This window comes from Pyrus communis, chromosome 12 (genome assembly GCF_041283825.1).
Source record: "Pyrus communis isolate YQ-2024b chromosome 12, ASM4128382v1, whole genome shotgun sequence".
Taxonomy (NCBI): Eukaryota; Viridiplantae; Streptophyta; class Magnoliopsida; order Rosales; family Rosaceae; genus Pyrus; species Pyrus communis.
The window spans coordinates 18,498,292-18,569,826 of NC_142576.1; the positions used below are offsets into that span (position 1 = coordinate 18,498,292).

At 36.6% G+C, this 71,535-nt stretch overlaps 6 protein-coding genes across 7 annotated transcripts in view; 4 read left to right on the forward strand and 2 right to left on the reverse strand.

Annotated features, from left to right (window-relative positions):
• The first annotated feature begins 24,956 nt into the window (after positions 1-24,956).
• On the forward strand, positions 24,957-28,102 carry LOC137744030 (cytokinin dehydrogenase 1-like). 2 transcript variants are annotated; one of them, XM_068483891.2, is made up of 5 exons: positions 24,957-25,654; positions 26,699-26,826; positions 27,032-27,292; positions 27,365-27,627; positions 27,739-28,102. In XM_068483891.2, exons 1-5 carry the CDS (start codon positions 24,994-24,996, stop codon positions 28,100-28,102), a joined length of 1,677 nt encoding a protein of 558 aa, XP_068339992.2. In that variant the 5' UTR covers positions 24,957-24,993. The 2 variants fall into 2 exon arrangements, with proteins under 2 accessions (XP_068339992.2, XP_088538053.1); XM_088681927.1 differs by lacking the exon at positions 27,739-28,102 and having other exon boundaries at positions 27,365-27,679.
• Positions 28,103-29,351: 1,249 nt separating this feature from the next.
• LOC137746058 (uncharacterized) lies at positions 29,352-32,634 on the reverse strand. The gene is made up of 3 exons (XM_068486111.2): positions 32,465-32,634; positions 30,737-30,813; positions 29,352-29,897 (listed from the first exon to the last, which is right to left on the reverse strand). Exons 2-3 carry the CDS (start codon positions 30,765-30,767, stop codon positions 29,503-29,505), a joined length of 426 nt encoding a protein of 141 aa, XP_068342212.1. The 5' UTR covers positions 30,768-30,813; positions 32,465-32,634; the 3' UTR covers positions 29,352-29,502.
• Positions 32,635-34,976: 2,342 nt separating this feature from the next.
• On the forward strand, positions 34,977-35,573 carry LOC148692432 (uncharacterized). The gene is made up of 2 exons (XM_088680938.1): positions 34,977-35,132; positions 35,352-35,573. The coding sequence occupies exons 1-2, from the start codon at positions 34,977-34,979 to the stop codon at positions 35,571-35,573; spliced, it is 378 nt and encodes a 125-aa protein (XP_088537064.1).
• Positions 35,574-51,590: 16,017 nt separating this feature from the next.
• On the forward strand, positions 51,591-61,215 carry LOC137745147 (uncharacterized). Its single transcript, XM_068485041.2, has 11 exons — positions 51,591-54,278; positions 54,450-54,689; positions 55,379-55,508; positions 55,708-55,860; positions 56,073-56,272; positions 56,378-56,447; positions 57,552-57,758; positions 58,432-58,667; positions 59,583-59,661; positions 59,768-59,908; positions 60,525-61,215. The coding sequence occupies exons 1-11, from the start codon at positions 51,826-51,828 to the stop codon at positions 60,738-60,740; spliced, it is 4,125 nt and encodes a 1,374-aa protein (XP_068341142.2). The 5' UTR covers positions 51,591-51,825; the 3' UTR covers positions 60,741-61,215.
• Positions 61,216-63,233: 2,018 nt separating this feature from the next.
• Positions 63,234-66,924, reverse strand: EIF3E (eukaryotic translation initiation factor 3E). The gene is made up of 8 exons (XM_068485055.2): positions 66,564-66,924; positions 66,269-66,423; positions 65,767-65,994; positions 65,550-65,671; positions 64,758-64,977; positions 64,416-64,558; positions 63,716-63,853; positions 63,234-63,599 (listed from the first exon to the last, which is right to left on the reverse strand). The coding sequence occupies exons 1-8, from the start codon at positions 66,769-66,771 to the stop codon at positions 63,500-63,502; spliced, it is 1,314 nt and encodes a 437-aa protein (XP_068341156.2). The 5' UTR covers positions 66,772-66,924; the 3' UTR covers positions 63,234-63,499.
• Positions 66,925-69,409: 2,485 nt separating this feature from the next.
• Positions 69,410-71,535, forward strand: part of LOC137746265 (alpha carbonic anhydrase 4) — a 3,673-nt gene continuing 1,547 nt past the window's right edge. Inside the window, exons 1-4 of the mRNA XM_068486339.2 lie at positions 69,410-69,659; positions 70,851-71,068; positions 71,207-71,313; positions 71,465-71,535. The exon at positions 71,465-71,535 is cut by the window's right edge and continues 32 nt beyond it. Of these exons, the coding sequence (XP_068342440.2) occupies positions 69,530-69,659; positions 70,851-71,068; positions 71,207-71,313; positions 71,465-71,535 (526 nt within the window). The 5' untranslated portion in view covers positions 69,410-69,529. The remainder of the gene's footprint in view (positions 69,660-70,850; positions 71,069-71,206; positions 71,314-71,464) is intronic.

Sequence of the window (71,535 nt, forward strand, 5' to 3'; positions counted from 1 at the left end):
ATTGGACTCTTAAAGTAGGACAATAGGTGGACATGACTTGAATACATATTGGGGAATGCATTATGTAATAGATCTACAAATTTAGAGATTAAACAAAGAGCTTCGGGCAAGATTTCACCTTATTTGTCAAGGTTGAACTTCTTGCAGTCACTTATCTTTGTGATTATAGGGGTTTGTATGCTAAAAATGGATGGATGGTAAACAGGTTTACACAAGGGAATCGATATTACGCCACTAAGGGAGATAATAGAGCTTTAAACTAGAGAGAAAAATAGTTTGTCACTAAAAATAACTAAACCTTGGTTGATTTCAGCTTTTGGGTGCAAATCTAGCTTGAGAGCAGAGTTTGTGTGTTTGTTTGTTTGATTGGTTAAGTGTCATTGTCTCTATTAGCTTTTTACTTCTATTGCTACTGAAAAGTGTTTTTTGGCTGATATTGAGTTAGTCTACATCACTTGTTATTTAAATCATAAGCACATGGTCTATGCATTAATGTGGAGGTGCCAATTTGTCTCTGGACTTGGTGCTGGGCTTTGAGCAAATCTTCTTCTAATTGGCATCTCTGGGCTTTCCCACACTTGCAGGCCAATGTTCAAATATTAACCCAAACAGTGCCCTTTTTAATCATTGTTGGGTTTGTAACCCAAGATGCTAATAATGATTAAATAGTCACTGCATGCCTTTACCTGGGACTCGCACCATTTAAAGCAACCGTCGGTTAACAAAACCCTTGCACTAACCCACGAACTCCACCGTTAAGTAACCGCTCACTATATAATTCTCACTTAACCTCATTGGCGAAGTATCTTAGCCATTTTAAGGACTCAAATTCCCAGAACTTTCCAGAATTCTTAGAGACTTCTCTCGTTCTTCAGTTCTTGCCCCCTAATTCCAACTTTTTTCTTCTCTTCTTCTCGAAATCCCTAATGGCACCCAAAGTTACTCGAACTCAATCTCCCTGCGAGACTGGTGAGGGGATTTCCACCATGCGCCTTTTACTCAATGGCCTTCATCGCCCTCGGGCAAGCCTGCAGACTTCTTTTTTCTTCAAGGATGGATGAGTGCATTTCTTGAGACCTGCATGGACTTCTCAAATCCCAATTGTTGTTGAAAGCAACATGCCCAAGGAGAAATCAATTCCCACAATATCCTCATAAAGGTGTACTATTTCCACCTTCTGTTTCAGGACTTTTATGGCATTAAGGAGTAGCCGAGCAACTTTAATTCCACCGGTAGATTCTACTTGTGGATATAAAGCTATCTTATCTTACACTGATATCCACAAGTTCGGACTTCCCCAAAGCTTCTGTTTTCTTGATCACTTCATCATCATAAGTGTATACTTTGGGATCAACTACCACGACCTTATCAGTTTTAGGATCAACGTCAAAGGCTTTGGTAGGACTTGTGGAAGAAAGCTCTGCTATGGAGACAAGGATCACGAATGTATCTTCTGAAAATGAGAGGTTGGAAAAGCAACTATCAAGTGACCTTAGATAACCAGGATTTTAGGATAGTTACTCTAGTCAAGGATGTAAAACTATTGAGCTGATTTTTATGTAACTTTAACATATAATGAAATCAAAATGACTTTTTTCATTCACTTTGGCTTGCATTTCCTTCTTGAAACTCATCTATGATGAGTACATAAGCTGACTTTAAATTTCTTGCAATGCTTATACTTCTTCAATGTAGCAATCCCTAACATCCCACAAGGTTGGGTGGTATTTCTTTAAAAACTTAGCATTGATTTGATGCCTCTGCAAGCTTCCTTCCAAATCTGCCAAGTAATATCCTCATTTGCCTAGTACTTGATTAACAATGAAAGGATCGTCTTAAGTCAGGCTCCACCCGAAGACTCTTATTTGAGCTCCCACATGTAGAATTGATTTCCATACTAACTCTCTTTCCTTGAAGGTCTTTAATTTTACCTTCTTATTGTTTGCTTGGCCAACAATTCTTTTCCCATCTTGAATTTTATCTAGGGCTTCAATTCGAGCTATATTTAGATCTTCAACTTTTTTACACATAGCTTGAATATATTCTTCACTATTCAGCCCGAACTAATTTTGAATCCTAACAGAACTCACATTAATCACCATAAGGAGTACAGCATCTTGCCCGAAAGTCAAGGCATAAGGAGTAGTTCCAATTCTTGCCCTCTTGGAGGTTCTGTAAGCCCACAAAGTGTCTTTCAACTTCTCATTCCACTTCTCTGGACTGTCTGCCACCATTTTTTTGATAATGTTCACTAAGACCTTGTTCCTAGCTTCTGCTTGACTATTTGACTGAGGGTAGTAAGGACTAGATTAGATCATTTTTATCTTGAACTTACTTGCAAACTCTTCTACTTCCATTGAAATAAAAGATGGCTCGCGGTCTGTGACAATTATCTAGGGCACCCCAAATCTATGTAAGATCTTGGTTTCAATGAACTTCTTGACTACAGTTGAAGTGATAGTCGTCACAGCATAGCTGAAGCTTCTACCTACTTGGTGAAGTAATCCATTGCCATAATTATGAACGTTTGTCCTTCGTTAGAGGCTGGGTGAATCTGCCAGATAAATTCCATTGCCTATCCTCTAAAGGGCCAAGGCTTGACCACGGGGTACAAGGGTACTAAGGGCACATGTTGGAGAGGTCCATGTCTTTGGCATTCTTCACACCCTCGGGCATAAGCTTTGCAGTCTTTCTCCATTTCGGGCCAGAAATAACCATATCTTCTCACACCCTCGGGCATAAGCTTTGCAGTCTTTCTCCATTTCGGGCCAGAAATAACCATATCTTCTAAGCAACCATCTCATCTTAGTTCCAGCCTGATGTGCCTCACAGATTCCTTCATGTACTTCGGCCATTACCCTAATTGATTTTTCCTGGCCTAAGCACTTCAGCAGAAGTACATCTAGAGTCTTTCTTAATAGATTTTCTTCCCACAAAACATACTTAGTTGCTTGTCGTCTATTTTTCTTACTTATGGGGAAGGATAAATCTTTCAAATACTGAACAATAGGTGTCCTTCAATCCTCTATCTCCATTGACATCCTCTGTGGTGCTTGTTTTACAAGTTTATATCCCTCCTTAATAGACATCATATGGTGTACTAAGGTTGGATCTAAACCTGGCATCTTAGTCTAATGCTAAGCAAAACAGTCTTTGAACTAGTGTAAAAGGTTGACTATTTTTGCCCGATCTTCCACTTCTAACAGGCCACTAACCTGTATAGGCCTTGGATCTTCCTTAGTCCCTAAATCAATGGTCTTCAAGGGGGTATTGCACTTCTGGTGGTGGCTTGTCAGGTTCTGCACACAAAAACTTGACTAACTCTGGATTCTCGAGTAAGTCTTCTGGCATATCCAAGTCATATATACATTCGTCCATTTGTATGGCCGCTTCCAACTCTCTTCCAAAAACTTTTCTTCACCTCGTTTCTGGCTGCTTGAAGCTTCTTCCCCTTGTTCGTCGGCCAAACTTTCCCTTTCTTGCTTCTTCTCTCTTCCATACACCAACAGTCTTTTGATTAAGGACCTGACTATAACTACTTGGTCATTTCTTCTTTGTTCTGTCATTACTGGTGTTGGGGAGTTGGGACAATATGGGGCCTATCCCATTCTTCCTTGGTGAAGAATAACCCTTATTCTAGAAGCTTTTGGGCCGTCACCTTAGTCGAGCGACCGTTCTTATCAGCTTCTAAGTATTGCAGAATCCCAACACTGGGATTGTAAAAGCTAGCTTCTGAAACATTAGCAGTGGGGAGGAATGGTCGTGACTCGGCCTCCACCATCTCCCAAAATCTTGGTCTCTTGGCTCCTTCCTCATGGTAAACTGCTACATGTTGGTATAGGGTGGAAGGCACAAAGAAACTCTGATGAATCCAATCTCGGCCTAGTAAAGCTCAATAAGTAGAAGTGTTGTCCACCACGAAGAAAGCTAGCATGATTTGCTTGGAACCCAAGTCAACCTCCATGAGTAATATCCTATGAATTCTAATGATGGCTCCAAAAAAGCTGGAAACTGTTAGATTCGTGGGGATGAGATCATCCTCACTTCTACACATCCTCATCATTTGCTTGTACATTAACACATTGACCGCAACTTTTCCATCAATCAAAACCTTCTTAAAAGGCATTCCCTCCAGATGAGCAGTTACATAAATAGGCTTGAGATGGTCGGCTAGGATCAAACTTGGGCAACTAAAGACCATTCTATCTGAGTATACTCTTTCAGGCTCTTTCTTTGTGAGCTCGGGCAAACCTATTCTGCCCAACCGTTGTTTTCATACCTCTTCAACACTAAAATGTGCCATCATACGTTTTGTTGCAAAGTAATCACCCTCCATTGTGGCAGGTTGATCATGTTTGGGACAAAACATGGTAGGTTAATCACCCTCCATTATGGCAAGTTAATCACCCTCTGTCCCCCTCAGTCTTGCTATTTTCCTTTTCGACCTTCTTTTTGGTTCTCTAATGGAGTTAATTTCTTCTACCATCAGGTACTTTCTCAAACTTTACATTTTCAGAGATTTCTGAAGTAATGGGGATTTTTAATGAGTTCATGTGGGTTTTGTGCTGCCTCTGAACTCTCCTAACCGTAGAGGCTCCCATTTCTTTGACGGGTCTCCCATCATTTCCAACCACATACCATTTCTGCCCGCGTCGGGCAAGATTCTTCTTTGTGACTGGATTCACTATCTTTTCCCTTCTTCTGACATCTTCACCAGCATAGCTTGGCTGGAGTGGCCTCACATCCACCCATCTTGGTATTTTGGTTTCTCGGTCCTCCACCTTTTTAGAGGCTTCATAATTTCTGAATACCTCTAATAAGCCCTTTGATTGAGAATCTTCTCCTAACCTTTGGAAAACATTTTTAGAGGTACCTTTCTCAACTATCCTCAAGATACTTCTGTGGGCTTCTTGTTCTTCTTTTTCTCTTCTTTTGATCAACTCCTGATCAATGATAGCTCCAAATGTTGGTACTTCCAACTCACATTCACACCAACATTTGCTGAATAACATCACTCTTTTGACTACGGTTACTTCAGGCTTCTCGGGCAACTTGATAGTTCTTTCTATTGGTATGTCAACTTGCCTCCTTTCTGCTTTGACTTCCCAGGTAGACTTCCCTTTCCCTTTCTCAGCCCATGTCAAGTTGATCATGTTTATTAGGGCTTTTGGGAAGGGATATGTGTCAATCATCATATTAGCTTGTGGTTTTTCCAACAGAAACTTTCCTTTCACTATTAGGTCTTGTATCCAATCCCTGAACCGAACACAGTTAGTTATGGAGTGATTAAAAGTGTAATGCAGCTTGCAAAACTTTTCCCCTCTTAGTTTCTCTGGTTTAAGCATCATTTTGGTGCTGTTGGGCACAATCACTCTTGCCTGCACCAACTCTTCATAGATCTCAGAGGCTTTGGTCAGATCGAAAAAGTAACTCTAATATTTAGGGGGGCTTCATAGGGACAAATCCACCATCATTCATCACCACTTTCTGATGTTTAACAGGTTGGACTAACCATTTCACTATTAAAGGTTTGAAGGGGGTAGTCATCTCCGCCACGCACATGTCCATCCATTTCCTTCTATGGCCATCATTCTCTTCTGGCTCTGCCTCTTCAAACTTCACTTGGTGAATTGCAGCTTTACTTTTGTAAAAATAAGGAGCCTTAGATGAGTGCTTCACTTGTTGTTCCTCGAGCAACAATTTCTTATACTTTGTGGTAGTAATCACCAACTCTTGCAACTCATTCAACTATACATCATAGAACTTCTTCGTCTAAGGTAGCCTCAAGGCTTTCTGAGCAATGGATATAAGTTGGGCATGATTGATAAAGAATTGGCACCTCATTCTTGTCCTTCTAAATCTCATCATGAAGTCCTCTGTAGACTCATGTTCATATTGCTTTACCTCCACTAGGTCATTGATAAACATCTCGGGCTCCATCCTATAGAACTGCTCATGGAAAGCCATCTTCATTTGCCCTCAGTTAGCAATAGAATTGGGAGGCAACAAAGAATACCATTAAGAGGCTAAGCCCACCAACGAGTTCCCAAACAATCTTAACTTATAATTAGGATTGTTTTCAAATGCCGCACAATGGTTGGAGAACTTAAAGTTGTGATCTTTAGAGGATACACAGCTATCCTCCCACACTAAAAGTAGGAAACGCGGGCATCTTGAAGTTGAGGGGAAAGGATTCTGCTCATCAATATGCTCAGGGTATGGCTTCTGATAGGTGATCCTGAACAACGGGCGAGCTTGGGGTTGAACATTCTGGACCACCATCCTCCTTAACTCGGCTAGCTAGTCTCTGAGCTGTTGGTTAGCTGTATTGTCGTAAGGGGTATATAGGGCTTCCCACTTTAGGCTGCGATCATTGCCCGAGAAAGTCTCATTCCTTGGTTCGGGCTTTCTCCACTTGGCATCCCCTCCCTTACTGGCCAATGGTGGGGGCCTATAAGGAGGAGGCTTGTCTGCCTTGGTAGGCTCGCCTCTTCCACTAGATCCCCCAATCAACTAGGGCATCCCATACTTTCATCTTTCTTGCCCACTCTGCCCCATACTATCTAGTGAAAATAGTGGTGTAACAACCCAAAAATTCTTATTTGGAAGCTAAAATCCGGTGATAGGCCAAAATAAATTCATAACCAATTTCCACGCTATTAACCATAATAATTTATTTCCTTAAAAGAAATCCATCACAATAATAAATTTGGATTATTTTATGGCTGCATCTCACCGTCTCGTTAGACTGCCTGCATACCCTACAAAAGGATCAAGTCATTCGTAATTCACAGATTCAATTTCTAACTCATTTCCAAAAATCATTCAAGTGACTAACAATCACTAACTAGGTTTAAACAAGTGAAATCATACCAAATGCATAACAAATATGGTTTCACAATATCTAAATACGCATAAAATGGTAGCGTTGGCTCACTGGCCATGCACCACCGCACGTGCCACCATGCGTGGCTGTCAGCCACCCCTACTCGTCGGAAAATTTCAACTATTTCCAAAAATTTCCAAATTTTTTAGGAATGTACAACTCAAGGAGATGAACGTTTTTCATACCTGGGCCAAGGTCTAATTCGGCCTAAAAGTACCTGAATTTGGCCACGAACCGTCGGAACCCTAGAAATTAAGTGACCTCGATCCGCCACCTCCGGTGCTCCGCCGCCCCTACCAAGGCTTGGGCTTTGTTCAAGGCCTAATAGGGAGTCTCATAGTGGTGGTAATTGGTGGGAATAGCTTCAAGGCTTTGGGATTTCACGCACGAACCCGTCGCAACCTCCGACGATTCTCCACCTATTTGCAACAATTTTCTTCTAAATATGGGGCGGAAAAGGAAGAAGGAAGGGCTAGATGATGTTTGGGAGTGGTGGCTTGGTCCAATTCATGGAAAATTCCGATGGAAAACCATAAAAAATTATGGAGGAAATAGGTTGAAGACGCAGGTCGAAAGGTGACTCGGTTATTCCCTTTCCTTCGTCTTCTCTCCTTTCCCTCATTTCCTTCTTCACTGATTGGTTCCTGTCTTCCTCCCCATAATCTGATTGGTCCTATCACCCCTTTAATTGATTGGGCCGAAACCAAACCCTTGATTGGTTCTCACTCCCACTTCGTAGGAGTTTAATTAATTTAAAACTATAGTTTAGTAAAACAACTTCAAATGTCCGTAACTATACCATTATAATCCGGACTCGCAAACGGCTTTCGCCTATGCGCTCGTGGAATCATCCTCTATCGAAATATGTCAAGAAATACGATAAAATATACAAGGATAAAATACATCCTCGTAAAATTACATTAACCAAATGTAGGCATTTCATTTTCCAAAAAAAATTCCACATAATCATATATTTTAAAATTTTCAGGGTATTACAAGTGGGGGGTCAGCCAACTCTGCATCTAGGATTTCCTCCAACATTGGCTGACTAGCTCTAGATCCTTCCTTGTTTTTTCTTTTATCCCTCTTTTCCTTAAGCAAAGGAAATAGAGGGATAACTGGTTCGTTCTCAGGACTTTCTTCCCTGGCACAACCATTTTTTGGAGTAGAGTACTCCAAATCTAATCTTCTTTGCAAACTCCCTATTAAAGAATAGAGTCTGCTTACTTCTCCTCTGGTTTCCAGAGTGATACTCTTTATAGTTTTCGATACTTGCATCATACTAGCTTGCAAGTCCTCATTGGTTACCTTCCCTCCTAACTTCTCAGATGGGGTCAAGCTTCACATAATAGCTGATCTTTGTGAGATAGGGAAATCTTCTGGATGATATGTCATGCTTGATCTTGATAGACACTAGCGCGGCCCATATTCTATGTTCCACCTGAAGGTTTTCTCCTTCCTTTTTCTTCTTGGCATACAAGACTATGAATGTCCCACTAGGAGTGCCAAAACTATGTTCGGGCAAATATTTCTCCAAAGAGGGTTCATCGGACCTCAGCACAGCTCCCCAAATGATTGGCACTTTGGATGTGTAGTCGAGCTCTTGCTTGCTGATGTGCTGCAAGAAGAGGACAAAGTTAGTTCTGAAATGTGCCTTTGTAGGGCCTTAGGTGTAGGCCTTGAGGCTTGGAATCAAAACTAATTGAGTGCTAGGTGTGCCACTACTATCTCAGTATAGCATATGTAGAACAAGAGTGTGTTTAGTCGATTACTTGCACCCCAAGTTACTCGGACTTCTTGTTATCAAAGGATTGTCGTGGATGAGTTAAGTCCACATTAAGTTCTTTTTCTTGCCTTGTGACCAAGGACTTTCAGTTCATAGTCTTGTATGTTCATATGAAAGGAGTTCGGATCTCCTTTAAGCCATTTAGCTGTTTGCTTGGTTCTTGATTGATTTTAATGATAGCCTATCCATTAAACTAACCAGATCCAGATGCAAATGGGACTCTTAAAGTAGGACAACAGGTGGACATGACTTGAATACATACTGGGGAATGCATTACTTAATAGATCTACAAATTTAGAGAACAAACAAAGAGCTTCGGGCAAGATTTCACCTTGTCTGTCAAGGTTGAACTTCCTGCATTCACTTCTCTTTGTGATTACAGGGGTTTGTATGCTAAAAAGGGATGGATGGTAAACAAGTCTATACAAGGGAATCAATACTACACCACTAAGAGAGATAACAGAGCTTTAAACTAAAGAGAAAGATAGCTTGTCGCTAAAAATGACTAAACCTGGGTTAATTTTAGCTTTTGGGTGCAAATCTAGCTTGAGAGCCGATTTTGTATGTTTGTTTGTATGATTGGTTGAGTGTCATTGTCTCTAAGGCGTCTTACTCCTTTTATAGACCAATTAGCCCTACTCCTCTGACTTTGTTCTTGCCTGAAAACATCAAAAGAGTAGTGAGTCATCAGCTTTTTACTTGTATTGCCACTGAAAAGTGCTTTGTGGCTGATTGTGAGTTAATCTCTATCAATTGTCATTTAAATCATAGGCACATGGTCTATGTATTAATGGGGAAGTGCCAATTTGTCTCTGGACCTGGTGCTGGGCATCAGGCAAATCTTCTTCTAATTGGCATCTCTAGGCTTTCTCACACTTGCAGCCCAATGTTCAAATATTAACCCAAACAACTAGGTCGAGAGATTCTACTCTCCAAGAGGCACACATATGGCGCTTTGAGGTTGCAAAAGCTTGAGAGTGCGTTGTGATATTAGAATCAGTTGTTGTGAGACCCAAGGACAAGGTCAGGGTTGCCGAGGCAGATGCTCAAGCTAGAATAAAGGAAGCTAGAAATTAGAAGCAGCTACACAATTTGTTTTTTAAATTAATTAAATAAAAAAAATATTTTAAAAAAAATTAATTTTTGCCAGACGAACCTTTTTGTTGGGCTAATTTTTCTTTTTTCAATTTAATGTGTTTGCCAAATGAATAGTTTTGTCGGACAAAATATTAATGTCGTCAGGCAAACATGGTCAATGCGCTTTTGCCGACAACACAATTTCATCAGGCAAACATATTTTGCCCAACGAAAATTATAAATTCATCAGGTAAAAATTTGCCCAACGTGCTTTACGCGACAATTTTTGCGCGATGAAATTCCGTCGAGTAAAATCTTAAGCGACGAAAAGTTACTTTGGCCCGACGAAATGATTTCGTCTGGAAATGATGTTTTTCTTGTAGTGTTAGGAACTATTTGTCATTATCCTACTGAGAATAGGAAAGTGATGGTTTTGTGTACTTCCATTATTACCTATTTTTGGAAACTTGTGACTTGGAAAATTTCCTTTTTTATCTTTTCCTCACATGTTTTCCCTTACTATTTCTTGTTGGAGCAATATTAGAAAATATGAAAAATAACAATATAATTCCTATGATAATAATCATAAAGAAATTCACAACATCAATTATATATAAGATTAATATAAACAACTAGAGAGAAAGTTAGAAAAACTGACAAACTTGGAGATTGAGGCTTGGATAAATGAAATGTCCTAAAGACATAATTTTGCCCCTACTCTTGTGCTTGTAATTCGGTAGGCGTCCGTCTCCCAGGATTCAACAATCTATAATAATCTGAAGTCGAAGCCCTTCAATATTCGGACTCTAACGAACTTTATATATTCCATACTCTCAAAACACGACTCGGAATTTGATAAACGAAGAATGAGAGAAATAGAGTGAGGAAACCCTATTTCTCAAGAGTAAAAATTAACTCTAATTTTGTATATTACTAACGATGGTTTCATGAGTTTATATAGCACCCAAGTACTTCTTGTTAAAGAGATGTAACTTTTCATCTATAAGTATACATAATTTGACAAGGGAATGCACCTAAATAACATAACCTTTCTAAGAAGGGAAGTGTTATTGGCACTCCAAAAATCTCATTCTACACTCCTCCCAAGTGTATTTTTCTTTCCAAATATAGAAAGTTTGGAGTGTAGAATGAGATTTTTGGAGTGCCAATAACAATTCCCTTCTAAGAAATATGGTTAACACTATTTTTCATTCAATTATTAAAATTATGTATTACAATATTTTATATTATAATATATAATTTCCAACAATCCCCCACATGAATGAAAAATTAGAAAGAATTTGAGAGTACAGAAGGACAAGATATACATCGAGCGAGGTGCCTTTTGGACTTGAACTTACCTTAGTTAATACTTATTGGGTTTACTTGGTGACGCAATGGATGCGAAAAATCTTGAACTGGTCACCGCAGCAGTAAACCGAGCCTATAAACAACACACATCACTAATCCTAATATATTATGATTCATATGGTTGTGTTCATTTTGGCCCTAAACAAAACCTGGATTCATGAGAGCTTTAGAAAATTTAGCCATCTCATTCTCATAGAAGTGACCCACTTCTACTCTCACATAGGTGACCAATAATTAAGAATAGTCTGCTCTATTCCTCTTATTTATAAGATATCACTGTCATTAAGTATAAATATACACCCTAAAACTTATTCCATCATAGGAATGAGGTATATAGTGTGTTAACTTCTTTGAATCATGCCCAACCAATTTGCATATTGAACTTAGACCATGGGATCTCCAATTAACTAAGTTGGGTTTCTGCCTGGCTCATTCATTAGTTATGTTGGCTTTAGCCTCATTCCCCTCGATGATCAACTTACTCTCTAATCTAACCTTTAATAATTGGATCCACTACTAGGTTGACTATCTTTAATGGTGTGCACCACCCATTTTTTGAAATTTTAATTCATATAAGAGTAGTTGTTTTCCAATGTTAAGTCCTCGAAACATATGTTAGGACTTACACAATAATTTGCTAACACTAGGAAGTAGACTTCCCCCATATTTAAGGTATTTGTAAGTAGGTCTCTAACCTTGCCATACCTTAAACAATTACATATGACATCTTGATTGTCTCATTCAATTAACAAATTATGATTCCATTTTTCTTAATATGTCAAATATGAAAAATGACAATACAACTCCAATGATAAATAACAATATAATTCCAATGATAATAATCAAAAAGAAATTCACAACATCAATTATATATGAGATTAATATAAACTACAAGAGAGAAAGTTAAAAAAACTGACAAACTTGGAGATTGAGGCTTGCATAAATGCAATGTCCTAAAGACAGAATTTCACCCCTACTCTTGTGCTTATAGTTCGGTAGGCGTCCATCTCCCAGGATTCAATAATCTATAATCCGATGTCAAAGCACTTCAATGTTCGGACTCTTTCAAACTTTATATATTCCGTACTCTCAAGACACGACTCGAAATTTGACAAACGAAGAATGAGAGAAATAGAGTGGGGAAATCCTATTTCTCAAGAGTAAAAATTAACTCTAATTTTGTATATTAATGATGATGGTTTCATGAGTTTATATAGCACCCAAGTACTTCTTGTTAAAGAAATGTAACTTTTCACCAATAAGTATACAACATTTGACAAGGGAATGCACCTAAATAACATAACCTTTCTAAGAAATATGTTTAACACTATTTTTCATTCAATTATTAAAATTATGTATTACAATATTTTATAGGAAAGTGTTATTAGCACTTCAAAAATCTCATTCTACACTCCTCACAAGTGTATTTTTCTTTCTACGTAGAATGAGAATTTTGGAGTGCCAATAACAATTCCCATTCATATTATAATATATAATTTCCAACATTTCATACATTCTATATCTATATATGTTTCCACTTTCCCTATTTTCTTGTGAGAGACGAGATGTTTTGATTGCCACAAGAAAGTTGCTAGAGTGCTAACTGAGATGAGTGACCTAAAGACATCGTTTCTCTCTCTTGAGCTAAGCACACATTAGTATCTTCAATAGTTAGAATCCTTAAACACAAATAATATATGGTTATGTGAATCTGATTGATAATTACATGTCTGAATTGGAATTTTCTCCTTTCCTTAGTAGTTATTGTTACAATCACCCATTGAATTTCATATACGGGCATTTATTCATGGATAAAGGAGAACAACTTTTGTGGAGTTGTTCTTACTATGCGACAATGACAAAAGAACATGCATTTAAAAAATAAAATATCCAGTTATGCCTGAAGAGAGAGGGGTGGGGTGGGGGGCTACGGGAAGTCTTGGTCCCCGCTCTCCGGGGAGGGTGGGTGCTTTGCACCCTTCATCGATTATTAGCTAATCTGGCCTACTCCTCTCCTACTTGAAATTTAAAAAAATGAAAAAATAAAAAATAAATAGAAAACAAAAAAAATAAATAAATAAAAAAAGAGAAAAATGAAAAGAAGAACATCTAGTTATTACATATAGACACATGCTATCATTTTATAACTAGACTACAATCTCATGGACTACGCAGAAGGAATTAATAGCCCCATAAAAGTTTTGTTTCTTCTGTTTTCTGTTATGGTTCATCTATTACTTCGTGGGAATGTATGGTTATTATTTTAGAAAAGATTGCAATTTTTTATGGAATTTTACATACCAAGAGTTGGATTGCTAGAAACAAAAAGAGTAGTGCGTCCAAAACCAAAACGTTTGAAAAGAAAAAAGTATGGGAATGACTCCTCTTCCAAGCAAACAAGAGGGTGGCATTGTATGAGAAGCTCAAGTATTTATTTGTAGATGTTACAGCTTATTAGAACCCAAAAGGCGATGACTTCTACATCTCGTCAGACAACTACACCTACTACTGCTGCCACTGCTCCGTCAAAGATGGACCATAGGCCGATGAATCCTATTGACCCAATTGGTCCTCCAGTCCCACATGCGCCAACATCTTCCACATCTTTGGTGGCGCTACCTGTTAGCGCCCAACGTGCTCATCATCGCTCCCACACTCCGGAGCAATCGATGCCTCGGGTACACAGCCAAGTATATTAACCTAATTTACTCCCCAATTCCCATGTTAACTTAGTTTTGTTATTTAGGTTCAATTTGTTAAGTTATGTCATTTAAGGATTGAAAAGTTATTATATATATATATATATATATATATTGTTTATTGTTGTCATCGTTCCGAACCTATTATTAAACAATTGTGATCATTGCGTTGGATACATATATTGTTTATGTTATTTTGAAGGTTTTGGGAAATGTTTTAATTATAGGGAGGTTATGCCGAAATTTTAGCAGGATTAGTTATTAGTTTTGGGTTAATGTTAATCTTTCATTTCTTTGCAGCCAAGAAAAACACCCGAGGACCTTGTCGGTAATTGAAGACGGTGAAGGTCACCCGGGTAACCAACGGTCATATCACAATCGAATACGATGAGCGACGTCAGGCAGCGCCAATGGCGAAGCAGCATAGTGCATTGGTCCACGACATTAAGCACGTCATGTGAACCTATTGCCCTATGTTATGGAAGTCTTGGAATGCGATGCGGGAGGAGGTGAAGAACACGGTGCCCAATCATTTGTTGATAAGTATTGTTGCCTTTTTAATGCTTTTCATGTTTTATTTGTATATTTATATTTATTAATGTCTTTTATTACTAATACTTTCATAATATTTGTTACATTGCAGACAAACTACAATTTAGATGACATCAACGAGGACATGTTGGCCCACCTCAATCGGCTCTTCTCCGAAGGCTATAAGCAGTGGAAGAGTGACCTGCACTAGTATTTTGAGATGTTTGATGATCTGCAGGTCGCTCTTGAGGAGGGTTGCCCGAACGAGTTCAAGGACCGACAAGATAGTTGGGTTTGGCTCTGCGGTCATTTTTAGGAGCTGGGCTATGTGGTGCGTTTTTAATTATGACTTCTTTCATTTTACTTTTTTAAATTTTTACTAATGTTTATTATGAATTTTTTTTATTTGCTTTAAATATTACAACTAATACGTTTATTTTGTGTATCACAGAAAAAGGCGAACAAGATCAATCGGGAGAAGAAGACTATTCTCCACCATTTGGGTTCGAGGCCTTTTTCATATAGGATGGAGGCGCATCGGAAGGTATATATTACAGTTTTCATTTCCAATTTTAAAATGTTGCTAATATTTTTTTTTTTCCGTACTAACATTTTCCTTATCTTTTTCTATTTCATGAGGGTTCAAAATTCCTGGAGATCGACGTCTTTGCTAACGTTTATGTTCGGCCTGAGAATAAGTTGATCGCGTCCCTTCATGTAAGTAATTTCTTATGCATTAAAGATTTATACTAATTATTTCAAATTGTTTGCTATTAATAATCCATGTTTTTTTCACAGGCCATTATGGTGGAGAAGGGTTAGTCGGTCCTTCAGGAGTCCGCCTCCCAGCTTCTTCCGGACACGCCGATCGAGTCTATGCATCCTTCTGAGGATGCGAGGTTTCACATCCTTACAAAGGCGTTGGACCAGACTTTCGATCAAAGGCCAAGGACATATTGTCAGGGGATGGGAAATGCTAGGCGGCGAGAGAGTGGAGCCTCTTCATCCTCATAGTTGCAGGGCGAGGTTACGGCTTTGACGCAAGAAGTCACTGGCTTGAGGAATGAGCTCGCATCATACAAGACTCAAATGTCATTGATTTTACAAGCCCTCAGTTCCTCCAGGATCCATCTCCTTGATTTTTTGGCACCACCACCTCCGACCTTGTCCCCAATCCCACCCCCTTCCAGCAGCGAGATTATCAAGAACCTCCAAGCAACTTGCCCATAGATTATGCCTCATTTTTTTTGTAGTTTTTTTTTACACTTTCTTTTTAAACTTTGTATTTGTACGTATATTTTTTTACTTATATATAAATAAATTGTTTTTCTATTCATTAATTTGTTTTTTTTTTTTTTTTTGTCAATTGTATGGAATATATTTTTTAATAATATTACATTTATTATATATATTAATTTTTTTTTAATTAAAATTACACTCGAAGACATATCGGCACGCAAAACCACACACGCCTTACATGTTTCGTCGCGTAAACATTTTCGAGACGAATTATAGACGTCCCCAGAAATTTCTAGTCACAAAGCACACTTGTACCCTCTTATATCATGTGACGAAAACCTTTGTCTGTATACCTTTCGCGCAACGAGCAGTAAAACGTCGCGCAATCGTTTAGTTGCGTGACAAATGTGCACTTCTTCGTCGTGCAAGGTCTTTCTTCATGACCTTTGCACGACAAATTCTGCGTTGCCATAGGTTTTGTGCGACCTGGAATTGCTTTGCACGACAAATACTCCTTCTTCGCACAAAGTGTTTAATTTAGTAGTGTTAGGGTTTAACTATTGTGAATGATGAGTTCAATCATGACTGAAACATTGTGTAGCTTTGTCTTCCCTATCCCTTAGTGTAGCAACTCCAGAACAGAACTTGCTCGAATCTTGCTTACACATTCACCATATACTCATATTTTCAAGCAACTAAGGGTTCTTTTGATAGCCATTTCGTTTTATTTTATTTATTCTTGTGCTTGAGATATGAGGAAGTCTGGGGTACAAGAGAAATGAAAGAAGTATGAAGGAAAAATAAAATCTTGAAAATAAAAAAACCTTAAATAGTTTTTATTTTTTTGTTACTTTTCTTCTACCTCTCTCGCTATGTTTTTTTTTTTTCCTTTCATTTATGCACCTCATTTCTCTCATGTATTTTCACTCTATGTAGTGTTAGGAACTGTTTGTCATTATCCTACTGAGAATAGGAAAGTGATGGTTTTGAGTACTTCCACTATCACCTATTTTTGGAAAACTGTAGCTTGGAAAATTTCCTTTTTTCCTTATCCTCGCATGCTTTCCCTTACTATTTTCGCACATTCTCTATCTATATATGTTTCCACTCTCCCTATTTTCTTGTAGGAGACAAGAGATGTTTTGATTGCCACAAGAAAGTTGCTAGAGTGCTAACTGAGATGAGTGACCCAAAGACATCGTTTCTTTCTCGAGTTATGCACACATTAGTATCTTCAATAGTTAGAATCCTCAAACACAAATAATATATGGTTATGTGAATCTGATTGATAATTATATGTCTGAATTGGAATTTTCTCCTTTCCTTAGTAGTTATTGTTACAATCACCCAATGAATTTCATATACGCGCATTTATTCATGAATAAAGGAGAACAACTTTCGTAGGGTTGTTCTTACTATGTGACAGTGACAAAAGAACATGTATTTAAAAAATAAAATATCCAGTCATTACATCGAAAGAGAGAGGGGTGGGGTGGGGGGCTAGGGAAGTCTCGGTCCCCGCTCTCCGAGGAGGGTGGATGCCTTGCACCCTTCATCGTTAATCTGGCCTACTCCTCTCCTACTTCAATTTTTTTTTTTTTTTAAACAAAAAATTTAAAATAAAAATAAATAAAAATAAAAAAAGAGATAAATGAAAAGAAGATCTAGTTATTGCATATAGACACATACTATCCTTTTATAACTAGAAGGAATTAATAGCCCCATAAAAGTTTTGTTTCTTCTGTTTTCTGTTATGGTTCATCTATTACTTCGTGGGAATGTGTGGTTATCATTTAAGAAATGATTGCAATTTTTTATGAAATTTTACAAACCAAGAGTTGGATTGCCAGAAACAAAAAGACTAGTGCGACCAAAATCAAAAAGATTGAAAAGAAAAAAGTATGGGAATGGCTCCCCTTCCAAGCAAACAAGAGGGTGGCGTTGTATGGGAAGTTCAAGTATTTATTGAGTTTAGTAAATTTATGTACTGCAGTTTCTTAATCAATTGGAAATTTCATTGCCACGCACACATCGTTATTAAAAGTTAGCAGGTTTGTTTTTTACACAAAATAGAATTTAAATTATTTACCGTCATACAAAATTACAAACTCCCGCAATATACTATATCAAAACGAGTCGAAAACTGAAATCTTGAAAGAGAATCTCTAGCCTCCGTTTAGTACAAGGTCTGGTGGGTATTCCTCCACTAAATGAGAGTTATTAGGTTTGACTATCATGAATGACGAGTTCAATCATGACTGAAACATTATGTGGCTTTGTCTTCCCTATCCCTTAGTGTAGCAACTCCAGAAGAGAACTTGCTCGAATCTTGCTTACATATTCACAATGTACTCATATTTTCAAGCAACTAAGGGTTCCTTTGATAGCCGTTTTGTTTTATTTTATTTATTCTTGTGCTAGAGATATGAGGAAGTCTGGGGTACAATAGAAATGAAAGAAGTATGAAGGAAAAATAAAATCTTGAACATAAAAAAAACCTTAAAATAGTTTTTATTTTTTTTGTTACTTTTCTTCTACCTCTCTCGCCATGTTTTTTTTTTCCTTTCACTCTATGTAGTGTTAGAAACTGTTTGTCATTATCCTACTGAGAATAGGAAAGTGATGGTTTTGAGTACTTCCACTATCACCTATTTTTGGAAAACTGTGGCTCGGAAAATTTCCTTTTTTTCTTTTTCCTCGCATGCTTTCCCTTACTATTTTCGTACATTCTCTATCTATATATGTTTCCACTCTCCCTATTTTCTTCTGGGAGACAAGAGATGTTTTGATTGCCACAAGAAAGTTGCTAGAGTGCTAACTGAGATGAGTGACATAAAGACATCATTTCTCTCTCTTGAGTTAGGCACACGTTAGTATCTTCAATAGTTAGAATCTTCGAACACAAATAATATATGGTTATGTGAATTTGATTGATAGTTACATGTCTGAATTGGAATTTTCTCCTTTCCTTAGTAGTTATTGTTACAATCACCCATTGAATTTCATATACGCGCATCTATTCATGCATAAAGGAAAACAACTTTTGTAGGGTTGTTCTTACTATGTGATAGTGACAAAAGAACATGTATTTAAAAAATAAAATATTCAGTCATTACACCCGAAGAGAGTGCGGTTGGGTGGGGGGCTACGGGAAGTCTTGGTCCCCGTTCTCCGGGGAGGGTGGGTGCTTGCAAACTTCATCGGCTATTAGCTAATTTGGCCTACTCCTCTTATACTTAAAATTAAAAAAATAAAAAATAAAATAAAATAAAAAGAGAAAAATTAAAAGAAGAACACATCTAGTTATTACATATAGGCACATTCTATCTTTTTATTACTAGACAATCTCATGGACTATACTACGTAGAAGGAATTAATTGCCCCTTAAAAGTTTTGTTTCTTCTGTTTTCTGTTATGGTTCATCTATTACTTCGTGGGAATGTATGGTTATCATTTTAGAAAAGATTGCATTTTTTTATGGAATTTTACATACCAAGAGTTGGATTGCCAGAAACAAAAAGAGTAGTGCGACCGAAATCAAAAAGATTGAAAAGAAAAAAGTATGGGAATAACTCCCCTTCCAAGCAAACAAGAGGGTCGCATTGTATTAGAAGCTCAAGTATTTATTGAGTTTAGTAAATTGATGTACTGCAGTTTCTTAATCAATTGGAAATTTCTTTGCCACACACACATCGTTATTAAAAGTTAGCAGGTTTGTTTTTTACACAATAAAATTTAAACGCTAAACCAAAAACTAAAAATGAAATGGTATCAAACGAACTCTAAATTATTCTTTAGAAAAATACTAAATCTTGAACTTCTAGTTAAATTAATTTTAATATCAAAGAATCCAACATTTACTTTTTCATTCATCTCTCCTCAATGAGTACAACTGTACAAGGACCGATGATAGTTTATGCAACCTTTGCTTGTAAATTTCTTCCCCCTTTCAACCACAAAAAGCAATGTATAGACCGTACATAGTTTATTATATTTGATATCGGATAATCATTTTAGGGATGTCATAGTGCTGGGGTCAAAAACTCCAATGCCAATAAGTTGTTAGGTAATGCCCTTGTAGTGTTTCCTCCATTCAAACTATCATACTTATCATCCCCTTGTTCCACTTTCCAACCCTTGCTAGCTACACAGCCCAAAGCACCCCTACATGCCACCAACGTAATGATACTTGAATACTTCTTTGGCCAATGGTTGCACATAGCTTTCCTCGGACTACTATAAAAAAACACTTTGCACAACGAAATAAGTTTATTGCGCAAAGTACAATTTCGTTGCGCAAAACCTTGCGCGACAAAATTTTGGTCGCACATGGTTCGTCGTGCAAAGCTTGTGAAGATAGGGTTTGCGCGACGAAAAATATTTTTGTTTTATAAATTTTTAATTAAATTAATGGGTTAATCTCAATTTACTATTTAATCTCAGTTTATTACTCTAAAATTTCTTGGTTCTCAACATTTGGTACATAAAGTTTTTTTTGTCCCAGTCTGGTACCTAAAGTTGTAATTTTGGGACACTCTCATACATCCGTTAAGTTTTCCGTTGGAACTTCTGTTAACTGATGACGTGGCGCCCACGTGGATAATAACTGGATGCAACGTGTCAATATAGGCCCACTTGAATATTAAAAAATTAAAAAAATACAAAAACATAAAAAAAAAAAAAAAAAATACCCATCCGTCTTCTACCTCCCCCTAACCCCCTCCCTCCGTTCCACACCCTCCCTTCTCTCCTCTGCAACCTGCACCACCCTCCTTCACCTCTTCTGCAACCCACACCCACCTATCCTACCTCACCTCACCCCCGCTCCCTCCCTTATTTCCTCTGCGCCCACCCTGCGCTCTATCCCCGACTAACCTCCACCCTCTTCACCTTCTCTCCATTCTCTCTCCTCCATCATTTTCACGTCCACCCTTTGCAAAAACCCTAATCCCCAAAATTTAAGGAACAAAAATTCGAAATTCGATCCTGAGCAGCTACGGTTCGCAGGCTACTCGAGGAGAGAGAACAACCAAAGCAAGGGAGCCACCACGTGCCATTGTCGGAGTTCAGTGGGGTGGCAGCAGGGGCTAGGAATGGTCAAGAATCGGCTAGGATTTGGGAATTTATCCAAATTAGGGATTTGGGTCAGCTGGGTTTTTGATAAATTTCAGAAATTGGATGGGTTCCTTGTTGAATTGGAATTCCTTTGGGTGGGATTTTGTTGGGTTGGGTATGCGGGGAGGGTGGGTACGGGTTGCAGAGGAGAGAAAGGAGGTGGTGCAGGTTGCAGAAGAGAGAAGGGAGGAAGGGTGGGTGAGGGTTGCAAAGGAGAGAATGAAGGGTGCGGAAGGAATGGAGAGGGTTGGGGGGAGGTAGAAGACGGGTGGGTTTTTTTGTTTTTTTGAATTTTTTTGAATTTTTAATTTTTGAATACTCAAGTGGGCCTATATTGACACATGGCGTCCAGTTATTATCCACGTGGGCATCACGTTATCAATTAACAGAAATTCTAACAAAAAACTTAACGAATATAAGTATCCCAAAATTACAACTTTAGGTACCAAACTGGGGAAAAAAAGCTTCATATACCAAATGTTGAAAACCAAGAAACTTCAAGGTAGTAAATTGAGATTAACCCTAAATTAAATTAATTTAATATTTTGCATGATGAAATATTTTGTCGTGCAACGTTTTTGACTTCTTGTTTTATTATTTCTCTTATATTAATTTAATTATATTAATTGTTTGCGCGACGAAATATTTGGTAGCGCAAGATTTTTCGAATTTTTACTTTTTTAATTTAATTTAATTGTGTGATTTTGTTTTCTTAATTACTTTAATTTAAATTGACATATTCAAAATAAAATTACATATGAAAAATAGTGATCAAATTATCCAATATAAATAATATATTCAAAATGTATACATAAATTAACAAAGTACAATAATAACATCCTAATACGAGTCTATTATGGTGGTAATGGCTGGGGATGGTTCGATAGCGTCCTAATCCTCAACTTTAGCCATCAAAGTCTTGACAATTCCCTACCAAAAAAAAAAAAAAAAAAATTGGTGAAAACAACATAAAATAACACCAAAAAATTGGCATAATCTCCCCTAAAATTGGTATACCCCAAACTCCACCCCTCACCCCAAAGCTTGTACCAAACTTAAAATTAACTCCAAAAACACACATTAATGAAAAAAAAATTAAAATTTGGGGAGAATATACATTTTGGCAAGATTGAGAGTGAATGAGAATGAGAAGGAGGAGTGAGTGTGAGAGAATTAGAGGAGATAGTAAGAGAGAGATGAGAGAGTGAATGAGTGAGAGTGAGAGATAGGACAGGTTGAATAAATTTGAGGTAGAAAATGATCATACAATGGCCACATTGAACATATTAATCTCAGTCCACAAAAACATTCAAGTTCACACTAATATTTTCACACCTCTTTGATAATAAATTTTGAGTCACCCTTTCCTATTGGAGTGCTCAAGCCCTAACTAGTTCTCTTTTTAACTCACGTCATGATATTTTGTTTTGATCCTAAATTTTCATTTTTTTAAATCTTCATTAAAAAAATTATCCTTGCAAAAATTCTTCTAAATCAATTAATCAGTTAGCCACCTCATTATTGTCATACAGACTTCATTGAATTTGAGCAACGCTATAGTTATTTTTTCTTTGTCACAATTAAATATTGGGGTTCTCCTGGTTTGGATGAATTTTTGTAATGTTGATTTCTAGATAAATAAAAAAAATTAAAAAAAAAACTAAAATATGTATGATTTGGATCATGAAAAAATATTGTAGAGTGAACCCAAACATGTGATTAGCACATTCATTGATTAGTGTTTGACGCTCCTTCCTTCTTATACACACACACACACATATAAAGCTACGAATAATTACATAATAGAATATAAATATTAAGGTGAAAAATTCCAAGCCTACAACAAGATTCGAGTTCACAAGAGCAATTTCAAACGTAGGTGATCTACAAGGATTTAAGCCACCTATTTATGATTAAACAAGTCGTCCTAAGAAATAAGAATGACTTTTTACTGACTATTCGTATGTTCCTATTAGACCTCGTGGAACATATATATACATACACATGACGTGTGGTTAATTGGTCCTTGAACCAAAGTCAAGGCTAAGACAATTTTTTCTTGATGCCTCGTGAAAGTCACGTGTAAGATGTCCTACATGACCTTGTCTTGTTTAGCATGTTTATGACAACATATATTTCATTTTTGTCACGTTAATTAACATCCTAAAATAAATTTGATAACAACATATTTTCCTGCTTTCTGAAAATAATCTTGTCATTGTATGGTTTTCATTCAACATATATGCACGCTTTTGTCTAGTGATATTTTTCTTGTTAATTAAAGATTATGACATTTCAACATCTGTTTTTTGTTAAAGGACAGACATATTAGTTTTACATGTCTACATAGAATCATATTAGTTATCTAATGCACACGACAAGACAAAAACCTAACATCTTACATACTGAGCTACAAACTTCGTGCTGATATAAAAACAACAAAGAAAAAGTTGCACACGTTTTCCTCACCGGCGCCACACAAATCGAGTTGATTAAGATATTTGAGTTTACAACTAGCTAAGCTAAACCACCCGTGGAGATGATCCATATAATTCTCTATTGATGGTGTAAATATTATGGTTTTTTTGGTGAGCAATATTATGGTTTGGTTGTTCACGAGATCATTAAAAGGTTGAGATAGTCAAATTGGAGAGAAAAGAGCCAAAACCACAAAATGCAAGCTCATGCATGCTGCCGAAGATAAACGCTGTAGTGGAACCCAACTTTTATCCGACTCCCCTGACACTAAGCTCGAACAGCATGCAGCAGCTGTGTAGGGGGGGCATCCCCCGAATCGCTCTCCGATCAGAAAATTGATTCCAGTGGAATACGTGGGGAAGATCTGATATATATATATATATATATATATATATATTTTTTTTTTTTTTTTTTTCCAACAGCAAGCAAGTTCATGAACCATGTCTTTTATGGAGGGATACACCACATGTTCCTATATAAATGGTTGGTCATGTGTGTTAAAAGGTTAATAACTTAAAAATTAAAAGTTTCCACCACTTGTATAAAAACACATAATATATCATCCTTATTTCCGTCACAATTAAAAATTTCTCCCCTTTATGTGTGGTCTCACCGTACGATGCTTAGTTGTAATAGTAAATATCGATAATAGTAAAAGACATAAAAGGAGGTACAACATGTTCTTATTATAACAAAGGCGAAAATTGATAAAGGTCATGTGGAATTTTCACTTTCTTGTCAGTTGTGATGTGTGTTTTCTCCTCAAAACCCAACAAGGAAACCTAAAAGCCTTTTGTTGACACTTCCGATTTTAGATTTTAGTTGTTTCTTCTTTACTTAAAGATATATGCCCACTTCTGTCTTTTTATAATTTCAGTTTTTATTCTTTAGCTAGACAACTATTTGAAGTTTAAAAAATTACTTGTAGTGCTTCCTGAAGCAAATGTTTAATGAAGATCAGGCTTTTATTTTTTGAGACAAAAATGCTTTTAACCTTTTCTACTATACGTTGGTGGAAACAATTTTGATGATCTAAAATTACTTTTTCAAAACACTTCCTTTTTTAGGTTTTAGTTTCTATTCTTTAGTTAGAGGAAGGAATAAAGGAGAAATGAAGAAAATTATGTGAAACCATAACTTAATTTTGTAGTTTTTATGGTTTTGTTTTTCGCTTTAGGGTTGCTTTCACATTTTACCACATATATACCTCTTTCTTCCTCATCATTTCTCTCATGCATCTCCCCTTTCTCTTTTACTGAAATAAAAACAAAACACAAAATTTGAAGTGTTGCCAAACAAGTCCTAAAAGACATTTATCCGATTGCAGTTGATTTGTAAACGTCTCATTTGTTTATTGATGAACCAACTTTGATCCATATTTATTTTTTTATCAACAAGAAACTCCATGTTATGTGTCACATCAATTAGTAACGAAAAAGTTGGGACATTAGTTGGTACATGTACCATTACGCTAAGGACAGTACTTGACTCAAGTTATACATGACCTCATAATGAAGCTCCTTAGACCTGACCTAAGTATTTTCCTTACTCAAACCTAAATACACCTAATACAAACTAGTATATAGTCTATATATATTCTGTTGCAACTATGTTTTGACTATACCGCCTAAAACCTCCCCTTTAAATTGTCTTCTAAACCTCTCATTTTCTTACGCTCCTCTTTATACCTATCATTTTGTTTTGCCTAGCCTCTCAAAAGATCAGCAAGAAAACCTCTCTCTCTCTCTCTCTCTCTCTCTCTCTCTCTCTCTTCTCTCTCTCTCTCTAAAAATCCTCAAAATACTTGCTATATGGGCTCACCATTTTACAGCTTCCTCAGGCAGAATAACATTGTCTGCCTCAAATTTTTCTTGATTGTGTTATTCATGGGGTGCATATCACATAGAACAACCAACCATTGTTCCAACCAACTCATTGCCACACCAACTACTCCAACTCACTTAGATGTTACTTCTGCTTTGGAGGCACTGAGCCTAGACGGCTACTTTAGTTTCAACAACAACAATCATGCAGCAAAGGACTTTGGCAATACATACCAATTCCTCCCATTAGCAGTCCTACATCCGAAATCAGTTTCCGATATCTCCTCAATGGTGAAACTTATTTTCGACATGGGTTCCACTTCGGAGCTTACTGTTGCCGCCAGGGGCCATGGCCACTCCCTCCAAGGCCAAGCACAAGCTCATAGAGGTGTAGTCATCAACATGGAATCGCTGATGGGACCTCAAATGCAGGTTCACGCTGGAGAGCAGCCTTTTGTGGACGTTTCAGGTGGTGAGTTGTGGATAAATATTCTACATGAGACTCTCAAACATGGGCTGGCACCCAAATCTTGGACCGATTACCTTCATCTCACCGTCGGCGGGACTTTATCATACGCGGGCATCAGTGGTCAGGCCTTCCGGCATGGTCCCCAGATCAATAACGTCTACCAGCTGCAGGTTGTCACAGGTATGCAAAACCACTTTATGCCCTCCTAAGAATGTCTTCACAGTAGAGAGTTACTTGAAATTGCAGCACAAACAAACACACAGAGCACTCATCACTCATCATTTCAGAAAAAGGCGAAGGGGATTTTCGCGATCTAACCTACTCTTGTTTGGCAAAACACACAGAGCACTCATCACTCATCATTTCAGAAAAAGGCAAAGGGGATTTTCGCGATCTAACGTACTCTTGTTTGGCAGTAAAGTAGTCAAAAAAAATGTTTTGGTCTTACACTAAACACTAGAGGAAAACAAAGAGAAAAAGATGAATGAAGAAGAATGAATAAAGTTTGGTGGGAGAAATCCCGTGGAGACGTAAAAAAATGAAATTAAAAACTATTTTAAGTCGTTTTTGCTTTCAAAATTTTGTTTTGTTCTTTGTTTTTTAAGAGCATCTCTACCTGTTGGTGAAAGATAGTAGCAATTGAAGGGCAGGGCAATCAAAATAGTAATTGTCTTTGTGCAAGTTCACTTGTTTAGAATGAGAAAGGGAAAGGGTAAAGACGATTGCTATTCATAAATAAATATATATATATATATATATTCTTTTTTAATGTTTTCTTCTTCTTGTCCTCACATATTATTATTGCCGTAGATTTTGGGGTACTTTCAAATGTTTAATTTGCAAATGTGTTAGACTTTGTAAGATTTTTTAGAGTGTGAACTTTGTAAGTTTTTTTTTTTTTTAATTTGTTTAGAATTTGATTAATCCTAGCCGTTGAACTGGGAAAATTTTTGAGACTCCAACGTTCCTGATTGCCCTGTTGTTGCACTTATCTGACATTATAATAAAAGAAGAGCTCAAAAGAAATTTCACTGTTAAGAATCAAGTGGAACATGACAAGTAGATTAAATAATGAGTAGCTCATGAAGTATCGGTGTGTTAAGAATCAAGTGGAACATGACTAAAATTCTTTCATTTTGAACTTCATACTCACCCAATTGCAACAATTCGAATTTACCCCGGCGAAAAAATGTGCGAGTACTATAATTAGAGTTTCGATTGCAGGAAAAGGAGAAGTACGTATGTGCTCGAAGAGCAAAAATCCAGACCTTTTCTATGGTGTTCTTGGAGGGCTAGGTCAGTTTGGCATAATTACACAAGCCAGAATCTCTCTTGAACCAGCACCAAAGATGGTAATATACAATCCGCTTAAATCATATTGTTTATTTATAAGAGTTCGTTATTGGCACTCCAAATAAAGCATTCTGCACTTCTCTCTAATGTTGTACATAATTAGCGTGCGGGAGGACTTTTTCAAAGCGCTAACAAGAACTCCCTAATTATAATTATACAGTTTTTTAAACACATCAATTCTAATCATGTAGTTAATTTTGACAGGTGAAATGGATTAGAGTGTTGTACTCAGATTTCTCAGCATTTTCCAAAGATCAAGAGTATCTCATAGAATCTGAAAATTCATTTGACTACATTGAAGGATTTGTAATAATTAACAGAACAGGTCTTCTGAATAACTGGAGATCTTCTTTCAATCCTAAAGATCCAATGCAAGCCAGTCAATTCGATTCGGATGGAAAAACACTGTACTGCCTAGAAATGGCCAAATACTTTAACCCCGACGAAACGAATGTCATAGATCAGGTGACACTAACAGAAACGAAAAATACATTTCTGAGTTCATCCTACGAACACTGAAATATTTCATGTATGCAGATAACCGAAAGCTTACTGTTAGAATTGCACTATATCCCATCGACCCTCTTCCTGTCCGAAGTTTCGTACGTGCAGTTCCTAGATAGGGTGCATGTGTCGGAGCTAAAACTCCGAGCGAACGGACTATGGGACGTTCCCCACCCGTGGATGAACCTACTTGTTCCGAAAAGCAAGATACATGAGTTTGCTGATGAGGTCTTTGGCAATATTCTCAGAGACAATATCAACGGTCCTATCCTTATGTACCCGGTCAACAAAACCAAGTAACTTTTCTACAGTTTTATGACTTGTAATTTAAAATTCTCAAATTCTCAAATTCTCAAATTCTCAAATTCTCAAATTCTCAAATTCTCAATCCTAATATTCTGTTTCAGGTGGAACAATAACACATCGATGGTAACACCAGATGAAGATGTATTCTACCTAGTGGCATTGCTATCCTCTGCAGTATCTTCGAAAGCAACAGACGGCCTCGAACACATTCTAAAACAAAATAAAAGAATACTAGAATACTGCGCTAGGGCCGACCTTGGTGTCAAACAATATTTACCTCATTACAAAACCCAAGGAGACTGGCGAGCTCACTTCGGCCCCCGATGGAAAGTTTTTGCACAGAGGAAGTCTTCTTATGATCCATTGGCAATTCTTGCTCCCGGGCAGAGGATATTTGAAAAGGGAAGGCCAATATTATGCAATGTATTAAAAGGTGAAGGCGTAGGCGAGGTGTTCTATGGATAGCCCCGCCTAGGCGTGTGGAGATGCCTCATGGTACCTAAAATTTTAATGTAATTATATTTATAAAATAGAATACTTTGTAAAACAAATATAATTATAACTAAATCAAAGATAAAATCTTCTTCAACATTAAGTCTAGTAATACTTAGAAACTATGTCATATAGTCTTAAAATGTGGTAATTATTTATTTTATTGTAAGTAATTATAGAGAACTTCAAGAGAAATAAGGCCAAGTGACCACAATTACAGGGAATTTCAATGAAAATAAAGGCGGAATTTCGCAATTACAGACAATTTAAAATGAAATAAAGGTTGAGTGGAGCAATTATAGGAAATTTAAAATGAAATAAAGGCTCAATGGAGCAATTATAGGGAATTTAAAATGAAGTAAATGTTGAATAAAGGAATTATAGGGAATTTAAAATGAAGTAAATGGAGTAAAGCAATTACTATAGGAAAAGGAATAGAATGACTAAATGGAGCAATTATAGGGAATTTGTAGACAAATAAAAGAGAAATATGATGTTTATCCCTTTTTTTTGTTGGAATGTTATGAGAATATCCATAAAAATATGCTTATCTATAAATAATAAACACAAAAAGATGCTTATCTATCTATCTAATAAATAATATAAAAAATAAAAATGAATAAAAAAAAGATGGCAAGGTAATAAATGTTAGCATAGTAGGGACTATTTAAATTTTAAAGAGAAAAAAATTATTGAAAAACGAAAAGTTAGGAAAATAGAAAACCCTCGCCGTCTGTCACCAAAAAAAAAAAAAAAAGGGGAAAAATGGGAAAATACAACGCCTGAACTCCTTGAGGCACGCTCCGGCGACGCCTTACGCCGCACCTGGAAAACAGAGGCAGCAAGCTACCTGCCTAACCTTCGAGGCTGCCTAGCGCCCCCCGAGGCAAGCCTTTTAAAACACTGATATTATGACACTATTAAAATGATTGAGCCACCCCACACAGGAAGTGCCTCACATGTTCAGAGCCGATCGATAATGTACAGAACTATATAGTCCTCTTAGATTTCCAGTTCCATAGTACGCAACAAAGGGAACCTTTTCGTTGTCCGATAAAATTTTGTTCTAAATTCTAAGCAGCTAATATACAGTCACTGCATGTTGTATATAGAATAATGCATTCAGCCCAATGAACCGTGTTCGTAGCATACTATGAAACCTATGTATGCTTTGTTCCTTGGTTGGTTCCAAGTCGAACAAAATATCAGAGAATTAAAAGAGTAAAAGGATAAAAATCTCGAACTTAAATACACTGAAATTTATGTAACATGTTCAGTAAGATATTAGTCCTTCAGTAGTACAAGAAAAAAGTACCAAAATGTAAAGTGCAACAAACTTACATGCGCGTAGGCAAGCAGTAGCAAGAACACAGTTATTCCGTTTCTTTAGCTTCTTTCCAGCCAAGACCTGGCCTGCAGATATTTCCCTGTGGTTCTTCATAACCTCGAGCATCACGTATTGTGGCTTCAAAGTCAGTAGAATCACTTGCAACGGGAAGAAAACTACTAATATCATCTCTAGCACCAAAGCCTCCAGCACGCATAACATCATCAGATGTTATCGATGCCTCCATATTCACTTCAACAGCGGCATCCTTATAAACAGAAGGTGCATCATGTGTGAGATTAATTCCACCTCCCAAATCAATCAAGTTAGGCTGTACTTTATTATCTGGTGAACCAGCGAAGGGTTCCAAAACATCTCTTCCATCGGCCTTTGAAGGATTGGAATCAGCTACTTCATTCCTTGTCTTGGTTTCGTTCTTATCTGGAGTCAAATCTCAAAAACCTTTAACAAAGAAAGCTAGCATGTTTATAAGTCTAGTTACATGAAAAAGATATCAAATATTAAAAAACTAATAGTATTATATATGGCGAGAAAATCCAATAGAGACATAATAACAGTTCAATAACAATTCAGGAAAGCATAGCCTACAACAACAGCAGCAGCAAAGCCTCATCCCATTAAGTGGGGTTGGCTATATGAATCCTAGAACGCATAGCCTAAATAAAGAAAATTGCAACTGTATGTAAAATAAAGACAATTCAGTGTCATCCTATATTATAAAATAACAACCAAAGGTTAATATGGAACTAATGTCAAATGCGAAAATGACAGATTTAAAAGGAAATTATCATATGATATTGTTCGGCCTGGAATGTGCCTCACACAACTCTCCCTCAATTTTGGTCCAAACAGATACCTAAAAAGGAAACATGGAAGACGAATATGACAAAACTGCAAATATCTACAGAGGCGGCATTAATATGTGAGTAGTTTAAATGTGCAATTCTTTGTCACATGAGGCAATTAATCCTATTTGAACTGTTGAAACAATCTATAAGGAAAGTCATGATCTTATTTTGTAATGTTAATGACATAGTTCCATAACGTTTATCTAAAAGCAGAACCAGAAATATAGGACAGCCCCTGTCTTAAGTCAGTTCCTCTAATCCTACTTCAGATGTTAGTAATTACCGGAATTTGACAGATGCTGGCAACCTGAACAGAACTGCATGCTGAACATTATTATTAGTTATGTTAATGCTTGGAGAACAATTACATACGAGAATTGCTTGAAATATGCATGATAAGGAAGCAGATACCATGTACAACTTCATCTTGCTTGGACTCCATGATGGATCAAATCTTCCAATTCTTCTTCTAGTTTAGTTCTTGAAACCTAATAAAAGAACGGTTATTGGAAAGCTCCGATGAACAATATGAAGTATACACTAACCTTAATACCTGGAGACGTGTAGCAAACCAAAAAAAACGTTCTCTCATATTACCAACAATTTCTTATGCAAGAAGATATGGCCACACATCAGTTACAAGCACATGAGAAGTAAAAACACTTGCAAGTATGAAAAAAAACTGAAACTTCACACTGAATTGGCATGGAAATTGTAGATGCTTTAAATAGGTAAAAGGACGCAACAACTTGGCAGACCGACCAACTCCTACACCATTTTGCAGACAAGGTTAGCAGCAGGATCCATCTGAACCATGGTTAGTCTTTTATGTCAAACAAAGTAGCGGTCTGCAGCACCGATTACAAATCTAAACACCAGAGCATTTTAAGCGAGCAAGACTGTTATAGCCACAGACAGCTGGCTAGAAGGTCTCACATTGTTAAGCAGCATTCTTTTCTTTACCATAATCCAAACACCATACTCTCTTCAAACCATAATAGTCGAGCACAACGAATTACTGGTAAACTACCTCGAAGTATCCTATTAGTAAGTGGTGTAGTACTCCACTTATACTGTAACAAGTAAAAACAAGTTGTGGAGATTTCAGAGGTTATTCTGATAGTCCACGATGACAAGATAATTATTCAGTCATTGAATTATAAAAGGAGGAAGAAATGTCCAAGGATATTCTGGAGGATCATGCCGAGTTATATGTCTTGAAGCAAGTAAGTTCACAGTTGTGTAATAATCCACGATAAAACTTTATCAAGGGTGGCATACATTACTGTCAGAAGATGCATGGGAGAATTACATGAATACACAGAGAAAATGATCAAAGTGAATAGATAGAATGGAAGTCCAAATGGTAAAAAAAATATGCATAAAGCATGAATTAGTGTATCATTAAGTGCAATAGGAAGATTAAAAAATAAGAGCTTTAAACATAACATGAGATAAGTGGACAACACCGACTAAAACAAAGGGAAAAAAAACTGCATTTGAGACAGAACGTCTATGCAGTCAAATGAATCGTACCCAAGGGAACACTGTTATGGTTATCGTTACGTTCCTGACGAAGTACCCTTTTTTTGTTTGTAGTACTATTTTGATATTCTATCATTTTTATAAAAGGCCTTCGTAAAATTTTCAAGGACTCTACTTTTGAACTCCGGTGCGCAACAAATTTAATTTTCAAATTTGATAATCCCCAAATCCTAAACCCTAAGCAACATATGTTAGTTTTGAAAAACCCTTTGACAAATACTGAACCCCTATTAGAATTACAATTTCTTAACTCCCTACCCTTTTCCAAATTTTTTCCATTTTCCCCTAATTCTCTTACAACCTGCATCCTGTGAAATCCAGATGAGGTAACTCACAATCATGGTTTGTCTGGCTGCCAAAAAAACAGACAAGAAGACTGGAAATCAAAGAAAAAAAAATAACCAACCCAAATACTCGAACCAAATAACTTACCCAACAACAAAAACCCAAGTAACTGCGAAATCTCATCAATCATATGTTTCTGGAAGATTCATTCATTTTCTCAGCAAACAAACAGAGGGTACATTTCATCTGCTTTTATATGCACACTACACATATGCATTGAACACGTGTATATATATATATATATGATACCTGGAATTTGAAGGAAGAGAGGAGATCCGCTTTTTGGTCTGGTTTTTCACTACCTTCTTGTTCTAAGACAAGGGAGCAAAGAGATGGTTTATAGACTTATCGAGGGCCTTGTTTGTCTGATATTTGTTTTGAATAACATTGGTCGATCAGCGTCAGAACTTGAATTCAACGTGTCATCTCCCTTATAGGACACGTTTCGAGTGGTTGACAACAGCTGGTGAGAAATCATTGGTAGTCGAGACTCGACAGTTCTGCTAAAATTTGGGTACAGATTTGGTTCCGGCTGGCCCAAGATATTTATAGATACTAGAAAGTGACGTGAATTGAACTAGATATACGTTGCTTAGGTTGGTTTGATACCATTGGATTTGATCAGAGGATGTATTTTAATGGCTCTCTAGTAAAATTGAAGGAAAATAAGAAGAAGAAAAAATCAACTCCAATCACACTTTCTTTCTTTCAATTTGAGTTCGAATTTGCTCGCCACTCTTACTAGGTGATGAGCGTTTTCTTAAATTACCCCATGTGTTAGTGGCTCAACAATTATTTTATACATTTGGCTTATTTTTTGCAATATCATTTAAAACTCGAACTTAATCTCATTTTTTTTAAGGAAACAAAACTATCGTTACTTTTTGCACAATAAACTTTATACGCATAAACTTTTATGGATCATTGTCAATTGTTCAAGCAAAACAACCAAGGGATACTCTTTGTCCATCAAACCAGGACAATGCGTTGACTCGTACAGTGTACAGATGAGTACTGATTGCCTGATCTACATGGAGAGATTTTTCAGTGTGATCGGCACACAGGATGGTACACCACATGTCACTATATAAATAGTGGGATATGTGTGTTAATAAGTTAATAACTTAAAAAATAAAAAATTTCACCACTTACATAAAAATACGTGATATATCACATGTATTTCCGTCACAATGAAAATTTTCTCATCTGCATGGCTCATCGTACTGGCTCGTCAAAATCGAAAAGAATGTGCGACCCTGCATGACCTGAGCGGTGCCGTTAAAATTGTGCATGACCAACATTTATTGTCACAACGATGTTGTTTACTGGATCTGCGAAGCGACCAATGGTTACTTGGATGTGCGTTCGCGAGATGATTGTTGCCAATAGACAAAATTATTGTACATTTGACGTCGTTTTGACGAAATAGACTGAATACTACTAAAGTGGAGCGGAAAATAGATTTTAATCATTTTTATGGAACATAATTGATGTTTAAAGGACATGAATTATTTTAACAACAAAAAGTTGTTTCAAGTCCCAACAAGTATGAAAAATCTTGAAGGACAAGCAGACATTCAATATGATTTTGATAGCAACTCTAGATTGTGAACATGTGGACATTTTAAAAGAGTGAGTGAAAAAGGTTGTAGACATGGTGTTAGTTTACCCCAAGTTGTGCATGTATAAAAATATTTAAAAATAATAATAATAAAAAAAATAAAAAATAAAAAAAGCTAACTTCTCATGCCATATATTTGTCAATGTCAAAGAAAAATACAAAGTTGTTGAAAATGCTAGTAGGTAATGAATGCCCATGCAAATCTAAATTGACTTTGGGAATACAAATTCAAAAGTTGTGCTGTAAATTTCAAATGTATAATTAATATGTTTGATCAAGACACATCAAGTGTTCCGTATGCTTTCAAGACACATCAAACAGAAAGAAAGAAAGATCAATAACATTATCCATTCCTCCCATTTTTATTTGTCGTTCACTTGAGTTATCATTACAGTGTAATATTTTACATCTGTCTCGCTCCTGTTATTAGTAAAGGTTATCTCTCTAACTTTTACATATTTATAACACGTTATCAGCACGAGTCTCTAAAATATAATCATTCTCTCATTTCTCTTCGCCGAATGAAAGAAAGAAAAAATGTTTCCTCTAAGGCTTTACTATTCATCTTCTTCCTCTGCCTCAAATGTGCGGTATACCCTCGCGACGAACTGTTTGCTTCATGCCTGCTTCTAGTTCTCAACCTAACAGTTACATATATTTTTTATTTCTTGTTTGGTATAAAGATTGATTACTAACCCAGTATTTATTTATGTTAATTTTACTGCAATCCAAGATGGTGCGGTACAATCGCCCATCTTGAATTGCAAATTTATTCTTACTGCGATCCAAGATGGTGCGGTATCATCGCCTATCTTGGACTGCAGATCTAACTTTACTGCAAATTTTAGGTGGAGCGGTATAATCGCCCACCCTGCTCTATGTATTTAAATTTTCCTGCTACTTGAGTGGTGCGAAATAATCGCTCATTCTATGTTACATTATTTCAATAAGAATGGTGCTGTACAATCGCCCTCCTCATTCACCATGAAAATCTCGAGCCAGAAGTTTCGAGTGCTTATCATTTTGACCTGAAGATCAAAATGAAAAATTTGTAAGAATCAGAAGTTCTAATACTATATTCCTCCAGGAATACATATTATTGCAAATTCTTACACATCTCATTTTCTTTCAGAAAAGAAAATGGTGAACTTGGCGAAGCTTGATTATGCTGCCCTGGACATTACCGGAAAGAATTACCTTAACTGGGTACTGGACACCAAGATCCATCTGGAAGCAGGAAATCTTAGAGATACCATCAGGGAAGAGAACAGCCCATCCTCTCAAGAGCAGGCGAAGGTTATGATCTTTATTTGTCGCCATCTTGATGAGGCATTAAAGAGCGAGTACTTAACGGTTGAAGATCCACTAGCTCTCTAGAAGGCCTTAAGAAACAGATACAATCACCAGACAACGGTGATTCTTCCAAGAGCTCGCTATGAGTAGACTCACCTAAGGATCCAGGATTTCAAATCAGTGGCTGAGTACAATTCTGCGTTGTTCAGAATTACCTTTCAGATGAAGCTCTATAGGGATACCATTACTGAGGAAGATATGTTGGAAAAAACTTTCAGCACATTTCATACCTCTAACGTGCTTTTCCAGCAGCTGTATAGAGCACGAGGCTACACTGAATACAACCAGCTGATATCTATGCTCCTGGTAGCCGAACAAAACAATGAGCTCCTGATGAAAACCATAATTCCCGACCTACTGGATCTGCATTATTCCCAGAAGTGAATGTTGCTTCCCTCAATGTGAACGCCACATCCTCTAGTGGTGATAATCATAAACGAGGATGCGGCCACAAGCAAGGTCGGTGGAACAGGAAAGGCAAGAACCATGGAGTTCAGTTTCAAAACCAAGTTCCAATGCATAATTCAGGCATGAGCTTTAAAAATGTGAATCTCCACAAAGGCAAAGCTCATATGAACAATGCTCCTATGAACTTTAATGGAGTCTGCCATAGGTGTGGTGGCGATGAGCATTGAGCGCGTATTTGTCGTACCCCAAAACATCTGGTGGATATGTATCAAGCCTCCCTTAAGGAGAAGGGTGTCGAGACTAATTTCCTCGACCAGGCTAGACCAATAGATATACCTGATCTAGTGTGCGACTTATCAGGACAATTGAACACAACTCACCTAGATGTTTCAGACTTTATTGTGGAAAAGAGGAATGAAGTATACCGGTCCGATTGAATCATTGATGTTTGATGTACTTTTATTATGCTAAACTTGTAATTTAAAAGCATTTCAGATTCAATAAAAGTGGCATGTAAATTTCTTGTTATAACTTGCTTTTAACTCTGATTCTCTTACTCAGAGAGCATAGATAAAAACTATGGTCATTCTCAAAACATGAGAAATGGCGAAGATATTTGTCTTGCAGACTATGCAATAACGCATACAATACTTCGAGATCGAAAGTATTTCTCAAGATTGATGCTTACAAAACTAAAGGTAACAACAATATCAGGACCTTCAGATGTAATTGAAGGCTTAGGGAAAGCTCAGATTATGTTACCAAATGGAACAATATTGTCCATACATAATGCGTTGTACGCTACTCGATCTACTCGAAATTTGTTGAGTTTCAAAGACATACGTTTAAATGGATACCACATTGAAACGAAAAGTGTAGAAAATGTGGAGTATCTATGCATTACCTCGAATGATACCCAGAAGCATATATTGGAGAAGTTGCATGGTTTGTCAAGTGGATTGTATTATACATACATAAAGACAGTTAAATCACATATTGTCATGAACCAGAAGTTCATTGATTCAAAAGTTTACATGTTTTGGCATGACCATTTGGGTCATCCAGGATCTACCATGATGCATAGGATCATTACCAACTCTAATGGACATCTATTAGTGAGCAGACACATTGCTATCTCAAATGATAACCCTTACAAGGCTTGTTCTCAAGGAAAGTTGGTAATTAGATCATCACAACTAAAGATTGATGCTGAATCCCCATCATTTCTGCAAAGAATTCAAGGGGATATTTGTGGACCTATTCAACCATCATGTGGACCATTCCGATATTTTATGGTTTTGGTTAATGCATCTACTCGAAGGTCACATGTTTGTCTATTGTCTACTTGGAATGTAGCTTTTGCGAGACTTCTTGCTCAGATAATTAAGTTACGAGCACAGTTCCCAGATTACCCCATTAAGTCAATCCGACTTGATAATGCTGGTGAATTTACGTCTCAAACCTTTGATGATTACTACATAACATTGGGTATCAATGTTGAACACCCCGTTCCTTATGTCCATACTCAAAATGGTTTAGCAAAAGCATTGATCAAGTGGCTTTAGTTAATAGCTCGCACTTTGCTTATGAAAACCAAATTTCCAGTCTCTGCATAAGGACATGCCATCTTACATGTTGCGTCATTGGTTCGATTGAGACCTATAGTCAACCACCAATACTCCTCAGTATAACTCGTGTTTGGACATCAGCCAAACATTTCACATTTACGAGTTTTTGGTTGTGTTGTTTATGTACCTATTGCTTCGCCGCAACACACTAAAATGGGACCTCAGCGTAGACTGGGAATTTACGTGGGTTTTGATTCACCATTTATCATTAGATATCTGGAACCCTTGACAGGTGATATGTTTACAGCTTGTTTGCTGATTGTCACTTTGATGAGACAGTTTTCCCGTCATTAGGGGGAGAAAATACCGTTCCAGAAGAACGGAAAGAGCTGACATGGGTTGTTCCCACCTTATCTCATTTTGATCCTCGAAGCATTCAATGTGAAAATGAAGTGAAAATGATCGTTCATCTTCAAAGTATTGCTAATCAAATGCTAGATGCATTTAATGATGTTATGAAAGTGACAAAATCACATATACCAGCTGCAAATGCATCTGCAAGAATTGATGTCCCTGTTGGACAAAATAAAGTGGCATTGAATGATTCATCAGGTGCACGCCTGAAGCGTGGTAGACCTCTAGGTTCAAAAGATTCAGCCTATCGAAAGAGAAAGACGAGGGCACAATTGAATCTAAATAAGATCATTCAAGAAGAAAAAATGAATGACACATCCACAATTCATGATTCTGTACTTTCAGAAAAAGAAAATGTCATTGATGAGACACATGTACCTGAAGAAACAGAGGTACATGAAACTAAAGAAATCTCTATAAATTATGCATGTACAAATGAATTGTGGGATCAAAATCAAATAATCATCGATGATATGTTCGCATTCGCAGTAGCCACTGAAATCATATTAAGTGATGATATTAAGCCTCACTCTGTTGATGAATGCAAACAGAGACAAGATTGGCCTAAGTGGAAAGATGCAATCCAGGCAGAATTAAATTCCTTGGAAAGGCGGAATGTTTTTGGACCGGTAGTTCAAACCCCATCTGGTGTAAACCCTGTGGGTTACAAATGGGTATTCACAAGGAAACGCAATGAGAAAAACGAGATTGCAAAATATAAAGCACGACTCATTGCACAAGGCTTTTCGCAAAGACCTGGAATTGATTATGCGGAGGCATACTCTCCTGTAATGGACGCAATTACGTTTCGTTACTTAATAAGTTTATTGGTTTCAGAAAAACTTAACATGCGACTTATGGATGTCATCACCGCGTATCTATATGGAGAATTAGATACTGACATATATATGAAAGTCCCAAAAGGACTTAAGTTGCCTAAAACAAGTAACAAACCACGAGGTATACTCTTGATCAAATTAAGGCGATCATTGTATGGGTTGAAACAATTTGGACGAATGTGGTATAATTATCTCAGTGAGTATTTGACCAAAGAAGGGTATATCAACAATGTCATTTGCCCTTGTGTGTTCATTAAGAAATCCAACTCTAGATTTACTATAGTGACAGTATATGTTGATGATATTAACCTAGTTGGAACTCCTGAAGAACTCATTAAAACTGCTGAATATTTGAAAAGCAAATTTGAATTGAAAAACCTTGGGAAAACAAAATATTGTCTCAGCTTGCAGATCGAGCATTGTGCTAGTGGAATTTTGGTCCACCAATCAGCTTATATTGAAAAAATCCAAAAACGATTTGGTATGGATAAGGCTTATCCACTCAGCACGCCAATGGTCATTCGTTCTTTGGACATTAAGAAAGATCCATTATGTCTAAAAGAAGATGATGAGCTAGTCCTTGGTCCAGAAGTACCATATCTGAGTGCAATAAGTGCTTTGTTATATTTAGCACAATGTAGTAGACCAAATATAGCTTTTTCAGTCAACTTGTTAGCAAGGTATAGCTCTACTCCAACAATTTGTCGAAAGGTGTCAAAGATGTATTGCGATACCTTCGTGGGACAACAGACATGAGTTTCTTCTACTCAAAGAACTCCACAAATGACCAGGTCCTTGTTGGATATGCAGATGTTGGTTTTCTCTCTGATCCGCATAAAGCCCGCTCACAAACTGGATATGTGTTTAAGAATGGAGATACGACAATTTCATGGCGCTCAACCAAGCAAACATTAGTTGCGACATCTTCAAATCATTCAGAAATACTTGCTTTACATGAAGCAAGTCGTGAATGTTCTTGGTTAAGATCAATGATTCATCATATCTAGAATTCATGTGGTCTAACTTCGAAGACAGATAATTCAACTGTCATTCATGAAGATAATGTAGCATGTGTTGCCCAAATGAAGGAAAGATTCATCAAGGGTGATAAGACTAAACACATATCTCTTAAGTTTTTCAATGCACATGAGTTTCAGAAGGCTAAAGTTATTGAAGTCAGACAAATCCATTCTAGTGAAAATTTGGCAGATTTGTTCACCAAATCTCTACCAAAATGCACGTTTTAGAAGTTAGTGCAAAGTATCGGATTACGTCGACTTACCAAACAGCTACATTTGGAGAATGCGGAATCAGAGGGAGATATATATCAGGGGGAGCATCCATGATACATGCAAGTTGTACTCTTTTTCCTTCGATTAGGATTTTTCCCACTGGGTTTTTCCTATCAAGGTTTTAACGAGGCAATATAAGCATATTTAACACTATATCAACAATCCAGGAAAAGTTGTACTCTTTTTCCTTCGCTATGGTTTTTTCCCACTGGATTTTTCCAAGCAAGATTTTAACGAGGCAATTGATATTGATATGTGGGCATCCAAGGGGGAGTGTTGAAAATGTTGGTGGGTAGTGAATGCCCACAGTACTTTGGCAGAAGTTTTCAATGCCCATGCAAATCTAAATTGACTTTGGGAATGCAGATTCAAAAGTTGTGTTGTAAATTTCAAATGTATAATTAATATGTTTGATCGGAGCTGCTTTATAAATAGAGCGCTCCATATGCTTTCAAGACACCGCAAACAGAAAAAAAGAAAGATCAATAACATTATCCATTCCTCCCATTTTTATTTGTCGTTCACTTGAGTTATCATTACAGTGTGATATTTTACATTTGCGTCGCTCCTTACATTAGTAAAGGTTATCTCTCTAACTTTTACATATTTATAACAAAAGTGAACAAAGAAACAACCAAATACTAAAAATAACATTTTACCAAAAAAAAAAAAAAAACTAAAAATGACAGACTCTTAAATAGCTAGTAGACTTAGTTAATGTTGCTGGGAGCAACATAGCTTCTTCTACACCGTTGGATTTCCAACTACTCTTTAATCTGGACCATCGGATTTGCAACGGTCAAGAAAAATTCAAACCTCCCCTAACGGATAGATAATGTGGCACAATCTGAACTGTTTGATTTTCAAATCAACAGTCCATGGTTTTCGGCTTTAATTTTTTTATAAAAAAAAATCTGATATGTTACTGTTAGGCCATGTGTCACAATCTGGATTGTTGGATTTCAAATTTTTTTTGTAATCCAATGGTCCAAATTAATTAAGTTAATAAAAAATTTAAAAAATATTAAATATTAATTAAAAATCCGAAAAAAAATTATACTTTTTTTCCATAAATACCTTACAACATTATCTTCCACCTTAAGAATAATCAGTTCCAACATTGGTTGGAAACTCTTAATTATAATGAGGATGGTTTATCTTATTTAAGTAAAGTTGTTCTATTTTTTAGCAAATTTGGTTTGAAAGGAATAATCTAGTTTTAGGGGAGTTTCTTCGAACCATGTCAAGGGGGCTGTCATTGTCTATAGTGTTAGGAAGGCCCTTTCGAACGCCAACAAGAAGAAGTCTAGAGTGGATTCGAGTCATGCTAATAGTTACATCAAATGGATGCCTCCTGAGAAACGGATACGATTAAGCAAAACTTTGATGGCTCAGTGTGCAATGACAAAGCGTCGGTGACTTTTGTTCTTAGAGATTATGGTTGTCAGGTAGTGGGAGCAGGATCCTTCAACCTTGATGGAGCTACTATTACTTTTGCAGAGGAAATGGGCTTAAAGGAAGGTCTCAATCTCGCTAAGGCTAAGGGCTTTCGGAAGTTAACGGTGGAGGAGATTCCAAAGTGGTGATTGAAGTAGTGGTGGGTAATTGGGATGTTTCGAGGAAGATTAAAACTCTCATTGAAGAGGGTTGTCTAGCCCTGGATTCGAGGTCCATGGAATAAATAAACTTGCGTGCGGTGCGCGAATAAAAGTGAAAATAGTAAGAAATAATTTACTTGAAAATCTCTTAATTTACATCAGTACCTTTCAGTAACACTCTAACTTACATTACAAAAAGTCCTTTACTTTCTGATGAGTCCATATTATACCATATATTTTACCCTAATCTTAGTATTAATTTATTAGTTATTTTGGTAGAATTTTGATATTTTGTTATATATTTTCAATGTAGGACATTAGATTTCCTCTAGAGCAAAAAGTATTCAAACAGATGAATTTTGGAGTGATTTTAATTGGAGGATGTTCGTGAGTCTTTCAAGATGATTGTATCAAAAATCCAGATTTTTCTACCAAGCCGTTTGACAGTGGCAATGAAATAAAGGTCCAGCGCGCAGCTTTCCCAAATTGACGTTTTTGGACGTTTTGAGTATTTTGGAAGTCAAGATGGCATATTTTGAGGAAGATTGCTTCTGAGGATTTGTAGGGGATGTCTTCAGCTTTAAAAAGAAATATTTTAGGACCAAATTAGAGTTGATTTGGTCAGTCAAAAGTGTGATTTTCTGAGAACTCTGAATTCTAGTTCAAATAGGAAACCTTTTATTTTCTATTTTATCATTTAATTATGTTTCCTAGTTTTATTCTAAGACCATTTCAAGGTAGGGTTTTATTTTCTAGTAGTATAAATAAGACTTTTTAGCCATTAGAAGAAGGGAGGGAACGTACGTGGAGAATTTTGCTAGGCTTTAACACTTTGTATTTTGAAGGTGTTTTCTATCCTTTTTCCATTTCAATAAATTCCTTTTGTTTTATGGTTGCTAGTAGCTAATTTTCGTTTGCTAGGGCAATGCCTTGAGCCTTAGCATGAATATGTAGTTTTTATTTAATTGCTTATGATATTATGCATGCATGCTTTGAATTATTAATTATTGTGCTTTAAATTGTCTCTATATCTTAATGCTTAGCTACCATTATGATGTTTAGATAAGTAATCGGATGCAATTCGGTCAGAATTCCACCGGGGAATTGAGTATTGCTTCTTGTTATTGATAGTTGTAATTTCACCTAGGATGAATACCACGTCTTAGGGGTTGCATGGTTTTTCAAAGGGTTTTTACAAAGCGTAATGAGTCATGCATGTTTATATTCGATCTGAATATCACGAACGGATTGCATATTTGATATACGTTCTAACTTGAATACCACGAGTAGAATATGCATTAGGAAAACCTAACCTTCAAAGTTGCACGTGTAATTCATAAGTAATTGATAAATCTACATAGGATTGTCAAGGTAATGGCGAAACCGTAGCCTTTTACAATTTGGTTTTTAGAACGTTTTCCTTTGTTTTCTTTACTTCGCTAATTTCTTTATTCATTTTAATTAAATTCGTTTTTATTATTTTTAAATTCAAAATCAACTTTTTCCAATCCTTGTTTTTAAATAATTAACTAAGAATTTGGTTTTGCATAAATTATTTATTCAATCCTTGTGGAAAACGACCTTGCTTGAGCCGTTTATACTACTACCTTGTTCTCTTTTTTAAGTGTTTTTATTTCTACTTTTGCAGGTGGTAAAATCTCTATCACTTTCCATGAAAGTTGACTACATTTTCAAGTCTCTAGTTCAACACCTGTCAAATAATTCATAAAGGGGTGAGCTACTAGCTCAACATGGCAATAACCACAATGCATTTAACACACTGAAAGCAATGATGATGCATGAACGTAATGTTTCCTCTTCATTCTATTATGTTAACCCAGTTAACAGATAATCTCATTTCTTTTCATTAGTCGTCTTGTCAAACTCTCAGCCCCAAATTCAAAATCCAAATAGAACGTTTTATCTGACTCTAACCAAAAGGGCTTCCCTTATTTTGTGCACTTTGGGTTAAATATAAATCTTGGTGCCCCGATAGTGGACTCAACTACTTTTAGTTCCATATTTTCATAAATCACATACTTTCCCAATTTGGGACTCCAATAAATGATCGTGTAATGATCATAGTTATTCAATTACATCGATCATTTCCCAATGAGTCCACAATGCATGATACAGTTATCGTTCATGATAATTATGAAACAATATTCAAATGACATTTCAAAAGAATAATATTCATGCAGAAATATTAACAAAATTAAGCATTTGAATCACGTTATCAAGTAGTGATACAATTCCACCAATTAACATGTAACACATAATATGAAGCTGAGTAACATACATACATAAAGGTTCCTCGAGAATATCCACTACCTGGATTCCAAGCTTAGCATGTTCCCACAATTCAACATCTCATCCAAATGTTGGCGTCTCTAGCTGCTGCCACGTGAAAATCAGCCACTTCTCATTTGCCATGTCGCATTCTCTCATCCGTTAAATTCAAAGTTCCACAGAAAGTTCATTTGAGCCTCGAAAATTAATCCAAAATGTGCTATGAACTCGTAATAACGTTCACTATCTTCATATGAAAACCTTTTTGATAAATAAGCACAACATATTTTTTCCAAATATTTCTCTTCTTCGATAATAAATTATTGGGGTTTCACAAGGCTCGGTTTATTAATGCTTCGTTCTAGTGGGTTGAGTGGAGGCATGCCTCCCGTGAAACCAACTTTGTCACGGATGCTTTGGTGCATTTTGGGGCTTCTCTTACTTCACCTCACATTTGGGACCATTGTCTGCCTTCGAGTGATTTACTTGTTTTCCATTTTGATTGTATTGGTAACGGATGTACTAGAGACTTTTCTCTTTAATGAATGTTTTTTATATAAGAAAAATAAAAAATACATTCAACAACATTCCAATCTTTCTCAAAGTTTTCATATACTTTTGTTTGCAAAAAAATGGCTAATGATGCAGATTCGAATCAGTCAATGATTAAAGATGTCTTTGAACTTAATGCATAAATAGATGGAATAGTAGCAAATAGTTCTTCCATATTTTGAACCTTAGCTCCATGAAACAATATACTAACTACTGCTAAAATACGTTGTGTTCTAGCTGGGTTCTAGCTTGTGCTTGAACTACTCATGATCATATTACGTTGTGTTCTAGCTGGGTTCAAGCTACTAATTATGCAGATTTGAATCAGTAGATGATTGAAGATGTTACGTAGTGTTCTAGCTGGGTTCATTCCTTTTTTTGCGAGAAGCTTGGTGGCAGAAGAACGGAACAATCTCTCACAAGTCGTTGGAGAATACTCAACCAATCGTTTACTTTTTGGAGAGACGCCTTGGCACAATCTAGTACTAATATTCGAAGTGGTGAAAATTTAGCAGATCATGTAACAATATATTATTTATTTGTTTGTATTATACTCCAATTTACATTAACTACTTTGATTATAATTTTTTTCTTCTCTTACATTTTGTAGACACTTCAAGCACAAGCTTGGTCCAATGCCAAAAACAAAAACAAATCATTTAACCGGTGAGAATGATGGAATATTGTCAAAGATTGTCCTAAATACATAATTGTGTCTGTTGGTCCAGAAGCTATCATGAACAACACCCTTGTACACTTTACACCAGATCACGACTCGCATATTCATGAAGGCGACACATAACAAGTGTCGAAAGTGACCCCTGAAGAAGTGTCGGGGCCAACCCGTCATCCACTCATGCCTCAAGGTAAGAAGGCTTCAAAGAAAAAAAGGAGTTCTTCCAAGAATGATTATGCAAAATATACGGAAGAACTTGAGCGCCAAAGTGAATTGACTTTGGCTTGGGAAGTGGCTAAATTTGAGGTTGATAAGGCTAGAGATGAGGTAAAAGTTGCGGCTACTGAGAGATTGTTTCAAGCTAATGAGAGAGAAAAAGAGCTACTTAGGCAAGAAAAAGAGATGCTTAGAGAATAAAGAATGACTCAATAAGATCGTGACATTATGAACACACCTGTAGAAAAAATGTCTCCGAATTGTAAATGTTTTTAGGATTCGGAGAAGGCAGACCTGGTGCAAAGGAGGCGTGCAAGAGACGAGGAAGCAAGTGGAGATGGTCCTAGCACCACAAATTGGTTAGGTGATGACTAGGGAATTTGTTGTAAAATCAGAGCCCCATAATTTTCCATTTACTTTGGGTTGTAATTTCGTATTTATTTAGTTTCGTACTTTGTATAATTTCGTATTTATTTAGTTTAGTACTTTGTATAATTTCGTATTTATTTAGTTTAGTACTTTAAGTAATTTCATATTTATTTAATTTTGTACTTTATTTAAACCAAGAGAATCTTTATTTAATTTGGTACTTTATTTAAATTAAGAGCATCGTTATTCAAACAACATAAACACACCAAATAAAATTAAAAAAACACACAATATAAACCTCATAAAAAAAACACACCAAATAAACTTAAAAAAAACACACTAAATGAACTTAAAAAAACACCAAATAAAATTAAAAAATGCACCAAATGAACTTAAAAAAAAAAAAAACACACCAAAGAAACTAAGAGCATTCTTCTTCCACCACAAGCTTGTTTTTAAGTTTATTAAGATTGTTTCAATCTCTACAAGTGCTCTATCAAGTCATTTTGCTGGGTTTTGTAATGGTATGGAGATTGGAATGAAGTATATCGTTGAATGAGCATTTGATTTTAACATTCATCCCTTTCCAAAGGCTCGTGTTACACGAGTCTTCAGTGGTGTCATTAGCACAATATATATGTGTTTTGGAATTGTTCATCGTGTTAGGCTCAAATTCATCAATAACATCATAATATTACTCATCTTCCAGAATCATGTTGTGAGAATGATACACTTAATCATGACGAATTGTAGCGCCTTTATATCAAACAATCTGGCAACACCCCTAACAATCGCCCAACGAACTTGGAGGATACCAAAACAATGCTCAACATCCTTCTTACGGGTCTTGACATCTTGTGAAGTGTTTTTCTTTTCCACTTTGTGGAAGTGACACTGTTTTGACAAATGATGTCCACATTGGGTAGATGTCGTTTGCTAAGTAGTATGCTCCTGAGTGTACGGTTCCATTGATTGTATATGTGACTTAAGAAGCTCTTCCTTGTAGGACATCGTTGAATACTAGGGATTGGGTAAGGACATTGAGGTAATTTTGAGCTCTTGGAACACTAAAAAAAAGCATACCAATCCAAACGATACTTTTGACTTCTTTTCTGTCTCCATAATCTCCTTGCCATGCACTTACGTAGTTTTTCCAGGTATAGTGCATACAATCGATGCTTCCAATCATGCCAGGAAAACCTTGCATCTCACCATTCTTTAGAAGCCTTTGTAGGTCCATTGTCGTGGGTTTCCGGAGGTACTCTTCGGTGTAAATGACTTCGATTGCAAAGCAAAACCTCATCACCTACTCAAGAATGGTTGATTCCTTATCCGTGTTATCTCATCTACTTGGTCTACAAATGCTTCATATGCAAGCATCCACAAGGTAACAATAATTTTTTGCTCAGGAAGGAGATCCATGACACTAAAAGCATGATAAGCATCCCTCTTTTGCACAAAGTAATAATCATGGTTGCAAACATCAATCATGAATTTGTTGAACAATGTCGTTGCATTCCAAAACGATGTCTAATGTACACATCAAGGAATGCACTGTTATGACCAAAATAATTGTCCAAGAGATTCTTACCTCGTCATTGCTTACTTCTATTAATGTTTGCAGAATGCCTGGGCCTAGAGATCTCAGCCTTGGATGACTCGACGAGAATGTGAGGCTCTCTCGCTCCTTGCTTCGTCATCTCTCCTTTTACGTTCCTCATCCTTTTCCTCTTCGATCTCATTTTCTCTCTCCTAGAGATTGAACATATCTTCTTCTTGCTTAAACAATTTTTTCTCTTACTCATCGATTTCCTACAAATCCTTGAAGAAGATATTGTAAGAACTCAAGATTTATAAACTACGAAGAAGGATAGAGATTTTGAGAGATTTTGATTTTGGTGTGTGATGGTGGGTTATATTTCTCCCGAAGTTACAGGGCTATGTTGTTGAGTGCCTCCTATGAATCATTAATTTTTCTTTCGTGGAGTTTTTCCATTATTCATATTATTCCATATTTCAAAAAACATAAAAACCATTTAAGCGCAATAATCGGGCCAAGTGTTATTTTTACTCAAGGTTTTGCTACTTCGGGTCTTTTAACTGAAATGCATCAATCCGTGATATTAGTACCCACTCTCCAATGCCATTGGTTAATGATGCACATAAGTATGAACGATACTTCTTTATCTTTTGAGTTGTTCTGCTAGATCGGTCGCTCAAGACCTTTAGTCTCTACCCCGACCCGATGAAAAAAATGGGATCACTTCTTATGGACTCGTTGAGAATGATTCTGATCTAGTTCATGGCCTAATAGCAACAGAATGCACTCCGATGGGATCCTCACGAACAAAAAAAGATTGCAGTCAGTTTGATAATGATCGAGTGACATTGCTTCTTCGCCCCGAACCAAGGGATCCCTTAGATATGATGCAAAATAGATCTTGTTCTATCGTTGATCAGAGATTTCTCTATGAACAATACGAATCGGAGTTTGAAGAAGGGGAAGGAGTCCTTGACCCGCAACAGATAAAGGAAGATTTATTCAATCACATAGTTTGGGTTCCTAGAATATGGCGCCCTTGGGGCTTTCTATTTGATTGTATTGAAAGGCCCAATGAATTGGGATTTCCCTATTGGGTCAGGTCATTTCGGGGCAAGCAGATCATTTATGATGAAGTGGTAAAAAAGAAAGGATTAGGTTGTAGATAATGCCACGTGGGAGGCCGTGATTTGTAAAAAATATTATCAAAATCTATCCTCAAAGATTCTAAATAGACAGTGATAAATGGTGCGACATGATTGGTTATCGGAAATGTATACTCAACGATTCTAAATAGGTAATGACACGTGGCGCAACATAATTAGATAGAAATCTTATCGAAATCTATCCACAAAAAATGTACTTTCGAATAATGACATGTGGCGTGACGACATTGGTTAAAAATTCTATCCGAAATTAAAAATATATTATTTTTTATAACAAAAAATACTAATATTTTAATACAAATTGCCTAGACTATTCAGTATAGAGGTGGAAATGCAATAACAATTATAGTTCATTAAAGACAATTAATATTCACTTAAAGGGATTGAATTGCCTATTGTCATGGGGAGCCTTTATTACTAAAATTGCTTTAAGGATACTAGAGGGGCTAACTTGGCTAGGATTATCAATTATGATGAGGTTCAATATGTCGTAAGGCCAATCAAGAAGAACAATGCATCGATAGAGTTAAGAAGGCTCCAATGAAGAAGAATCATTTCAAGGGTCTTAAAACATTTTTCTCAACTTGAACCCACACATGAAGACAGCAAAGGGATATGGCTTTTGGTTATGGAACAAAGTATAGAGGTTGCACAACCTTTTAAGGGAAACAAGGTTAGCTATTGAAAGGTTGTGGGTCATCCCTATCTCACTTGATCTTTCTCAACAAGAGTAAATGTGGATGTGGAAATTTTGTTGGTTACATATCCTAATCATCGAAGGTTTAAAGTGGAGATTGGGTTGGCAGTCTAAGGCATGAAAGAAGCAAGAAAGCTCTATGTTGAAGCTTAGAACTAAGAAGGAATGACTTGGAAAAATAGAACCAAGTGTGAACTATTTAAAGAGAAGTTGCTAAGAAATCTCATAGCCGAATTTGAGAAGTCTCGTCTGGAGATTTGTGTGTCCGAGAGTTAAAGTCACTCGGTGATGCAAAAAGCCGCCCCTTTTTAAATGCGCACAAACAACATAACATTCCTCATCATTGCTGCCTACACGCCACGATTCTCGAAACCACACATTTGATTTACTCCAAAAGGCATGGTCTTTGGATAACTGTCACTCTTCAAGGGGAACACATCTTTTTAGATACATAGTTAAGGGCAATTGTAAACCACAATTTTTCAGGGTCAGAGTAAGGCATATCAAAGTACTAATACTTCAGAAATTTAGTCATGGACTCGATAGCCTCCACTACAGAGTTGAATAAACAAAGCAACAATGCCACCATCATCTTATTTCAAAATCAGTGGGCGAAGTCCGATAACTTCGCTGAGATTGGCTATGCTTGTTTCGCAAGATAAGAAAACCAATCCAGCAAGGAATCAACAAGTTTCCTATATTCTTGGAGTCCTTACAATCTAAAGATTGGCGTGTGGCGCAAGTAATCACATTCCTAACAGGATGCAATATTTACTTTCTAAATATCCTTTGAAATTCTCTCAGTTTAATATGGATCCTATCCTAAAAGGTCTTATCCTCGACTAATATAAATATATCTTCTAGGGTTCATCTTTGGTACGCAATTATCACATACTTATTCTCTTACCCACTTCTTATGTCTTACATTGCTTACTAATTTGACCGTTGGAAAGCCTTTAACCGTCACACCCCTTATGGTTACTCGATTTTGTGCATCACCACCTTATACGACGATGCTCCGAATTTGATCCCAACATGAGGCTGTGAAGCACTAGAGCTTCAATTTACTGTTGATTTGTACTCCAAAAGCGAGAGCTGGTATGAGATCGGCTGAAATCACTGAAATTTAGCTTGGGTACGGCTTGAATTGGCTAAGGGAGTGGCTCCACAAAACTTAGGATTCATCAGTGTTTGCAATAGTTAAGGCGGGGAGGAAGACGATAAACACTATTCTGCAGAGTTGTGGGTTCAACACCACAACAATGAAGTCATTTCACACAAATCCTTTTTCTTCTCTTCTTATCTGTTAACACGTGGTAGGCAACAATCTTTCACATTGTTATGTTCAAACGCAGATCTATAAAGGAACCAGGGTGGTTCGGAGACCACCCGTAAGCTCCGGTAAGTGACTACGAGGACCTCCATGGTCCACCCAAGTTTGAGTTTTGGTGGAGGAGAAGAGTAGCCAAGACTACAGATTGCAATGAAGGTTCTGCAAACACAAGGAGAAAGAAGAAGATTTTTTTTTTTAATTTTTTTTATTTCTAGATGACTTGGCAAAACAACGTCGTTTTTAGCTAAGCCATTTAAAAGAAGCACATCCCCGTGAGAAAGCATTAACCAGCAGCTAACCATTAAAAAAAAGGGCCTAAATGACTTTTGAGTAAAGTCAAGCTCAAATTCCAATTTATCTTCATCCAACCTAATTCCATTTCAGTTTACCAAAACTAATTCTTAATTGGCTATTAGCCTATGCCATTCCCCTCCCCATCCCACCCTAACCCACCCCAGCCAAACAAAGGCCGCCACCACCAACATTGGAGCACCAGTTTACCAGGCTACTTCCCTCTCCACCTGGGAGTATGATTCTCTCTCCTCCTATTTATATCCCCTTCCCTCCTCTCCTCTCACATATTATTTTTTATCTTATTGTCTCTATAAAAAAAATCAATATAAGATATTGACGTGATTAAACTGTAACCGTTCAAATAGGAGGGGAGATAATTCTCTTCCCTCCACCAGTTTAGAGCTTTCATATTTGGGTCAATCGACACTTAACATTTTGTTTTTTTGTTTTTCTTACTTTTAATTAAAAAAATCTCTTAAACTAAGCCCCAAAATTAATAATTTACGTACTATTTGCACATTTACTTATTTGTAATATATTTCAATATTTATAATATTTTTCAAATAGGTGAATTCTTGCCGCTCCCAAATTAGGATTCTTTCAGCTTTTACGTTTTCGAATTTATCCGCTCTCAAAGCGTCGCCCCGTTCCTTTATTCGTGCCTTACACGTGAGGGCTATTAGAATCGAATTTAAAAAATACATAAACATTCATTAATTGTGATTAAAAGTCAATATAATTTTCCCGTTTGGGGCCATATTGAATGGGAAGAATGGCCACGCAAAGTGGTACACTATATGTTCTTATATAAATGTTAGGATATATATGTTAAAATGTTAATAACTTAAAATTTTAAATTTTCTATCATTTATATAAAAATACGTAATGTATTATTCGTGCTTATGTCATAACTAAAAATTTCTCATATTGAATGATGTTATTAAAGGAGTAAGATTATCACCCTTCTTTTTTCCCCTCCTCTTCACTTCCTTCCTATTTGAACAGTCACGGTTAAACGACGTCAATATCTTATATTAATTTTTTATAAAAAAAGAAAAATAAAATAGAAAATGTGAGAAGATGAAATGAAAAAGGAAGAGGGGGAAAAATCCTAGTATGTTGTTAAACGTGGCCATTTCAACCAAATTCCAAGGCCAAAGATAAGTCACCACGTCACCAAAATTAAATTCCTTCCTGGAAGCTATCGCACGACTCACTCGAGAGAAAACCCCGACCATAAGAAACCCTCGTCTTTCTCTCTCAACAAATCTCACTCTATAAAACCCTAAATTTCCAATAAATTAACATAATTAGTTATATACATTTCCAAACGAAACGAATCTCTCTGCCAATTCCAGAAACCCTTAATTTCCACCTCCCAGGAAATGTCGCCGGCGGCAGTTGATGTCCGGCCTCCGGTCATCTCTCCGCCGCCCAAACCCAAACCCTCATCTGCTCCTCAAAATTCTGCTCCTGCGTCCGACATGCCTTCCTCTTCTACTTTCAATCTCGGTGCTTCAGACGGCAATGGGAGTAAGTGTCAGTTCGGTTCGAGTGTGCCGTCGCGATCGACTCGGTCGCGGCCGAGGTTGGTGAAGCTGAGGAAGCAGCATTCGAGGTCCAGAACTGGGTCGGCCGAGAGCGGGCCGGGGGTCAACCCGTTTTGCTCGGTAAGTGATGGTACTAGTGCTTCTAATGGGTTTAATTTTTCGACTGGCGATTGTGGGGGTGTGGGTTTTGTGTTTGGTGCTAAGAGTGGGGTTGAGAATTTGGATAATGGGGATGGCGAGAGTGATGGAATAGTGAGAAATGTGGATAATGCGGAAAGAGGAAGTGATGGGGTAGCGGGAACTTCGAGTTGTGATGATAATTTGGATAAAGGGGAAGGAGTGAAAACTTTGAATTGTGATGAGAGGGGGCAGATGGATGTCGGAAATGGAAGAGAGTTTGATAAGGTTGAGAGTGATAGTTTTGAGTGCGGTGCAAAGAACGATGATCTGGGATCGCTTTTGTGCGGTGAGAAGAGAGAATTTTATGAAAATGTGAGAGGAAAGATTTCTGAAGATAAGTGGAATGCAAAAACAGATACTGAAACAGAATGTCAGAAGGTTGATAACATGGGTTTTGCTTTTGATTCTAATAGCAGTGATTTGGGTATGCATTTGAATTTGGATTCAAATCCAGAAATGCAAGAGTGTGAAGGAAATGTGGAGAAACCGAGCATGGATAATAGGGGGGGAATGAAATTAGAGAGTGAAGTAGAGTACAATGTGGGCTCTGCTCCTTTCGTGTTTTGTTCTAGTTTGATTTCGAATTTAAATTCAAATATGGAAAAGAAAAAACCTAGTGGAAATCTGGACAAGTTGGCTTCTGATGTTGGCAGAAAGCTGAAAGTAGAGAGTGAAACAGACTTAGAGAAGGTGGAAGCTGATCCTTTTGAATTTCATGCTGAGAAGAGTTGCATCTTAAATAAGGATCAAGAGAATGCCTTTTTTGTATTTAGAAGCAGCAGTTATACTGAATGCATGGAACCCAAGTGTCAAGATACAATGAAACTGAGTAGTGAAAATTTAGGAGGTTTCAAGACAAATTCAGACAGTAGTCCTTTCTGTCAGTGTTCGGGAGGTCCTTATGTTGCCTCTGAGAGAACTAATGAAGATAATCATGAAAATAGTGGCCAGAACCATTTCTTATTTGGAAGTGATGGTAACACGGAGGGTGCCACAATAGGAATTTCTAGTTCCAAAAATTTTAAATCTGCAGGAAGTGCTGAGAGTGATGAGGCAGGTCAATTCACCAAATGTCAAGTCAATCATAATACACTCCCGAATATAGATGCAGCAGCAGCAACATGTTCATTTTCATCAGTTGGTCTTGGCTTCCAACCCAACGGTTGTGCTTCTGAAGCAGCTTCTGTGGATGGAGTAAAAAAGAAAGATGACATTAGTTTTACTGGCACTACAGATGGATTTGGAGTGTGCCTTGAAGACTTCAAGAGGTCATTTTGTGATCCTTCCTGTCTCAGAGAAAATTTATTTCCTGAATTAAATAAAACTTCAAAATGTGGTGCGAAGGGTAGGTCCTTTAGGGAGAAAAGATCAAGGAAACAAAGGGGAAAGTCAAAGAAACCTTCCATGAGTAAGCCATGGCCCGGACAAGATCATGTGCCTAAGGAAAGTGGTTCCCAAGAAAACCCAGAACCTTCTGGATGCTACTCGCCCATGGATTTCTCTCCCTATGAGGAAACAAGAGTTGCTGATCCACATTCAAGGGAACATTCTGTGACATCTGCTGACCCCTGCGAAACAGTTCCTGTAGATCCCAAAGGTGAAGGTTTGGCTGCTACTGCAAGTGGATTAGGTTATACAGTTGATCAGATATGTAAAGAGCCCATTGAGAAGAATTCGACGTATCATGGTGAGGGAGGTTTTTTTTGTGATGGTTTGTGGAAAGGTTCTGATTCAGAAACAGCTAGAGTTGGTATTGGATTAACTATAGAGAAACAAGAAAGTGATTGTAGATCACCATTTTTTGCTTCGGGTTCCGAAAAAGATAAATGCTTTACGTTTTTGGCATCATCTTCTGTGCAAGGTAGTTCAGTGATGGGTAAGCGCCAACAACGTAGAAAGAAAAACAAGATAAAAGTTGGTCATGCAACATTTGTTATTACTCCAAGTTCAAATGTTGAGTTTGGATCTTCTGGCCTATTTACCCCTCACTCTAGCACCCCTTTATGTACGGAGGTAGTTGGTAAATCAGAAGCAAAAGAACAATTTAAGCAAGTGCATGTCTCTTCTAGTGTTGCTATTCATGAAACCTGTGAGAAATGGCGGATCAGGTGCTCTTTGCATTATAATTTAACAGCTAGTTTCTTTTTTTTTTTAAACAAATTATCTTTCAGGTGGTTTCTTGGATCCTTGGTTGTTTTACTGTGATTATTATTAGTTATATGTGTCGTTGGAGATGATTCTTGTGCTTCTCTCATGTGTAAGGTTTTGGTTTCTGTCAGGGGAAATGAAGCTTATAAAAATGGAGATCATTCAAAAGCTGAAGAATTTTACACACAGGGAATAATTTCTATACCTTCTAATGAAAGAGCAGGATGCTCTCTGAAGCCTCTTTTGCTATGCTATAGCAACCGTGCTGCAACGAGAATGTGCCTTGGAAGGATAAGGGAAGCTTTAGGGGACTGTGTGATGGCTACTGCAATAGATCCCAACTTTCTCAAAGCTCAAATGAGAGCTGCAAAGTAAGTATTCCATTTGTAAGCTTATGAATTATGAGTTCATATTTTACTCTTAATTTTGTTGATTTATGTTTTCCCAAATGTTTTCAAAGATTGGTCTGCTTTTATGAACTTGCATTGTGTTAAACTTACTGCGAGCCTAGCTCATAAATTTACTGATGAGTTGAGATTACATTGAGCTCTTCCCAACTTAAGTGGGTTGTTCCCAGGTTTAAAACCCGACTTAAGTGTCTCTGGTTGAGGTCAGTTAGCCTTTCATCCTTGTTGAATTTCTATTCTGTTCGTCTTTTTTTCTTTTTCTTTTTTTCCAGGTGATCTGATTTTTTTTTTTTTTTTTTTTTTTTTTTTTTGCAAGCCATATGTAGATATGGATTATGGCTTGCTTACCCTTCACTTAACATATATTGTCCCAAGGTTATAGTTACATTGGTAAAAAATAAGTCATATATGCGTATTTCAATGTATATAGTGCTGTGTTATTTTACTCTTGAAATGCATGGCAACTTTAATATGTTATATAATCTGAATATGCTTGCTATTTTTGGTATTAGTTACATTGTTTGCTAATTTTTTTCATATATGTGTATTTCAATGTATATAGTGCTGCATTATTAGTGTGCTTTTGCTCTTGAAATGCATTGCTACTTTAATGTGTTGTATGGTCTGAATATGCTTCCTATTTTTGGTATTAGTTGCCATCTTCTGCTAGGTGAAGTCGAAAATGCAAAGCAGTACTTCAATAAGTGTTCCGAATCAGTAAATGGTGTCTGTTTGGACCGAAGAATTGTAATAAATTCTGCTGATGGCCTACAAAAGATTCAGGTACTGCATTTGTTTTGTGTCATAATGTTACATTGCTGTTTATGTAGTTTTATATCTTTTAGTATTATATTGATCGTATCCTTTGTATCTACTTTAACGAATATCATGCATTCGCATGCATAGGAAGTCTTATGATTCTCAAGCATTTGTTATAAACAAAACAATTTGACAGCAAGTTATGTGGTTTCCTTCAATGCAGAAAGTGATTGAGTATACAAATCGTTCTATCAAGCTGCTGGACCAGAGAAATACTGATGCAGCTCTCACCGCATTAGAGCTAATTTCTGAGGCCTTGTCAGTTAGCTCATGCTCAGAGACATTACTTGAAATGAAAGCAGAGGCTTTGTGTTTGGTATGTGCTTAGTGCCATATTACTGCATGTATATATTTTAGTTAGTTTCTTTTACTAAATCAGTTAGAGTTGCGGTGGTTGGTGCTTGTGTACATTATATATTTGTCCCCTTCTGTTACCACTATTTTGGCGTTTTCCCCCCAATAGTGGTGGTTACCTTCTCTCAAACCCAAGTTTTGGTCTGAGTCTATATAACTTGTGGCATTTTGCAGTTGCGGAGGTATGAAGAGGCAATTCGTCTGTGTGAGCAGAGTATGGTTTTTGCTGAAAGGAATTTTTCTGGATGTGAAATTTATCAAGTTAAGTTGTGGAGGTGGTTCTTCATATCCAAGTCTCACTTTCATTTGGGAAGGCTTGAGGCAGCCCTTGATTTACTTGAGAAGCTAGAGAAAGTGGGATCTACCAAAGAGATGTAATACACAAGTTTCCATGTAGCTTAACTTTTGAAATTTCCAGATTTTTCAGGGCATTCCTTTTACTAAAATTTAAGTTACTGAATGTAACTTTAATTATGTAGGTATGTAAGTAAGAAACTGGAATCATCCGTGTCATTGGCTGTCACAATACGTGAACTATTACGCCACAAGGTATGCAGTCTTGCTTTAATTTATTTTCTCATTTGGATGGAGGATTGGTAGACAACTGATAGATGCTATCTATGGTTATGTGCTTAACATATCATGTATAGTATGTGTTGAGTCAATTATGAAATACACAATTAACATCTCTTGAATGTTTTTTTCTTTTTTAATTTGTTTAAGCAGAAATGAAATAGTGGTAGTGATTATGTATAGTATGAGTAGTCTCAATGTGAAACATGCAATTTTAGCATATTCTGAATGGTGTAAAACAGAAGATTGATATCAAACCTTCATTAGGATAAATTCCATTCACAACACACACACACGGGATGGATCCATGGCACTACATTTTAGACACAACTTCAGCCACAAATTTTCTACCATTTGATTGAGGTAAGAGAAAAGATAGACAGTTGGATTGTTGAAGTACATTACAGAGTGCGCCCCACAAAAACGTGTGTCAAAATTGTGTGCCTTGGATCCTAACCCATATATGTATATAGCAACTCTCACTTGATGGTTTATATTTGTATTAGTCCAAGTTGATCAACAATGACAAGAGTTCCTCATTCTGGAAGACGAAAATTATAAATATTAGGGTCACTAGGGAGACTTACCTGAAAGGACATGGCAGAAAAATTTTCTGGTTATTCGATATTCTCTAAATACTGGAAATGTGAATATAGTAAACTAAGTTAAGTCTTTTCCAGTAATGATCGAAGTTTGGTATGAATTTAATATATCATTGCAGTTTGGAACCTCTCTGACCATGCAGAGCATAACTATGTCCCCTGAAATCCAAAGTAGGAAAGGAAGTAAATGCTTACGCTATGTGTGGTCAGAGAGTTCCTAAAATGCAGTAATTTTTGTGGATAGTTCATCAAATGGTTTAGTCCTTTGTTTGGTTGAAGCTTACTCTTGGTGCGGGTTGGTTGCAGTTTAGTCATCTTTTATTTAAATGATTTTTAACTTACAACTAAGTTTTTTTTTCTTTCTTTTTTTCTGGCCTACTGTTCATAACTGTTCGTGATCATTTGAGTTAGCTATCAGTATGATGATAATGCCGATAGTTTTGAGCATTTGAGTTAATCACAGCTCTTCTAAAAACAGAATGCAGGCAATGAAGCATTTAGATTGGGAAGCTATACAGAAGCAGTGGAGCATTATACTGTTGCCTTATCTAGCAATATGGGATCTCGTCCGTTTTCAGCTATCTGTTTGTGCAACCGCGGTGCAGCACACCAAGCTTTAGGTCAAATTACTGATGCTATTGCAGACTGCAGTCTTGCCATAGCTCTTGATGGCAATTATGCAAAGGTATGCCATGAAAGTTCATTTCAAAGTGAATACAGCATAAGCATGTGTGGGTAAACTAAGAATGAATTTGCTCTTTCCTCTTTAATGATGGGAAAAGCCTCTGTCAAGTGCTCTATTAGGGGATGATAGGCTTTCTTGTCACAAAGACCCATTCTTTTACCCTATTTCTAATTAGTAGATATCAATATACCAATTCATTAAAATTTGACAAAGTCAGTAAAGTCTGATATTTTTATTGGAAATATTTCAAAAAATAAATAAAAATCATTGTACTCATTTGCCTTTTTACTTCAAAAGAAAAAAAAGAAAGAAAAACTGTAGTTCTTTTTTCATTTTTATCGGTGACTACTTGAACTCACAAAATATCTGATATTCCAATTAATAGTGCCAAACGTAATCTGTTCAATCTACAATGGGTGCAACTTATGTCCTGAGACCTACTAGTTAAATATCTGATATTCCAATTGATAGTGGCTATCATAATTTTTCTCAAGAAATCAAGGTATTCTGTTAAATGTTACCCGTATTCTCAGTTTCTTTTGGCACTGAATTTTCTTTTGTAATTTTTTAAGAGCACTGAATTTTCTTATGTAATTTTTTTTTTCAGAGCACTGAATTGTTCTTAACTTGAATTAGATCCTCAGTAGTTTTGTTTCTGATTTTCTTCTAACAGGCAGTTTCTAGAAGAGCCACCTTACATGAGATGATACGAGACTATGGACAAGCGTCTAGTGATCTCCAAAGACTTGTATCCATTCTAGAAAACCAATCTAATGACATGGCCAAAGAGCCTGGCTCACAAGGTAGATCCAATGGCAGCGTAAAAGAATTACGCAATGCTCGTCGACGTGTGCCTTTGATGGAAGAAGAAGCTAAAAAAGGAATCTCCTTGGATTTTTATCTTATTTTGTAAGTTCCTCTTATAGTAATGCCTTCACAGCTTAGTAATTTAGTACCTTGCATATATGATGCTAGAAGCCTTGTTTATTCTTCCTGAATCAGTTACAGTAGAGTTAGCATTTCATTAAATATGGATGGCTTTCAACAAATTTAGGGTGTTAAAAGTTAATGAAAAGATAAGACAGATGTCAAATGTAATTAGGATAAGAAATCTCTCATTATCCTTAATAAGAAGGAAAAAGTTATAGATAGCGGGAAACTCATGGGCAGTTTTGAAAGCATTTTGATACATACTTCACGGACGCTTCAGTAAAAAGAAAACAAAGACACGATGGATACAAGAGCAATTATATTTGCTGAGCATACATCAACTGGAATCGTAGCGAACTTGTACTACATCAGATGGTATCTGTGCATTCATGTGCAATAAAAAAAAATGTTACAGGTGTGATTCAAGTTGTTTTAAAACAGAACTTAGGTATCATAGTTTGTAGGTTACTTAGTATTCTTGCATGTCTAGACTGCTGTCTCCGATGTTTTTGCGAAAAATCTTTTAGTGGTTTGAAAGTCTTACTTTGCTATCGGCTTGTGGACCAAAGTTTTCCTGTACGTACACTAATTAGAATGATGTCACTGTCAGTGATACAATATGAAGCTTTTTATACTAGAGTTTTGTAGGGAATCTATCAGAAAGAGCTCCAACGGCCAAAGCTCTCCAAACGAATAGTTTGTATATTGTGAAATTTACATTTTAGGCCTACTTGGTCTTTGATTGTGTGTCATCCCATGCCCAGATTTTGGAGTCTATTATGGCGCTAATAAATTTATAGTCAAATTTCTATAAAGGCTATGAGTTTAGAATGTTATGCCTATTTTCCTGTGACCTTTTTTCCAATGAGTTCATATTATAAATCTCAATGCCAGGGGAATTAAACCATCCGATGAGAGTTCTGAAATTAAGAAGGCTTACCGTAAGGCAGCGCTGAAGCATCATCCTGACAAGGTTTTAAACTTTTATACATCCCATTCTTGTTTAAGCTGTTTTTTTTCTGTACATTTTACTCTGACATCCCATTCTGTCGTATTTTTACTTTTTTGGTCGGAGTTAGGCTGGCCAGTTCTTAGCAAGGAGTGAGAGTGGAGATGAAGGGCAACTCTGGAAAGAAATCTCTGCAGAGGTTCACAAGGATGCTGACAGGCTCTTTAAAATGATTGGAGAGGCATATGCAGTACTTTCAGACCCTACGAAGGTTTTTTAACCCCCCTGATGTGTGCTAATTGATAGTTATTTACTTTTAAGAGAAACATATTGATCTTTGCACTACAAATTTGAATTTGAATCATTTTATTTAGGATACTTATTGATTTACCACCTCCTACAATATTTGTTATTTGCTTTTACCATAGACATTCTGCCCTTCCATATCTATAAAAATTGGCCCTAGCTTCCTTTTATAAAAAAACAATTCAAAGCTTATTTTGAAAAATTCATACATACTGAATTACCGATACAGAAACTGCAGTTTTAAAATTGTGACATCACTCTTGAAGATTATTTGTTTTACATATTTTTTCCCTTTCAAAATTTTCATGTTTTGCTGTGAAGTGTTGATACTCAGTTGAAGCTAAGTTTCATACTTTGACATTTGAAGATCCCTGTCGAGCATGACGACTGAAACAACATTCATTTTTTATGACATGCCTTGCTTTTTGTTAATTTTAGTCATTTAGATGAAATTATAGTTGGTAACATATCTAGTTGGAAGCAGCTTCTTGGTGTGAAGTATTGGTAGATGCTTCAACTAGGACTTAAACCATGCATTTTACTAAATCAAGATCTCCTTGTGTTTTTTTTTCTGCCAACAGCGGTCACAGTATGATCTCGAGGAGGAGATGAGAAAAGTAGATATTGAATGCAAGGAAAGCAGCATCTATAGAAAAGCTTCAGGTTTTCAGAGTCCTGGCTGCAGCAGTTATAGAAGACCTGATTTCCGTAGCTCTCCATTTGAGAGAAGCTCTGGTGGTCGAAACTATGGCAGGGAGAGTTGGAGGACATATGGAAATTCGTATCCTCGATGGTAGAAGGCAACTCGTTGATTTGAGAATGTTATACAAGTTCAGAGTGCGTGTTTCGAGTGGCCCTAGTTTCATAGAGGATCCATGGAAATGTGCTGGCTGCGAGTGCTCGGGTAATTACTTTCATAAGAGTGGATCCAACTGAAATAGCCGCAGTCTTCGAACTGAAAGTCAGCTACAAATGGATAGCGCGATGTTGAGCCAGGTATACAGCAACAATGTCTATGTATTTACTACCTTCAAAATACAAAACGCAACACCTTGCCCCTGCCCCGACGATACTGAGCGAGTGCTGGCGATAACGGAAGAAGAGCTGGAATTCTTCGGTTTCCATCCCACTTTGGTGGGAAGCAAATAACAGTGAGCATAAGTAATTGCAACATTTGTATTTGTTCGTAGCAATTTTACAAATGATTAGCCCAATATTATAAATGCTTGTTGAAAGGTGTTATAAAACAATGCTGTAGCTTTGTCATTCTAAGTCATTCTGCTTGCGATATCGAGCCAACATTTGCACTAACCTTTGCTTTTGGACTTTCTCGATTTAAAAGTGTCAAGTGTCATTTTTTCATTAAAGAGAAAAAAAAAAAAAAAAAAAAAAAAAAAAGAAGAGAGATTTAATGCATGTGGAATTATATTTTTTTTGTTTTCCATATTTAGTTCCTATCCAAAAAAGTATCATGATTTTTGTGTAAAGAATGACACGTGACATTTGAAAAAGTGCGAAAGTCCAAATGCAGAGGTTGGTACAATTGTAGCTACCACTCCCCTTCTTACTATACTTTACCAGCTGAGTTTTGTGAAATTTGTAAACAAAACAACTTTAAAATTCTAAACAAAATGTGAATATGAAATAGAAAGCTTGGGTTAAGAATTTTGTCAAATCCAAATTTAGTGGTTTCATTAGTTGGGCATCAAAGTATCACGAAAGTAGGAGAAAATTGGAGCATTGTTTGTGTTTGGCTCAACTGGAGCATTTGCTACACTATTAGAATTTTGAGTAAACTGTCGATTCTCTTCACTAAACTTTTACTTGGTTTTCAATTTTTCTCTTTTAAAATTTTTTATTAGAAAATTAAGGACTTTAAAATTATTCTTTTGTCGATTCCCACCCCCCCCCATCATCATTTTTTAATATATTCCATTCAAATTGACGTTAATTCTTGTCACGTGCACACCACATGACAAGACTTTGAGGGTAGAAGCGTCACTTTGCTAGGCTTTCAAACACAACATGTTGAATTGCGTAGATTTGCACAAGTCGACATTTTAGAAATTTAAGGTTTTCAATTGCTCTGCAAAACGTGTCTTCAGCAAAAGTTCGAAAAATTGATGTTACCTCTTTGTCGATTTAATAGTTAGTTGATCGTGGATTTGACAAAATTAGTAAAGATTATAGAAGGATTAGGTGCGAATCTGGGGGAATCGTCCAAAGTACCGTAAGTCTACATTTTATCCTCATGTAGCTTTGTTTTACATGGCTGTCGGTTTTACATGGCTTTTTCTCTCTTCTGTAGCTTTGTTTGAGATTTCTTTTTGGTTTTCCAATGGTAGTTAAATGTATATGTCGTCCCAAAGAACAGCATGTGCACTTTCTTATCCTTCTTTTTTTTTTTTTTTTTTTTTGAAACAAACCATATTATCTTTACTAGGTTATGAGTTTAACCTCACAATGAGCTAGCAATAATGTGGTTCAAATTTGTCTTTAATGAGAATCAAACATAAGACCTTTCAGTTATAAATGAAGAAGAATATCATTGTACTGTAGTACTTTCTATCTTTTGTCTGCAAGTGTTTTTCTTAGTTGAGTAAATGGTATGGTTGTCGAAGTAAATGTGGTTGTTAGGTAGAATTAAGGATAGAAGTTGGCAGGAAGAAAGAGAGGGAAAATTTTCTTGTTATTTTATTTGTCAGGTTTTCATTTATTTATAAGATTGAAACGACTTAACCACTTTCACATGCTTTCGTTTAACAAAGATTTGAATGGAACATATGGAAAACTAACGATAGGGAGTAGTCGGCTGAAAAATTGGTTTGAGTCCTTAATTTTCCAATACGAAAGTTTAGGGAGACATCGAAAACTAAGTAAAAGCCCAAGGAAAAATGACAAAAGTTCCAATAGAATTATTCAAAATGACCATTGCTCCGCTTTGTGATAAGTTTAAGAACTAGTACTCACAAGGGACAATCTTTTTCCAATACAAAAAGATAGGAATACGATTGAAGGCAATTCAAAATTGATTATAAATGGCAAATCATGGAAATATATACAACGTAAAATCGTCATTTTTCAAAATTCTGTTGATGCTACTCCACACTTAATTTTATGTATATGAGTAATGTCATACTTACCATCTATTTGTACCATCACTTGTACCATCTCTCTAATAGAGACATGATCCGCCAACGCATGCGAGTTCCATCTCTATTAAAAAGATAGTACAACTAGATGATAAGACTAACATATTTATATATATAAATATCTTCGTTCCACGAAAATCAAATAAAGTCATCGAATTTCTTAATAAACTACAACCATCCTTACAAGGAAAATAGCAAACAAGATCAAACGGGAGCATAAGCTCGAAATGAAATTACATTTTGATCCAACAAATTTCGAAATGTCCTGAGCACAGCTTCATTACTAAAATTCAAAATTTTTCTAGTCACTCAGACTTCAGTTACAGGTCAACAAAATCTCGGAGAATTTCTGGATATCAAGGAAATGAAAACTAATAATTTCAGATAAAATTCACCATCAACATTCAACGAGCAATCTGTGCCTGTGCATGTTCCAGAATCTGACCAACCAACTTGTAAGTACGCCCCGATAATGCCTTTGTGTGGTCTATCAGTTGCTCATACCTGAAAACCATTTAAGTAATACATTAAAAACGGTCATGAAGCATAAAGACAACTGATCCAAGAACAAAAACAGGCAGTTAATGGTTATAAATTTCAGTCTACGTCAATTAACTTACACATTCGGATGGTTAGGTTCCATGATAACAGTTCCCGACTCCGAGTCAATCTTGGCATCAAGCTTTGAGCTCCGAATTAGATTCACAATCCATCTCTCAGCCTCCACATAATTTAAGTTTAATTTCTCCGCAAGCACTCTGCCAAACCACGATTCTATTAGATTTAGTATCTGAAAAGAGTGAAGAATGTTTTTTTTGTTTTTTTTCCTAAGAACAAAAAGAAATATGTCTAGTAATAGACAATAAAGTCAATTAGGTTCCCGAAAAATTCTACGAAACTATAAAAGACAAGATATCATTCGTACACACCACATATGAAAAACAAAAGGCATGCAACAACATTTTGAACAATAATGCCCTAACATTTTGAACCCAGCAAAAACCCTTACACACATTACTCTTATCTCCCAAGCTCTGGAACAGGAACAAATAAATATGTTGACAGACCGGTCAAATTGCACCTAAAAATCTAAAGGAATATGACTTTAAATGTGCCTAGTCACAATACTTCTATGAAAGTCTTAATAAAGATAAAAAGAACCAACGAAAGTGTACTCTGACATATGACTTAATCATATACCACTTCGCATGGTGAATTACAGAACTTTTCTACTATTTTCCTTTTCTTATATAGAAATCAGAATAATGATGTCTAACAAAGAAAAAGAGCACAGCCAAACTATTAGAAGAAATTACTTACCCCATGTCAATGCGCTGATGTATACGACAGTATGTCTCGAAGATAAATAGACGAGCATTTTCAAGGAACTCATCCCTCAGTGGTACAGTAGAGAAATTCCCTTCTTCTGCTCGTTTTCCAAGGAAAGGATCATTCAAAATTACCTACATTGCCAGACAACCCACATTGTCAAATCAATAGTCATGGGCCTAGATGACAGAGATAATGCAAATCAAGTTTTCAAGCAGGAATTGAGATATAGCAGAAGGAAAATTTACAACGAATTGGTCAGCTCAGTTACGCAAGGGTTGGAAAAAGTGGAATTTGAATTCTGAAACATGTCAAGGGTTATCAGGCACTTACTTCTTCACACTCCCTCATCTTCTTTTGTGCACCATCAAAGTCATAATTAACATAAACACACGTCAAAAACTCAGTGATGGGATCTTTATAAGAATGTTGTTCCTGTTGAATAACCTTTATAAAATCCTTGAACTGAGGTCTCCTCCTCTTATTGACAATGAATGCAGTGGCTAAGTAACGCACAAGATGGGGAGCATTGGTTTGAATGGCATTCAGATACCTGTAAAAAAAAATCAAACATTTCTATCAGGAAATAAGTATAAAATACCAAGTCACTTGGTATTCACTAGAACTCAATTTTCCATAGGGAATGTCTATATTTCATAGCATGAAGCTCAAAAGTATATCCATACTATTACTGTCCAATACAATGATAAAACCACTAACTTAATGGCATCTCAACTATGTAGGCTACTAGGATTGTACTGTAATAAGCATATTCTTTTTCCTAACATTTCAAGAATGCATTCTTGTTCAGAACAATATGCTGACACCATCCACATGGTAGAGGCAAATGATTATCAATGTTATGAGAGCAAAAGCACGGGGTGTCACATTTACAGCTCAATACCAGAGCAGAAGTAGCAGCACCGTTAGTGTCAAATGAATGATCAAGGGTATAAATACATCAATTAGAACCAAAGATGATTCAAAGGTTCTAAGTTTTCAGGGGTAGACAGTGATAAGAAAAGAGATGCACATGAATTCCGGGTTGTTTTAGCAATTGGTAAAGCAAGAGGTAAATGTACAGTGAAACCAAAACAGTCAAATCAGTAAGGGCAGATGACATACTTGTCCTGATTAAACAGGTCAATGATTTGTGTTCTCCCGTTATCATGGTTGAAAAATATGAAGAGACTCCAATGCATCAACCATATTCTATTTTGCACTTGATTCATAGGTGAACTGAAACTCTGCAACAGAAACCATCCTCCTTTATAATGGAACTCAAAAGAAAAAAATAATACACCTTTAAATAAACAAGTCGATAAGTGAAAAAATAACAAACCTTTGAATCAATGATTTCTTTCAAGCGGTTAAGCTCTTCAAGGGCAATATCCCAGTTCTGCATCAATATCTCAGCCGCCAGCTTTCCCCACAATGCACTCAGACTCCTGTCACTGTTTGTGCACAAAGCCCTGTACTGATATAGATAATCAGCAGCACCAGAGTAGTTACCACATTCAAACTGAAATTTTGCATACTGATATAACGCCTCGATCTGTTGTGGACCAATCTGTTCATACAGCCATGCCATGAAAGTTAAAACTAATGCCAAACCAAAAGAACAAAAAACCAAAAAGAAAACACAAACTAAATCTCTTTGTCCAATAAAAGTAATGTTAACCACACAGAAATTAGATCTTTTTACATTTAAATACGCAATCTTTTCTAAGATAACATCTGCAAATACTTGCAATATTAAGCTGCATATGCTATTACCCATATCAAATTGGTTGCTTCTACTCCTGGGTTTTAAAAGTTAATAGGAAAAAAGAAATTGGGGCAACCTGGTAACGGTCACTAAGCATCTGGAGATTGTACTGCTTGTCAGCCCTCAACTCCTGAACCGCGGCGGCATTCTGCAAGAAATTAACAAGGGGCGCTGCCGATTCCTCCAGAGCCTTGAGGCGAGCCACGACCTCTACCCTCCTATCCACCATATCTAAACATCCACAGAGACAAATTGTCAAACACCTAATGGGAAGCGCATATACAAACACACACAGACCTATATATACAAAAATTCCCACAAACAAACACATATACAACTACAAATACATAATGGGTGTGTATATATTTCACCTTGGGGAACATCTTCGGTGTGATAGAGGGACTTGTGGATATCCATGGCGTAGTCAACCATGTTGGTCTTGTTAAGGAGCTCGATCTTGGCCTTGAGGATCTGCTCATCTGGGTACATCTGACGCTCCTGCAGGAACTCGAGGAGGGGAAAAACCAGATGCCGGTCGAGGTTGGGCGCGATGCGCGGAGTTAGGTCGTACTCCGCCATGGTCAGTGAGCGAGCTCCTGGTTTTTGCGGCAACAGCGGAGACGGAGAGCGTCGAAGAGAAACAAGTAGAAGGAGAGGGGTTTTTTTTTTTTTTTTTTTGGGTAAAAAGAAGGAGAAGGGTTTTGATATTGTAGGTTTAGCTTGTCGTTTTTCTTTTTGTTATAGCAATTTGTGCTTTTCTTTTGAGAAGAGGTGGGCCGAGTCCATTTACTCGTCGGCCCCAAAACCGTTCCTTCTCCGAATCCAACTTACATACCTCTCAATCAATCATGTTTACTTATATGTAATCGTAATTGAATAAGGTCTTAAACTTTATCGAGAAATGATTTTCCCACATCGTTTTTAACTTTTTACACATTTTTTATTATTATTTATGATCATCAAATTGAATAAATCAAACTAAATTAATACGACAAAGATTAAACAGGAAGATGTGTAGGCGGATAGAAAAAAAGTGTGGATTCTAATTGCTAGTGTAGGATTAGGTGGGGATGGTTCGCTACATTCAACAAATGTTATATTAAAAAATCAATGTCTAACTTGCATATTTCTGCTCACGTAAAAATAGATAATTGATCAATCACGAACCAAGATTGACAAACCCAAAAAAGCCAATCCAACGCCAATAAAGTTTCTCATCTATCCCAAGTCAGTGCCCAACGAATTGACAAAATAATATCTTGGAGCTACAAAGAGGAGAATGACTTTCATAAATGGGTTCACCGTTACATGGCGTTTTGATTTAAAATGTCATGTCATGTGAAGAGAAACTTACACCCGACTTGAAATTATTGGAGGAATGCCACAATAGCAATGAATCCATTTCATACAAATTGCCCTTCATTAAGAGGGTTTCAAAACCTTAATTGAAAATGCAAATTACATTTGCACCTTAACTTTTAATTATACCAACTACATCTAATCTAGTGATATAAGTTCGAATTATTCTTTTCCCATTGCTTACAAAAGCCATGTGACATGGAGTAGACAAAAGACATCCAAAGGATACCCAAAGTAGACAAAGAATTGGACTTGGAATTAATCCTTTTTCCTTTCTTTGTAAAATGAAAGAGAATCAAACCCTAAACTCAACATTAATCTTTAACCCATGGGTAATATGAAAAAGTATGAGCAAACTTTCAAAGTTACACTCTCCTCATTTACTACCTTTTCTTTTCCTTATTTATTTGGACGATTAAGAAAATTGTAAGGAGTCATTTCTACTTACAAATGAATCAAATTATAAGATGTGAATTGTTCATTTTCGAAATTCGAAACTAATACCTCTCACGTACATATAAAGATAAATAATATTAAATTATAATACTAAATGGCCCCGAATATAACATTTATACTCTCAACAATGCACCCAATTAGTGTTCGAAGTGAGATTGTAAAGATAAAAGAGTCTCACATCGGTTAAAGGAGAAACATTGTAAGGGTTTATAAGAGGTTGGGCTACTCCCTATATTACCATTGGTTTTATGATGGAACCTCAACTTTTTTATAGTATTAGAGCAGACTGCTCCATGTGTGAAGTCCAACAACCACATGTGCTCCACATCACCCCATTTGTGTTGTCCACGTGTCAGACTTGAAAATTTGAATTTGCCACATGTGAGGGGACGTGTAAGAAAATGAAGACAAAGTCCCACATCGGTGAGGGACCAAACCATGCAAGAGCCTAAGTGGCCAAACTATGCAAAGGCTTGAGGGACCAAACCATACAAAGGCTTATAAGCCATGCATGATTTGAGGAACTAAATCATACAGGGACTGTATAGGATATTAGACTACTCCCAATATTATGCTTTCACAATCGGCTATTCTCTGGTAAATATTTAAAGTTGTAAACACACCAACATCTAGAATAACTATTTTGATAATTACCGAGTTACTATTACTTACGGCGTTAATCAGGGGCAGACTGACTTAGAGGCAAGGGGGGTCAGCTGACCCTCCAAACTCTAGTGAATCTCCATAGATGACTTGGGTGCTGTTCCTTTGAAGGTTGGAGTCGTCCTTCATATATGCCCTTCAACTGCTTGATAAAATGCGTTAGAGAATTGTTGCCCCTTTACAGTCTAGTCCTAATATTATTTACCTATGGTTTGTCTGTTAGTTGTGATTACAATTGTAGGAAGAAAAAAAGAACCAAGTAAAAAACTATCCAAAAATGCAAAGTAAATGAAACGGTAATCTCAGAGAATAACAAAGCATCATCATTCTTGGATAGGATGCAATGATATCAAGCATTGTTAGTGTGTTCAAGATAAGTGTGTTTCTTTATTAAGCATTCATATAGGAGCAGTCTTGGAACATGTTAGTTACCCACGCAAATGAGGAATTAACAGGTGTGTAATATGCATTTCCAAATGACTTCAGGCTTACTAAGACTCGATGAAAAGACGATATGCATGTTATTTCTAGTAAAAAAAAATTTGCGCGCTACTCTTACTGACCCCCTAATATTATTTCCTGGATCCGTCACTGAATTTAATTTCAAGCAGGTGGGAGCCGGGAAGCCAAGAGATGAAAGCAGGAGTAGCCGTTACCTCATATCATTAATAGAGAGTGGGTTAATTAAGCAAAAGCCGCTTAATTACTTGTTACAGAAATGCTCTACTGGTCTGAAATGCTTTGTCTTGTCAATACGCTGCTCTCTCTCTCTCTCTCTCTCTCTCACATATTTATATCTCTTCTTCTGACATGCCGTTTCATTCCGACTCCTCCCAATCCAATCGCCAAAACCAAATTCATGAGCCTGTTCTACGTCGCCATGACCAAACCCAACTTCTTCTTTCTCTTTCTTGCGTCTCTCCTCTTCTCGTCTCATCACTCCTCCTTCACCATTTGCAGTGCAGCAGTCAAGGACTCTGATGAAGTTGGTAATTACTCTCTCCCTCTTCCAACATTTCATTTTCTTTATTTTCCATTATATTTCCTGATTTTTCTGGTCAAACCATTATGTTTCCTGATGAACACCACATTGTTTACGGTGTTTGTTATGCTTTCAACACACACACACAAATTACACAAATTATATAAGAATATGCTGGAAATGGCAGCTCCATTTTCCTAAATATTGTGTTCTGTGAAGTCATAAGAAACCCAGGATCAAAAATCAAGACAAACAATTTGAAATTGAAGTCCTTTTAACAATATAAATCATTTTGATTCTGATTCTAGCATTAATCTAAGGATTTAATGCACCCACACCAACATTTTACCATTCTTATTATTCCTTTACTTTTTGGCAGAGAGATTTACCTACACACCCCCTACATCATTATGGCATCCAAATTAATACTACAATGTTATGTGAGAAAGTAAAAGTTCAAACGCATTATTATTTTTTAAAAATGGCAAGATGACAAATCAAGAGTGAGAAAATTTGTACGACAATTATCATCAACTCAACAACTTTGATGAGTATAATTAGCTAAATCAAGCTAACAATGCATGTTTAACACGTAGGACCAATTTTGAAATTATGCATGTGATTCAGATCTAGGTGATTTAAATTTTTGGGTACCCCACTTTGGACTGACTTTTTGAAAGAAGCATTATATTCTTGGTATTTTTATGGAATTAAGTTTAATTGGGTAGCAATGTCACGTGCTTGGACAGACATTTTTAGACCATATGAGTTCTTTTTGGTATGCTTGGGAATAAAGAAAGTATTACTTAGCTTCTTACTGTCTGTCATAGGTTAAATTATTCTTGGTTTCTTTCTAACTTTTTCTTTCTTCTCATTCAAGTCCTTGTCTTTGGTTTTAATGTACACCATCCAATCTTTTCTTTGTCTGAGAAAGAAAATATCCTCTCTCTCTCTCTCACACACACACAGAGACTGTAAATATGGGTGGTACATTTAGACTTTGGTTATCTTATGAAAGTAGATTTGATTTCCACAATTAGATCTTCTATTTCAATCGTAACCCTTCATTTTCAGTATCACTCAATGCTACGTATTATTGAAGATATTATCATGAAATAACGTGTAGATATAGGAAATAAGACGCTTGGATTACCGTACCTTGTGATGTAATTAACCTAGTTTTTCATGTATGGGGCAGGTGATGAAACTCCATTTACTTATCTTGAAGGAACTGGTAAAGGACCAAAGAAATGGGGACAAATTGACCCTCATTGGAAAGTTTGTGATACTGGAAAATTGCAGTCTCCAATCGATCTTCTTGACCAAAGGGTGCAGGTTTTCCCTCACTTGGGGAAATTGATAAGGGATTACAAACCAGCTCCTGCTACTGTGAAGAACCGAGGTCATGACATCACGGTGAGCTACACCGCTCCCAAGTGTCTACTCTTTCTATTCTCTTCCATATTTGTCTATCATATTGAACTTGAATCCAATCAGTTGAATATGTTAATATGTGACAGTTTTTAGTTGTTTTTAACGTGAGGCTTTTATCAGATGAGGTGGAACGGAGATGCAGGAAAAATCAACATAAATGGGACTGATTATAGACTGTTACAATGTCATTGGCATTCACCCTCCGAACATACGTTTAATGGAACAAGGTTTTTTTTTTTTTTTTTTTTCTCCCAGTTTTTCGCATTTTTTTTCTGTGAAATATATAATCTAATGTTGCAGCTACCATGCTAATTTATATTAGTATATAACCATTTCTAATTTCTGTCGATGTATTTCTTCCTCTAATTTTCTTCATAGGTATGCTTTGGAGTTTCATGTTATTCATTTAAGCTCTACCGGAAAGATTGCTGTAATTGGAATTGTGTACA

What these genes read in the sequence shown, in the direction of transcription:
- LOC137744030 (XM_068483891.2), top strand. Translation starts at nt 24,994, where the DNA reads ATGGGCTCACCATTTTACAGCTTCCTCAGGCAGAATAACATTGTCTGC. An exon ending in CCAGCTGCAGGTTGTCACAG is followed by an intron (nt 25,655 to 26,698) that starts GTATGCAAAACC and finishes TTTCGATTGCAG; the next exon opens with GAAAAGGAGAAGTACGTATG. An exon ending in TTGAACCAGCACCAAAGATG is followed by an intron (nt 26,827 to 27,031) that starts GTAATATACAAT and finishes TAATTTTGACAG; the next exon opens with GTGAAATGGATTAGAGTGTT.
- LOC137746058 (XM_068486111.2), bottom strand. Translation starts at nt 30,767, where the DNA reads ATGGAGTCCAAGCAAGATGAAGTTGTACATG. An exon ending in GCAAGATGAAGTTGTACATG is followed by an intron (nt 29,898 to 30,736) that starts GTATCTGCTTCC and finishes ATTTGACTCCAG; the next exon opens with ATAAGAACGAAACCAAGACA.
- LOC148692432 (XM_088680938.1), top strand. Translation starts at nt 34,977, where the DNA reads ATGGTGAACTTGGCGAAGCTTGATTATGCTGCCCTGGACATTACCGGA. An exon ending in CCTCTCAAGAGCAGGCGAAG is followed by an intron (nt 35,133 to 35,351) that starts GTTATGATCTTT and finishes ATTACCTTTCAG; the next exon opens with ATGAAGCTCTATAGGGATAC.
- LOC137745147 (XM_068485041.2), top strand. Translation starts at nt 51,826, where the DNA reads ATGTCGCCGGCGGCAGTTGATGTCCGGCCTCCGGTCATCTCTCCGCCG. An exon ending in TGTGAGAAATGGCGGATCAG is followed by an intron (nt 54,279 to 54,449) that starts GTGCTCTTTGCA and finishes GGTTTCTGTCAG; the next exon opens with GGGAAATGAAGCTTATAAAA. An exon ending in GTGAACTATTACGCCACAAG is followed by an intron (nt 56,448 to 57,551) that starts GTATGCAGTCTT and finishes TTCTAAAAACAG; the next exon opens with AATGCAGGCAATGAAGCATT.
- EIF3E (XM_068485055.2), bottom strand. Translation starts at nt 66,771, where the DNA reads ATGGCGGAGTACGACCTAACTCCGCGCATCGCGCCCAACCTCGACCGG. An exon ending in AAGAAATCATTGATTCAAAG is followed by an intron (nt 65,672 to 65,766) that starts GTTTGTTATTTT and finishes TTTCTGTTGCAG; the next exon opens with AGTTTCAGTTCACCTATGAA. An exon ending in GAACCTAACCATCCGAATGT is followed by an intron (nt 63,600 to 63,715) that starts GTAAGTTAATTG and finishes AATGGTTTTCAG; the next exon opens with GTATGAGCAACTGATAGACC.